The 67,530-nt window shown below is 40.5% G+C and overlaps 1 protein-coding gene across 2 annotated transcripts; it reads left to right on the top strand.

The window, feature by feature from the left end:
* The first annotated feature begins 7,034 nt into the window (after positions 1-7,034).
* On the top strand, positions 7,035-60,577 carry ALOX5AP (arachidonate 5-lipoxygenase activating protein). 2 transcript variants are annotated; one of them, XM_020997230.2, is made up of 5 exons: positions 7,035-7,263; positions 42,092-42,191; positions 50,604-50,674; positions 52,930-53,011; positions 60,076-60,577. In XM_020997230.2, the coding sequence occupies exons 1-5, from the start codon at positions 7,200-7,202 to the stop codon at positions 60,236-60,238; spliced, it is 480 nt and encodes a 159-aa protein (XP_020852889.1). In that variant the 5' UTR covers positions 7,035-7,199; the 3' UTR covers positions 60,239-60,577. The 2 variants fall into 2 exon arrangements, with proteins under 2 accessions (XP_020852889.1, XP_020852888.1); XM_020997229.2 differs by lacking the exon at positions 7,035-7,263 and adding an exon at positions 23,879-24,242.
* The last annotated feature ends 6,953 nt before the right edge of the window (positions 60,578-67,530 follow it).

The raw sequence follows: 67,530 nt of genomic DNA, 5'->3' as shown, positions 1-67,530 counted from the left end.
CTGTAAAACTTTATATTAATCCCTATAAATTTCATCTTAATTAGATCTGCCAAATTCTCTAGCTTGTCAAGGTCTCTGCTGGATCCTGACCCGGTAATATAGTGTGTTAGCTGTCCTTCTGAGCTCTGTGTCAGCTGAAGATGTTGCAAGCATGTCATCTATGCATTTATCCAAGTCATTGACCAAAGTGTTGGGTAGCTTTGGCCAACCAGAAATCCCTGGGACATTCCACTGGAGACCTCTTTACAAGCTACATGAAAACTCTGCTTTAAATATTCCTAACAGAAATCTATGGGGATGATGGAAAACAAGAATAGGTAGAGGAAGTTGCTTGTCCTCTCATCTGACCCACTCTAGGCTTTCGGCACTTGGGCCAGTGTCCGTTTTCATTAGTGACTTTGGTAGTGCAGAGAAAGGTCCTAGATTGCCCACTCTCTAAAAGAGCTAAAATCCTTCTTATCCCACTTACCAAAGTAGATGCTAAATTAGAGTCATTATAGATCCCATATGGTTTAAGATACAGTAATTTATTTCTAAAAAGATGCTCCAGAAATGGAAATACAAGAAGAAAAACTTTCTTATAGAGAAATTGGATAGGAACACACCCTCAAGAGACAGTAAACAGGCCTGGGATGGGCAGTCGAAGGATTAAGGCCAAGGATGGAGATGAAGTTTGGAAGAAAGGTAAAAGCAAGAAGGGGAGAAATGATGACCCTCTCACCTTTTGCTACAAGACTCAGTGACTGGGTTTCTCCCAGGATGAAGTTTTCTTGATGTTTGGATCCTGATTCCAGGATGCCTCCTGGCATGTTAGTTGGAATCCACATATCCTGGAGCACAATATCGCTTTAATCTCTAAGATGAGAGGGTGCCAATGTGGCTTCTGCACTGGGAGAAGACCTCTGCATTTCTCTTAGCACAGCAGAAGACAATGAAACTACCCCAAAGATGAAGAACAGATGTGGCTGTCACACCAAGAGCATACTAGGATATTTCTGGTGCTGAAACTGTGAGTTTGCATGAGCCCTTAGGACACTGCTGAGCAACTGAGGTAAGGGTAGTATAGGAAAGATAATTTCCAATAGATTTAGAGCTGTAAGGGACCATAGAAAGTCATTTAAGTCAATCCCTTTAATTTTCTAGAAAAGAAAGAATTCCAGAGAGGTTAGTCACATAGTCTAAGGCAGGGGTGGGGAACCTGTGGCCTCGAGGCCACATGTGGCCACATTTGAGGACCTAGAGGGCCACATGTTCCCTACCTTATAGGTACTCAGGGAAAAATTTTTAGTTGAGCCCTGGGGCCTCTGACTCTAAATCCTGTACTTTCCCCTCTATATCATGTTTCCTCAGTACAAATCTCAAGTGTGTCTGTAATGGTCCAGATGTATGTGTGAGTGTGTGTGTGTGTGTGTGTGTGTGTGTGTGTGTGTGTGAGTAAGTGTTCAAGGAGTGTTTTCCCATGTAATTGCTTTCGTGCTCCCCTGGGATTTCCCCCTTTTAATAAGTGAGACCATTAGGCTCAGCTATGTGGGTGCTCCTGAGGTATGTCTTATGGGACCATGGTCATGTTGTTGAACCTGCTTCAAGGTCCAGGTCCATATTGTACCACCAGGAAATCAGACTAGGATAAATTCATGCTACAGGGTCAGCTAATACTGATGGTATAATCTGAAAGCATTTCTTCTTCCTTTGTTGTTGTTGTTCAGTAATGTCCGACTCATTGTGACTCCATTTGGGATTTTCTTGGCAGAGACACTGGAGTGGTTTGCCATTTCCTTCTCCAGCTCATTTTACAGATGAGAAAACTGAGGCAAACAGGGCTAAGTGACTTGCCCAGGGTCACACAGCTAGTAAGTATCTAAGGTTATCCTTGAACTCAGGTCCTCCTGACTCTGGGGAAGGCATCTGTCGAATATGCCACCTAGCTGCCTTTCTTCCTCAGGGAGTGTCTATATCAGAATAATGGGCTCCTTCTCTTGGTTAGTCCCTACTTCCCTGAGACTCAGGACTGGTATTGATCTCGGGAATGCTGAAATGGGCAACCCCTTTCCCCAAATCTCTGCTCAAGGCAGATGGACACCTATCTATTACCTGGCTGGCTTATTTTTTGCTGCCTTCTTCCTCTGCTTCTGGTTGCTGTCCTTTCATCTACTTTTCTGGAATGAGGTTGGACTGTCTTCCCAGAATGGGTAGCTTCTGAGAGGAGCCAGAATCACATTATTATAGAGTTAGAATTTGAAAGGATCTTAGAGACCATTTAGTCCAATCCACGCATTTTACAGCTGAGGAAAATGAGGTTGAAGGAAGTTAAATAACTTGCTGGAGGTCTCACAGGTAGTGTCAGAGGTGGCATTCAAACCCAGGTCCCGTAACTCTGGACCAGTACTCTTTCCAGTGCATCAAACTCAGATAGAATTTTCAGTAGCCAGCCAGGTAAGCCCCTGTGTGGGACAATTTCAGACATCTTTTGGGGCTTATCTTAAAATCCCAGATGCCCAATATGGGTCTGTCATCATGCCAAATAACTATGCAAATGAACTGAAAGTTGGGTTGTATGGATTTTTAATGAAGAGCAGACTCTATAGGGTATAGCATTCAGGCATTGCCACTGATGTGTGTGGCAAAGATGGGTGAAGATGCTTTCAGGCTGATTGCATTATCAAGCTATTTGAAAGGCAAAGTGAGTACATGCTGTCCCTAACCCTGAACTCCCTGCCATTTATGTGCTAGAAATTCCACCAGTGAAGGTCTCTTAAGAAAAGGGACTGGCTATGTTCCCAGGAAGCTGGCTCTGACCCCTAGATGTAAAACAAACTACTGAGCAAGCTCAGAAACCCAAACTCTAGCCTTTTTAGAATTAAAATTTCTCAATAGAAGGTTTTATCTTTGGGCTTATCGCCTTTTAGAAAGACAACAGGGCAGTCACAGCTGAGTCTCAAGGGACACAACCTCTCATCTTTGCTTTGTCCCTAACCCACAGGATGACAGTTTTTCTTACCTACCTAATGACTTACTTATTCTTTCTCAAAAACCCCATTAACCTAGAAACACTCCAGTCTAGACTCTATGTACATGTGTGGATGGGGCATGTGTGAGGCTGCCAGGAATGATGGGGAACGATAGGGATGGGGAGGGCACTGAGTTCTCTGCTGCCAGCTGTTGTTTTGGTGACTTCAGTATGCATGGATTCCCTTCTACATGTTTGCTTTTATTGTTGTTGTTGAGTGATTTTTCAGTTACGTCTGACTTCTTGTGACCCTATTGGGAGTTTTCTTGGCAAAGACAGTAGAGTGGTTTTCCATTTCCTTCTCTAAATCATTTTACACATGAGGAAACTGAGGCAAACAGGGTGAAGTGACTTGCCCAGGGTCACACAGCTAGTAAGTGTTTGAGGCTGGATTTGAACCCATGAAGATGAGTCTTCCTGACTCCAGGCCCAGAGCTCTATCCACTGTGCCACCTAGTTGCCCCTACATGTTTGCTTGAACCAACAGTTTTGTTTAAAATCTCAAGCTCCTATCAGATGGGGGTTATAGCTGTTCAAGATGCTTTGTATGGTACCCAGATCAAGGTTATCAGCACGGAAGAAGTTAGACCAAATTATCTGAAGCAGACTTTTCTATCTCCAATGGATTTATAACTTTGAAGAGTCTTTTTTATCTTATGGTATCTGTCTCAGCTCATATTAGTCTCTCCCCACTTCCTTATCTCCCAAAATGCTTATGACTACATCACGAAGATGTTTGTCAGTGATTATGGTATACTCTACAATGTTTTGTGTTGGGGGATTTTGCTTTTACAACTAGCTGAGCTTTTGGATCAGGAACACTAAAGCATAAGATTAGAGATTTAGAGGTGGAAGTTTTCCCATCTATTTCACAGAACCCAGCCAATGCTGGGCACATAATGCTCAATAAATATTACTTAAAGTGGATTGAGTCTACTCAGTGAGCAACTGGAAATGGGGTGGGAGCCTGTGGCCTCGAGGCCACTTGGTCTTCTAGGTCCTTGGGTGCAGTCTTCTAACTGGGTCTAAGCTTTACAGAACAAATCCTTTTATTAAGGGGATTTATTCTGTGCAGTTTGGGTTCAAAGGGCCACATGTGAGGACCTAGAGGGCCACATGTGGCCTCGAGGCCACAGGTTCCCCGCCCCAGTCCTGCATAGGTAGCACATAGGGAGATGAAGTCTCCAAAGGCTGGAGGCTTTGAACACTCTTACAATTTTAGGACAGACTAAGAATATGGCGCTATGTATAGTATAAGTGGAAAGAATGTTGGACTAGTAGGCTTGGACTCTAGTTCTGGCTTCATTATTCACTGGTTAAATAAACTTGGGCAAGTCATTCCTCTGAGTCACAGATTTCCCATCTGTGAAGTGGGGGTAATACTGACAATCCTGTCTATCTGTGAGGTTTCATGGAGATTATATATGTGAAAGGCTTTGAGAACTGCAAAATGCAATACAGATATAAGATGTTATTTTCTTTCTACAAAACTGATAGGCTAGTTAATTTTCATTCAATTCCATCCAGATCAAATTTGTCTCTGTGCCTTTTTCCCCCTTCTCTAGAGAACCCTGGGGAAAATTCCTCAGGTCTGACTCATTTCTGGAGTCTCTCCACAAAGGAATCAGAAGTTTATTCGATGTATAATATAGATCAGGTAGATGATTTTATTTAATAATAGTTAAATAATAGCTATTTATTTCTTTCACATAAAAAAAATGCTTAAAACACAAAACCATACATCGACAAAGACTTAAAACTTCTGTTTTATTCCCCTAGGAGGTTGATACTTAAAACATCAAAACTTGAAGCATTTAATGAAGTTACTGAATAGCCATCTTACCGTCACTTTTGTTCTGTACTGTTTGAACAACTTCCTCAAGGCTCGTATCTTCTGACAAGCCCAGCCAAGACTTGAACTCACCTTGTGGTCAGTAGTTATCTCCTCCAAAGAGGGTATAGTTGCAGAAAGTTTCTCTTGAAGACAAACTCATGAGTATATCTCAAAGGCCAGGATCATCCATATCAGAATCTCTGTTCAATTACCTACGCTTAGAAAGGAAGGAAGAAAAGAGGCAAAGAAAGAAACAAGCATTTATGAAGCACTTACTATATGCCAGGCACTGTGTTAAGTGCTGGGGATACAAATACAAGCAAAAAGAAAGACAGGTCCTGCCCTCAAGGAGCGTACATTCTAATGGGGAAGACAGCACACAAAAGAGAGATGAAAGGCACATGGAGGTGAGGGGAGGAATGAAGGAAGGTACCTGGCACAGGGGCATGGTTTTGAAGTTCAGAAAGTCAGGAACAGGGTTGGGAGGGGGAAAAAACTTCTTAAGGAAAGAAATGCAAAGCAAAAGAAGAAGCCAGAGCCTTGAGATCTCCACTAAGGCTCGCTTAGAGAAGCACATGCTCTGCCATGTGTGAACAGCTACCATAGTGCCAAGGGCAAAGGCATCACATCTTCCTCCTCCTCTATCATGTCTATGAGATAGGCTCACAGAATCCTCATACGCATATGAGAAAGGGGGAAGAGAGACAGATACAGAGAGAGAGACAGAGAGAAGAGAGAAAGAAAGGGGGAGAAGGAAGGGGAAGGAATGGGAAGATAGAGAATGAGACAGAAGAGGGGAGAGAGAGAAAGGAGGAGGGTAGGATAGTGGACAGAGAGGCAAGGAGTGAGAAAATGTGGAGAGAAAGAAAGGAGAAAGGAGAGGAAAAAAAGAGGGAGAGACAGAGATGGGGAGGAAGAGAAAGAAATAGAGAAGAGAGAAAGAAGGGAGGAGAGAGAGATGGGGAGAGCAAGAGTGAGAGTGAGAGAGAGAGAGAGAGAGAGAGAGAGAGAGAGAGAGGGAGAGAGAGAGAGAGAGAGAGAGAGAGAGAGAGAGAGAGAGAGAGAGAGAGAGAGAGGAGAGAGAGAGGAGAACCAGAGGATGGAATGTCAGAGGTAGGATTTGAACACAAGTCCTGAGTCCAGCACTATACCACACCTCCCCATCGGCTACATTTTATCCATTTCGTGACTGCAAACATAGCTTGTATTTAAATGTTGGGTCTAGTGTAAATTGAGGGGACAGAGTATTTCTGGGGATACCCCTTGTTGTGTGTGTGGGGGCAGGAGACATATGGGTGCATGAACAAATCAGCTGTTGCACGTTGGTCCAAGTCTGTTTTTATTCCATTATTTACTCAATCGGAAAGATCATCAAGAACAGCCATAGAAGGTGAAAAGGAGAGAAGATAGCACAAAAGAATCACATGAAGGCTTTGGTTGGTGCGGGGGAGCAGCTAGGGAGCACGGTTGCCAGGCAGCCAGGACCATTCCTGCCCGTGACGCACTGATTGTGCGTCCATGGAAGCCTCAGGTCTTTTCTTCTTGCCTGCTTCCCTCTGTGAGTCATATCACAAATTGTGTAGACCTGGTCTTAGGCTAAAAACAAGTTGTCCTTCATAAATTTAATTAGCAAAGACTCCCTTATTAAGGGCTACACAAATTCTCCCCAGTATGTGAGATCTTAGTCCAGCTTGCAACATATGTAATAGGAGTGGAGGGCTTTGGTTCTCCTACCCAGCTTAATTGATGTAATCACAGAAAGTAATGGCTAGATAACAAAGGTCTTGAGGTATTGATATTCCAATAAAGTACAAAGAGTGTCTACCACATTATCATCCTTTTATACAGCATAAAAAAGTTCTCTGTTTGAATCAGAGGGGAACTTGGCATTGGCTATGTGAAGATTAACCATGGTCCAGGTGGCCCTTAAGAGGAAAGCCTGACAGCTTTGAGACACTTTGAGAATTCAAGTTATTCAAGACAAGGTTTGGCTTTGTGGAGGTGACCCTTGCTCCTCTGACAGAGGGCAGCAGGAGGAGAGGAGATTTTCTCTTGTCCTCCCCCTCTCTTCATCTGGCCATGGCATTTAGCAGTGGGCTTCTTGCCTAGGAGGAAACACTGCATCCAACAGTTCAGACAGTTGAGCTGTTTGAGAGGAGCCAAGAAAAACACTCTACAAGTAGCCGCAAACACAGAGAGACAGCATTCAAAGCAGAGAGGAGATTCAAGGAGTAAGGTCTTTGGCAGTAGCGAAGAGAGATGTCTGTGGATTCTGAAGACACCCAGCCCTGACTTTTGAGGATATCTGTGGAGAAGAGAAAACTGGAGGAGCTCAGCTGAGCAGCCTCCCCAGCAGAGATGGAAGAGCAATATAAGGATTCCACAAGAAGAGAAAGGGCATTGGGGTCCTGCAGTACTGGAGGTAGGAATCATCTTGGGCGTAGGTGAGCTTTACTGCCATTATACTCCAAGCTGGTATGCATTCTTCTCACAGGTGCTGTGTGCATCTGTGGGAGAGTATTCCCTAGGTTTATAGAGGAATGTTTTATTCCATTTTAGTAAATGCTTTTTTTGGGGGGGGGGCTAGGCAATGGGGTTAAGTAACTTGCCCAGGGTCACACAGCTGGTAAGTGTCATGTGTCTGTGGCCACATTGGAACTCAGGTCTTCCTAAATCCAGGGCCAGTGCTCTATCCATTGTGCCGCTTCACTGCCCCATTAGTAAATGCTTTTGCTTTGAGTTAATCGTGTCTGCTGGCTGATTGTTAAAGGGAGATGCACTGGTTGGGACTCGTGAGCTAGAGTGTGAGCTTAGTAGTAGTCATTTCTTGGAGGACCCAACCAGCAAAACTGTGAATACTAAGTTGGGGTGGTACCCTAGAGTGGGTCCTATACCTAAGCATATACTTAAGTATTAAGGGGACATGGGATAGAGACCAGGAGTGAATTATAACAGGAGGAAGAGGAGAAGGAGGAGGAGGAGGAAGAGGAAAGAGAAGAACAGTAACAACAACAACAAACAGCAACTTGCATTTCCACGGCACTTTTTGGTTTTCCACGTGCTGGTGGCCGTGGGACCTGCCTTTCCTGTCATTCAGAGGATCATAGATTTAGAGCTAGAGGGGACTTTGGAGTTCAAGAGAACCAAGGTCCAAGGAAGCCAAGTGACTTGTCCAAGGTCATGCAGGTACTCAGTAACAGATACATATTGAACTTGGGTTTCCTGACTCCCAATTCCATGCTAGGTGACTCAGTGGATAGAATGCTAGACCTGCAGTCAGAAACACCTGAATTCAAAGCTGACCTCAAATGCTTATCATCTGTGTGATCCTGGGTGAGTCACCTAACCTCTGTCTGCTTCAGTGTCCTTATCTGCAAAATGGGGATAAAAACAGCACCCCGCTTCCAGGGTTGTTATGAGGGGGGAAAAGGTGCTTTGCAAACCTTAAAGTGTCATATAAATGCAAGCTATCATGATTATTACCATGGTGCTTATCTTGTGGGATAGAATAATTTCCTATGGAATATATACATATATACATATATATACATATATGTATATATGTATACATATATACATATATACACATATATGTATATATATGTATATATACATATATACATATATACACATATATGTATATATATGTATATATACATATATACATATATGTATATATGTATATATACATATATACATATATACATATATGTATATATGTATATATGTATATATACATATATACATATATATATGTGTATATATATATATATATATATATATATATATATATATATATATATATATATATATATATATAAGCTTATGGAATACATTTTAGGTTGTTTTTCTTTTTTAAATAATTTTTTTTTGGGGCTGAGGCTCACTGATCCAGGGCTTCAGCTTAGGCAGATGTGAAGGACTGTGAGGTCAGTATTTTGCCCTCCAAATTCTGGTGCTAGTTCAGGTCCAGGACAGTGATGTCAGTTCACTACATTCCAAGGGGCTTGCTGATGGGATGGGAGACCATTCTGCTGTTGCATGTGAACACAGGGTTAGGTGTGGGCTCCTTCCCCACCCCCACCCCCATCCCTATCCCCATCCCGCACCATTTGCCCTTTGCCTCTTGTCTTTTTGTTCCATCCTGGCAGCTCTCTATTGAGATAAATGGTGTTTCCAGAGACTTCATCTCTGATGAGTGTTCCTCTACAGCTGCAGATGGAATCTGAATGGGAGGCACTCTAATTTAATGATTATCTCAACTGACTATTAAAACTGGCCACTTTAAGGACCTCCTGACTCCCTCACTCCCTGTGTTGGTGAATAGTTCTTTATTTTAGGGGTCCTAACAGGTCATCTCAGGACAGCCAGAGATCAGGGCCCAGTGGAAGAAGCCGTGGCTATTGATCTTCCCTTCATGAGTCTCTTCCCCATTTATCTAGTGATGGTTCTGCAAGACTGCTCGTGATCTTCCATTGTTTACAGACCAGCTTATAACACCAATCCAGTCTTTGGGGTCTCCAAGTTCTTTGCTTCTTCAGGGCCATGTACCTTTGTGTTGGCAAATCGTTCTGGCCATTTGTGGGCTGATTTGCTTCGGTGTGTGTGGATTGGGGCAGTCAACCCAATAAAGGTGGTACAGAAGGTTGCCAGAAATAAGGCAAGAGAAAGCATTGTTAAGCTCTTGTTTATATGGTGGTTGTGCCAGACTGACCCCACTCCCTCCTTCTGCTGTCTTTGGGTGATGGACCTTCAGATAAGCACAGTATCTATATCCAGTAGTGGTGGCCATGGTCTGCCTGGTAGTCATAGATTTCAATATGACACGACTTTCATGGGCTAGGGAAGAAGACTTTGTTAAAATTCCCGCTCATTTCTATATGGCTCTCCCTAGTCCATCTGTACTGCTCCTTCAAATCATGCCTTCCAATACAGCATCTAATGTTGCCATTGTTAATAGAGCCTCTCAGTATATAGAGGCTACATCTGGAGTCAGGGAGCCCTGAGTTCAATTACAGCCTCAGACATTTACTAGCTATGTGACCCTAGGCAAGTCTAGAGTCTGTCTGCCTTAGTTTCCTCAACTGTAAGATGGAAATAATAACAGCACTTACCTCTCAGGGTTATTGTGAGGATTAAGTGAGATAATATTTGTGAAGCATTTTGCAAACCTTGAAGTACTTCGTAAGTGCTAGCTGTTCTTAATGATAATCTCAAGTTATTGGGAAAAATACATTTTGTCAAGATTTAAAAATGCCATTTAGTGATCATCAGCCTGTCTTTTTCTTAGATTTTTTTTATTTGACAAAGCTGCAATCAATTTACAATGATGCAGCTTTTGTATTTTTTGAATCTGGTTTTTCTTTTACAATTTATGATCTAACATAGAGCAGTATTAATGGCTCACTGATATGTTTCCATCTTGAAGTATAAAATTAAAATGTTAAAGCCACTTGTAAACAAGAGAATAAACCTGTTTTTGATTTTTAAAGCATTTAAGAACTCTGTGTATGTAGCCTTGCCTTGTGTGGAACACCCATCCAAGGATGTACAGGGACTCATTTTGGAACAGATTGAATCTGGGACAGCTGTGAGGAAGGTGATTGGGCCGGGTTTCACAGAGAGTTCTGGGGGAAAGACACTGGAAGAAGCTGTGAATGAATGTATAAGATCAGGTCCTTCCATCTTGAGGCCATGTGTGGATTGTGTAGAGTCAAACATTTAGCATGGAATGCATACTTTTCTACCCTCCTCTTTAAAGACTCTGAAAGAAGTGGATCAGGGGCAGCCAGCTGAGGAGCCACGCATCTAGGGAGTGCGGAGGATGGCTGTGACTAATGAGTGGGGAGACTGGTCAGGCTGGGTGAGATGACCCTTGCTGTTCCTAAATGCAATTCCCTTCTCCTGCAGCTCTGAGCTGTCCTAAACAGTCCTGTTCCTCTGGAGTGGGTACTTCATTTCTGCCATATGAACTTGGCCAGAAACCCTGAGGATCTTCCCCTCCCAGACTGATTTTTTTTTTGACTAGGTTCGCCTCACTTCTTTGCCTCGTTTCTTCTTACCTAGTCTTAGTCACTGAATGGTGTAGCCTCAGTCAAACTGAGACCTGGGAAAGACCTTAGCTTAAAAAGGTCAGGGTCTCCCACTGCATCCAGGACCATCTCCATTTATTCTGATCTATAGCTTGTCATTGGACCCAGATGGCTCCAGAGAAGAAGGTGAAGCTGGTGACTTTGCCCGGCCCTGCCTCACTTAAATCCAATTCACTTGCAAGTCATGACATCACCTTCCCAATGTCATGGTCCTCTTCGAGAACAAGGGACAAACAACAATAAACTAACAGTTCTACGGCAACTGGCTATGCTCAGCCCATGTCTGCCGACAGTGGTTTCTCTTTCCCCCAGGGGTTTCTAACCATTCCTTTTTTAAATCAGATAACCTAGTGCTAGATAAAAGAAAATTTAGTGTTTTCTTAATCCTTGTTTGCCTTGTTATAGATCCATCTAGTGCCAGTGTGAGCCTAGAAAATGGGGAGGGGCTTGTATGGTGGGACTGGCACCAAGCAGTTGCCACCTGAGAACATAGATAATAAATAAAGAGAAATAAGAGGAGAGGGAGAGGGAGAAAGAAAAGCAGAGAGACAGAAAAGTAGAGACAGAGAGACAGACAGATGGACAGAAGTGGGCGAGAAAAATTTTAACCTTTATTCCCTAGACCGTATATATGTGTGTGTATATATACATACACCTATATGTATACACACATCTATACACACATACACACACATATATTTATGTACATACATATTTATGTTTTTGTATATATGCATGCATGTGTCTATAGGCTATTTTAGCAAGCCCCAAAGCCGGATGAGTTAGGCTGCATCGAATTTCCTGGGTTTCTCTGCCCTTGGCACTTGACCCCGTATTGAGACTTATCTATCTCCACTGTGATTTGTAAAGAATACTTCATGGTAGTTCAATGTGCAATATAGACTGAATTTTTTTTAGTATCATCCCACAAGTTTTTTTTTGTCTTTTAAACTACTATAAACTTTGAGGAAATATTGCTGAAGACCTAGTGACTTAACGCTGAAAAGGGATCAGAGTGCTTAGTGTCCAGGGAAACAGAGACAGGTGCTTGGAAATCATCCACAGAAAGGTAAAACAAGATGGGTGGAGCTCGGTACATTTGTGTTTCAAGTATCACATCTGGTAAGTACTCAGGTTTCCTTAGAAGTTATTGAAAAAAGGTTAGTTACCTAAAAGAACACAAAACTCTATGCAACTTGCTTCAGGCAAATATGGTACGCAAGTTGAATTTTGCTGTGACTTGCACAGTTTGTGTGGGGTTTGCATTTTTGCCAGTAGTATAGTGTCACCTATGTGCTCACAAAGTGCATGTTGGTTTTGGTTTTCGAGGAGAAAGTGAAAGCATTGTAGGAATCCATTTTTACACTCTAGGTTATTGGGGAGATTGAAGTGTTTTTGGAAAGAATAGAGTAAGTGCTTCAAGGAGGAAATGAGGAAGAAGAAACATATAAAGAGTAAGAAATGAATTTTCACATGCCCCGCCAATCCCGTTGTTAAAAGCAGTTTGGAAGGTCGAAGAATGTCACAGAGAGAAGAAAAGGAACATTTGGGGCTTTGTAACAAGTATGAGAATCTTTATGGGGATCCTGGAGTTCGATCATTTCTGAAAGCAGTGGTCTAGGATATGATGATATGGATCTCAGGTGTCATTAGGGTAGAGGTCATTCAGCAATGATCAGAGGGAAAAGATAATAGTGGTCATGACTCCCTCCTGAGGGATAATGAGGTAGCTATTTGTCACCAGATAGAACAGTGAGGAGGTCCTCTGAGTGGGACCTTATGAACGTGAGGAGATAATTTATAAGAATTGTCACGCTTGGTAACCACTATCCACATCTGCTGTCTTGTGTAGGGATAAACGATACCACCAGAAAAAAAAAACAACCCTAGAAAAATTCTCATAAAAGAGTATGAGATTTAGGCAAAAAACTAAAGACCTTGGGGGCTACATGGATACATGGATAAGAAAATAAATGTCTGAGAATATGATTTCTGTCCCATGGTTTAAAATAAGGAAATCATAGTTTCTTGGCAAAGGATGGAGCACCCCTACCCAAGATCACACAGTTAGAAAGTTTCTGAGGCTGGATTAGAATTCAGGTTTTCCTGACTTCAAGCCCAGTGCCCTGTCCACTCTTCCACCTAGCTGTACCAGAGTCAAGAAGACCTGAGGTCATATGGAGTCTCAGATATTTACTAGCTATGTGACCTTGAGCAAGTCACTTAATCTCTCTTTGTCTCAGTTTCCTCAATTGAAAAATGCATTTAATAACACCATCTATCTCCTAGGGTTATTGTGAGGCTCAAATGACATATTTGTAAAAAACTCTTACCACGGTAACTGGCATATAATAGGTACAGTATAAATACTCATTCCATTCCCGATGCCTAATATTTTGTAGTAGAAATAGACCCAAGATGAATGGCAGTGAAAGAGGTGTGATATTAAATTTGATATAAGAAAAAAAAAAGACCAACTTCTTGACACTTACCTTTATCCAAGAGTGGAATGGGCTACCTTGGAAACTAATGGGCTCTCCTTCACAAGAGGTCATCATGAATCAAAGACTGAATGACTATTTGTTGGGTATAAAGAAGATTCTTATTCAAAGCATGCATTGGTCTTGGAGGCCTCTGAACTCTCACCTCACTCTGAAATTCTATGAAATTCTGAAGCCATGAACAGAAATAATTCTGATGAGAAGAAAAAAAGGGTGAGTTGCCTGAAATGACTAATGTATACGAACCCAGAACTCTTTGAGAACCTCTGACTTAAAAACAAACAAAACTGTATAAAAATGTAAGCAAGGGAAATAAACTGAGAATGATTGTAAAAGAGTAACACAATTCTGTAACAATTGTTATCAGTAGCCCTGAAAGAACTGAGGTGTATGATGAATGCTAAGGAAATAAAAGGATTATTTTTAGTTGTGTTAAGGGCAAGAGAAGGATCAGAGAAAGAATAGGATTTTTAGTCAGAGTGGTTGGGCTACTGATAATGGATGATGCTGAGAAGGTTGAACTACTCAACTCTTATCTTGCTTCAAATTTTTTTTTCTGTTAAAGAAAATATCTGTATTGGGAAGAGTAGAACAGTAATCTTAGCAGAGAGGAAAATCAGTCTAAGTGAGAAATTGGTCAGGCAGAATTTAGCTGCCATCTAAATGAGTTCAAGTTACCTGGCCCAGGTAAATAAACTCCATTCTAGAGTCCTGAAAAAACTGGCAGATGGGACAATAAGCTGCTGTTACTGAGCTTTGAAAGATCCTGGAAAATGGCAGTCTTGCCACAGGTCTGGGGAAGAGCCAACTGGGCAGAGGCTCCAAACTATGCAGTGACTTGCATTCCTCAGAAAATGCCAGAGCACATTATTAAGTAGATGATTTGTGACTACTTAGAAAGGAGAAAATGACCAGGTCATCAGGGTTTCAAGAAGAAGTCAGACCATAGTAACTTCATTTTCTTCTTCTTTTTTGTCTGGATAGGCTGATCAGGAGAATATCGTATATGTGATATGCTTAGATTTCAGCAGATCATTTGACAAAACTTGTCATGCTGCAATTATGGACAAGAGGTGAATTTGCAATTGGTTGAATGACTCAACCCAATGGGGAGTCATTAATGCATTGTGAATATCACCTTGGAAGGAGGTTTCCAGTAGAGGGCTCAAAGTCACAAGGCATAGAACACGAGCTTTGAAGCTCTGCTGATCTTGGAGGGATAGCCAACATGTTGGGTGAAAGAGTCTGGTTCCAAAAAGATATTGACAAGATAAGATGATAGATTTAGAGTCAAAAGGGCCTTTAAGGTCCTTTCATTTTACTGAGGAAATTTGGGCATGAAAAGGTTAAGTGGCTTGCCCAGGAATATTAAATTTCTGAGGCAAGACTCATGTCTTTCTTAATTCAAGTCCAGCCCTGTGTCTGTCATGCTACCTAGCTGCCGCTAATAATGGGTCAGATTGAATAAGATGATAGCTAACAAACATTTAAGCACCTACTGTGTATTGCTGGGGTACAAATAAGAAAACAAAGACAGTCCTTGCTCTCAAGAATATTACAGTTTAATGTAGGAAGACAATACACAAAAGAAGAAGGAGGAGGCTGCCAGAGGGTACCCCCAAGGGAGTGTGATGTTCATGGGGTCAAAACCAAGCAGAGCTGCTGATGGGGAATGAAGAGTTAGCTAGAAATTACCCCACCAGGAGTTAGCCCATAAGAATGCTGGGTCAAATTGGGTAAGATAAAAATTAAATAGGGATAACATGGAATATCACAGCATTTGAAGATTTATGTAGAGAGTCATAGTGGATATGAATGTGCTCCAGAATATTACCAACAAAAATTGTTCAGGAAAAGTAGCAGATAATATAATAACAAAGAAATGTATAACCAGAAAAGGAGATGGTTTGGCCATGCAGCAACAGTCAGAGATGATCAGTGAGTAGGTCATGTGTTTCAGTGATATCCATGCAACAATTAAAAGATTGAGAGCAAAGCCCCCTGTATGTTGGGGAGTTATTGTTGAGTCATGTTTCAGTCATGTCTGACTCTTAGTCACCCCTTTTGGTGTTTGCCATTTCCTTCTCCAGTTCATTTCACAGGTGAGGAAACTGAGGCAAACAGGGTTAAGTGACTTGCCCAGGGTCACACAGCTAATTAGTGTCTGAGGCTAGATTTGAATTCAGGAAGATGAGTCTTCTTGATTCCAAGCCCAGTGCTGTGCCACCTGGTTGTCCCCATTGGGTAAACCTCCTTCTCAAAGTTTACAGGAAGAAATGGCAAAGTGCCACAGGGGATGGGAAGACAGGGATGGAATTGTAGTATGTAGCACACAGTGAAGAGACTGTAGAACATACCATAGGAAGAGCAGTTGAAGGAGGTAGGCATGTTTAGCTTGGAAAAGGGAAGATGCAGAAGGAATATGATAACTGTACTTGAAGTATTTTATATAGAAGTGTGATTAGATTTATTCTGTTTGATCCCAGAGATCAGGATAGGGAATGATGACAGAGAAATAGACGTTGTGAGGCAACTTGACACTTGCTACAAGGGAAAAGTTTTTTGTAAAATAAATTTTTATTTGTGCTATATTTTATGTACCAAATTTTCTCTCTTTATCTCTCTTCTTCTCCTTCCCAGAGAACTATCCATATAACAACTAATATTTTAAAAAAGAAAATAAAAAAGGAAAAAAATCATTGAAACCAAGTAACATATTGAAAAAAAATCAGAATATATATGCAGTGTCCTATGCTCATAGACCTCCCGCCTTTGCAAAAAAAAAAAAAGTGGGGTGTAGTGTGTTCTTATATATCTTCTTTGGGGTTGGGCTTATTCTTTATCAATTTGCAATATTCTCTTTTGATTATTTTATGGTGGTTCTTTCAACTGACCTTATTGTAGACATTGGGCAGCTAGGTGGCAAAGTGGAGAGAGTGTTGGGCCTGAAGTCAGGAAGATTCCTTTTCCTGAGTTCAAATCTGGTCTGAGACACTAGCTGCATGACCCTGGGCAAGTCACTTCATCCCTCAGGTTAAAAGGCCTCAGTTTCCTCATCTGTAAAATGAGCTGGAAAAGGAAATGGCCAACCACTCCAGTATCTCTGCCAAGGAACTTCCAAATGGGGGCATGAAGAGTCAGGCATGACTGAGCAACAACAATGAAATACACTGTGTATATTGTTTACTAGGCTCTGCTTGCTCTGCTTTGCATCCGTTCATGTAAGTCTTTCTGTGTTTCTCTGTGTTCATCACGTCCGTTGTTTCTTACAGCACAGTAGTATTCCATCACATTCATGCACCACAACGTCTGTCTACTTTGTTTCTAGTTCTTTGCTGCAAAAAAAGTACTGCGATACATGTTTTGGTATGTATGGGGACTTTCTTCTTATCGTTGACCTCCTAGTAATGGAATCTCTGGATCAAAGGATATGGACATTTTAGTCACTTTATTTGCATAATTCCAAATTGTTTTCCAAAAAAAGTTCTATCAATTCATAGCTCTACCAAAAAGTTATTATTGTGCCTGTCATCCCACCACCCCTCCAACAACGACTATAGAACAATTCGTAACAGTTAAAGCTATCCTAAAGTGCAGTGGGCTACTTTAAGAGGTAATTGAGTTCCATCTTTTTGCAAAGGTTGAATAATCACTTGTAGTGGATGTAGTAGAAGGGGTTCCTCTTCAGGGACAGGTTGGACTAGCATCAGAGGTTCCCAAATATATTTGGCCTACCAAATTTAAAAAAATTACTCAATGCACCTCTGGAAATCTATTTACTTTAACCCTTTAATGGTCTTTTTGAAATTTGCATCATTTCAAAAAATATAAAATGTGCTTTTTTAAAAAAAGACATGTTACATTTAATAATTTATCGTAAATTTGTGGGGTTTTTTCCTGCATTGAAATTTTGGTGACACAATATTGCATCATGTAGCCATATAGCATCATGTTGTAAACAAGTCATTACATGCACATATTCCTGCCAATGCATGCTGGACATCCCGACAACGTTCCACATGCTCACCTGCCAACACTTGGTTATTAAGAACTGATCACTGATCAGTTATAACTTGCATTTTGTGTGTTTATTTGGAAAATAATGTAATCACTATGACTTTAACTCTGTTACACAACAGATAAAACACGTACAAATGGTTTTTCAAAAATTTCTTCTCTTCTCGTCTTTCCTTATGCTTCCTGCCCCCTTATTTTATTCAATGCCTCCCCAGTTGTCCTCTTGGATTGTTCCAGTGCCCCTCAGGGGATGGTATTGCCCACTTTGGGAACCTATGGACTAGAAACCAGATAGTCACTGAAAAACTTTCTCATTTTTAGATTTTATGATCCTGTGACCCTTTAGAAACAGCTAGATGGTATAGTGGGTGGGTGCTGGTCCTGGAGTTAGGGAGACCTGAGTTCAAATATGACCTCAGATACTTACTAGCTATGTGACCCTCGGAAAATCACAACCTCTGCCTGCCTCAATTTCCTCATCTGTAAAATGGGGAACATAATAGCACTTAGCTCCCAGGGTTGTTGTGAGCATCAAGTAATAATATTTCTAAAGCTTTTTAACACAGTGCCCTACACAATATAGTAGGTACTTAATAAAACTTTTTAGGGGAGGAGTTTTTAACCTAATTTGTTTTTTTGAAAAATATTTTGATAATATTTCAGCATGATTTGTTTCCTTTGCAATTCTGTAGATTTCACTTTATTTTTTATTTTTTAATATATTTAAAATTTTTTTTCCAATATTAACTTTTTTTTTTTTTGGGCGAGGCAACAGGGTGAAGTGACTTGCCCAGAGTCACACAGCTAGTAAGTTTCAAGTATCTGAGGCTAGATTTGAACTCAGTTCTTCTTGAATGCGGGGCAGGTGCTCTATACGCTGCACCCCATCTAGCTGCCCCCCAACATTAACTTTTATAAGATTTTGAATTTCAAATTTTTTTTCTCTCTCCCCCCTCCCTCTCCTTCCCCTTCCCCAAGAAGGCAAGCAATCTGATATAGGCTATACATGTACAATCATATTAAACATATTTCCATATTGGTCATGTTGTAAATGAAGAATCAGAACAAAAGGAAAAAATCATGAGAAAGAAAAGAAAAAGGGAAAATAGTGTGCTTTCATATACGTTCAGACTCCACAGTTCTGGATGTGGATAGCGTTTTCTATAATGAGTCTTTTGGAATTGTCTTTCAGGGGTGGGGACCCTGTGGCCCTGAGTGTGGCCTTTTGACTGACTCCAAGTTTTACGGAATAAATCCTTTTATTAAAGGGATTTGTTCTGTGAAGTTTGGATTCAGTCTAAGGGCCACAACCTGAGGACCTAGAGGGCCACATGTGGCTTTGAGGCTGCAGCCCCCACCTCTGTATAGATAATTTTATTGCTGAAAAGAGCTAAGTCTATCAAAGGTTTTCATTAATCACACAATGTTGCTGTTGCTGTTACTGTGTACAATGTTCTCCTGGTTCTGCTCATGTCACTCAGCATCAGTTCATAATTCCGTATGTTTTATATTATGTATTTTAAAATGCTCTGAGAATTAAAAAAAAATTTGCATCCCCAGCACTAAAACATTCACTGAGAAGTCCATAGGCTTTACCAAACTGCCAAATGGGGCCACGGGTGCACAAGAGGAAGGGTCTTCACTTGCTGCTGTTCCACAGGCTTCTTTAATAACCTATTACAGTATCTAGAACAGGGCTTCTTAAACCCTTTTCACTTGCAGACCCTTTTTGCCTGAAAAATTTTTACACAACCCTGGGTATATAGATATATAAAATAGGTATGCAAATCAAATATTTACTGATAATATTTTATTTTTAATTACTTAATATTTAAATATTTATATATAAATATAATAAATATTAATTATTTTTAAACAATTCTTTGCTATACATGTAATTTTACCATTTATTAAACAAAAGCAAATTTGCATACTAATGAGATGGATATACTTGTTTATTTTTACATAAAGAATTAAATCTTGGCAGAATACTTGATACTGATATTTTGGCCGTTGCATTCAGAAGGCTTTTACTATTGCCAAAATTTTCCTGACCCCCACGTTCAGTTACGTGACCCCAGGTAGGGTCATGACCCTCTGTTTTAGAAGTGCTGAAGATTGTCCTTTTCGAAAGTTTTTATTCAAGGACCCGATGATGGGCTCCTGTTAGCCCTTGTGCAAAATATCATCCATATATTTAAACAAAAAAGAGGAAATGAGGAGAGGGGAAAGAGTAAGAATGGTATTGGGGAGTAAGCTAGAATTCTGTCAGGGAAAAAAGAGTTACAATTTAGGTATACTTTGTTCTTAATTACTTGAGAAGTAGAATATTATGTTATGTCTTCTGTAGTTTTATTTATTCTCTTTTTAAAAAAACTATGAGAGAAAGCTTTCTACATCAAAACAATGACCTGTTTGCAAGCAAAAGGTGGACCAACAAGGTTAGGAAAGAGATGCCCTTCTGTTTTGTGCTGAGGGGTGCATCCCATCCATTCCTGGTGTATGTGTGAGAACTTTACCGAAGAATCCATAGATCCATAGCCCTTTACTTTGTGCTTTCATTACTTGAAATATAGTCCATTTTTAGAACGTATGGGGCACCTGATTTTGTTTCCTATATCCAACTTTTCTGACATCCACCTTACTTATTACCCTCTTCACACACACACACACACACACACACACACACACACAAATGTTGCTCATCAGAGGCAGGTGTTGGAATGGGAAGAAATTTATGGTTATAGTGAGATTTCTGGAGATACATCAAAGAAATGGATGAACACTTAAAGCTTGGCAATGTCAGTGGTCATAAGATGGAAAGGGAAGAAATATTGAGCAAAAAGAGCCTTCTCTTCAATTTGGGACTTTAGTTTCAGGAAAACCTGAGTTCAAATACTGCCTCAGATGCTACCTGTGCAACTCGGGACAAACTACTTAATTTCTTTCAGCAACAGTTTCCTCATCTATAAAATGGAGATAATGTTAGCACATCCCTCACTGGATTGGTGTGAGATAATTTGTTCATGGCACTCTGCAAACCTTTAAAGCATTTCATAAATACTAGCTACTATTATTTGGGTGAATAATGGAAGAATAATGATAATTCATTCATCCATCAATCAACAAACATTCATTTAACACCTACTATGTGCCAGGCACTGTGCTGGGCATACAAAGACAAATGGAGACACTGTCCTCAGAGATATTTTCTATATTCTATTCTATCGGGGGAATATGACACATTCACACATAGGGCAGCTATTGGGTGATGTGGATAGAGCACTGAGCATGGAATCAGGAATTTTCATCCTCCTGAGGTCAAATCTGGCCTCAGACATTTAGTAGCTGTGTCACCCTGGTCAAGTCATTTAACCCTATTTGCCTCAGTTTCCTTATCTGTAAAATGAGCTGGAGAAGGAAATGGCAAACCACTCCAGTATCTCTGCCAAGAAAACCTCAAATGGGGTCATGACTGAAAAATGACTGATCAACAGTAACAGACATAGGATGTATGCAAAAATAAATACACTGAGACTGGGAAGGCACTAAAAACTGTGGGAATTAGGAAAGTCCTCCTGAAGGAGATGGCCTTTGAGGTAATCCTGGAATACAGGTAGGGGCTGGAAGAGGCAGAGGTGAAGACAATAAGTAGGATTCATATGTAAGGCTTAATCGTTTGTAAGGATCTTTGCAGACTTCTCCATTAGATTGTAAGAATTTAGGGACTGTTTTTTGCCTCTTTTTGTATCTACAGTGCTTAGCATGGTGTGCTCGGCACATAGTAGGTACTTAATAAATGCTTATTGACATTATCTCATTTAAGTCTTACAAGAATTTCTGTTATTCCTCCTCTCCCTCCCCCCTACTTTTCAGCCCATAAGGGGCTAAGATCAGGAGTTATCTCCTTCACCCCTTTTGGAGGATAGGGAAATGAAAGTGACTTGCCTAAAATCATTAAAAGTGTCAGAGGCAAGATTCAAATCTTGACCCTCAAGTTAAAAAGCAATACTATTCTACAATGCTGAAGAAGGAGGGTAAGCAGTTGGAAAAAGTGCTGAATGTCCTCTGGGTACAGTAGAAAGAGCATAGAGAATAGAATCAGGCCATTTGGATTCAATTCCCAGTAGATCTACGGAGATGACCTTGATTAAGGTCACCTCTCTAGATTCAAGTTTCCTTATCTATACAATGAAAGAGTTGTTAGAATGTAAACTCCTTGAGAGTAGGGATTATTTCACTTAAAAAAAATATTTGCACCCCCAGCACCAAGCATAGTGCCTGGCATATGGTAGGTGCTAAATAAGGGCTTGTTTAATGATTGATTGACCAGACAACCTGAAGGTCTGTTTTAGTTGTAACTGCCATGAGGCATTTAAAAAATTTTAGCTCAGGAGAGGACAGATGACACATACTGGTTAGGAGACAGTATTGTGCATTCAAAAGAGTCAGTAAGTGCCAAAGGCTGGCTCTGTGATGAAGAAGGAGCAGTGGGGGAGCAGAAGCAGTCTCTATAATAAAAGAGAAGTTTTTAACCACTGGTTCCTGCTAAGCTGCTATTTGCTTCTGCAGCTCGGATTTCCACAAGCGTTTTGGGTCTTTCTCTTGACTTTTTCACTGACTGGCCCCATGCTAGGAATGCTCTTCCCTCCACATTTTGGTTTCTTTGACTTTCTTGAAGACTTATTGCTAATCCAACTTTTTGCAAATGGCCTTTCCAGAATTCCCTCCCCTCCTAAAACACTGGCATGTACCCTCCACTCTCTCCCACTGTTTGATATTACCTCCCATTTAGACTGTATATATTTTGGATGTATTTAGCTATTTGTATGTTGTGTCCTTCATAGAATGTGGGCTCTTTGAGGGCAGAGACTTACGTTTTTGCCTTTATTTGTATCTTCAGGAACTGGCATTTTATAGATGAGGAACTGAAGAGAATGGGGTTATTGCCCAGGGTCACCCAGCTAGGAGGTGTCTGAAGCCAGATTTGAATTCAGGAGGAGTATTCCTGATTCCAAGCCCAGTGCTTTATCCACTTCACCACCTAGCTGCCCTATATTTACTGATTTATGAATGTGTCACATTCCCCCAATAGAATATAAACTCCGTGAGGGTAGGGAGTATCTGACTTTTGTCTTTGTATGCCCAGCACAGTGCCTGGCACATAGGTGTTAAATGAATATTTGTTGATTGGTGGATGAAATAACTGACTGAACTCCCCAGAAGTTTTAACTTGTACTGTGAGAAATCTGCTATGTTGAATCATCTAATTTTTATAATATTCTTTTATGTGCATATCTTACCACTCCTACTAATTTGATATCTCTTGGAGGGCAGGAACCGTATCTTATTTTTTCTTCCCTCTTCATCCCATGCCTTTTACAATGTATTGTATATAGTGGGCACTTAGTAAATGCACATCTGTTGAATGAATAAGTGATATAGCTTATCCCTTGCTGTAAATAGGACTTTTTTTGACAGTTGTTCAGTCATTTTTTTTCAGTTGTGTCTGACTTTTTGTTCCCCCCCTTTTGGGGTTTTCTTGGCAAATATATTGGAGTGATTTGCCATTTTTTTCTCCAGCTCATTTTATAGATGATGAAAACTAAGTAACTTGTCCAGGATGACACAGCTAGTAAGCATCTGAGGCCAGATTTGAACTCAGGAAGAAAAGTCTTCCTGTTTCCAGGCCTGGCACACTATCACTGCAACTACCTTAGCTGCCCATAGATACAAGTCTACATCATACAAATAATAACAATAGACTCTGAGTCCATTGAGATCAGGGACCATTTTGTTTGTTTTGTTTGCTTGTTTTTGGCATTTCTTTGTATCCCAGAACACAGCTCAGTGACTAACACAAAGGTTTTTTTTTTTAATAAATGATTTTCAACTTCACTTAATAATAATGATAAAGATATTTCATCTGTCGTTTCTGCTTGGAAGCAAATGATGGACTAGAATAATCATTTTTGCCTTCCTTCCTTCATTCAACAAACAATCATTTATCAATGTTGTAAGAGTTTCCATAATTGCTCTCAGAAGTCAGGGGAATCTCAGTGGGCCTGGATTTAACAATCTTCCCTGTCAAGATAGACCTCCTTAGAGATGATCTAAATTCCTTCTCCTGTGAGTGAAGCCCATTTCCATTTCTAAAGTAATGCTTCAGTTTGTATTTACTTCCTGTCCTTCCTTCCTTTTCAGAGGCGCAAAGCCTCAGTCTCTCATTCTCCCCTACGACTTAGTGAAGAGACAGAAAGCACTTAAGATAGAAGACTTGCTGATAGTGTAAAGATAAAAATAAAATTTCATTCATTCCTCCTTCCCTACCACTCCCCTTCCTCTGCCAAGAACAGAAGAGAAACAGAACTCTAAGCCTTCACTGTCTGCCCAGGGCTCTGCAAGACAAGACCTCAGATATAGGACTGTTCTGCCGGCTGAGAAACTACCTTCATTTGACAGACAGTGGAGTAGAGTTCATTAGGTCTATCTGTCCACCTCCTAAACCTTGCTCTGATTGGTGGAGTCTCACTAAACCTGATGAGAACACTTTGGCAGCTTATATTAAAAAAAAAAAAAGACACATGTGTGATCATGCTAGGGGTTTTCAGGAAATTCTAGTGATGAAGTAAGGACAGGTCACTTCCCCTTCTTGTGCATTGCAAGGCTGGGGTGGTGCTGAGAAGTCTGCACAGTCCTCTTTCTTGAGACTACAGTGAATATGGACCATGAAACAGTGGGGAATATTGTTTTGCTGGCAATTGTCACTCTCATCAGTGCCGTCCAGAATGGTAAGGGAAGTCCTTTGATTCAGGATGATAAATGTTCTTTTTATAACAGGTAGACAGAATTTAGAAGTCAGCAGTTACTCAGTTAAGGCTTGTGAAGTAGATGTGTGTGTGTGTGTGTCTGTGCGTGTGTGTGTGTCCTTATGGGTATTCAGTTGAATGGGGTGTTGGGGTTCGGGTTTTCTCACTGTTACTGATCCCCCCAGTCTTTCCTTCTTTTATTTTAATAATAATGGCTAATAATGTTTGTTGAGCTGTGTCCATAGCTCAGGGATTGTTTCAGAGTACTTAGCAAAGGAACAATACTCTCAGTGCTTAATGATCTAAAATCCAACAAGGTAGACAGGCAATGAGGAAGAGATGAGATTAGGATGCAACAAGGAACCCGGTCCCTCTGCCACTGAAATTTCACCAGTTTTGACCTTAGTGCTACTAAGACCAGTTGGATTCCAGAGAGCATGATTCTTCCCTTCCAAAATTTATTTAGGGACTAGCTTTCTTGTCTGTTTCCTTCTTGAGGGTCTCCAATAGCTAGTCTGTCTTCATGATAATGTCTCCTTATTGCTGTATAGTTGGACAGTTTTCAGGTTCATTAATCGACAGATCTATCCGGTGTTTCCCATATTTATGTCTCTATGGATAGATATCTGAAATTTCTTTCTGGTCATCATAGAGGTGGAGGATTTTACAGTTTCCTTGATAATGTTATCAGTTTTGAAAATGCCCTAGAATTGAAAATATTAATGACTGCTCATATTTATATTGCACTTCAAGGTCTGTAAGGTACTTTAGATACAGTAACTCATTTGAAGCACTTGGAAATGGACTTTTGCATCCATTAAATCTCAAGTTAGTGTAGTTTTGGAGAGACACAACAAATGTCTCCTATGAGTTCAGTTACTTCTTGTGGTATGGTGTAGTTCATGGAGTACTGAACTTGGAGTCTAGAAGACCTAAATTCAAATCCTGTCTCAGACACTTACTAGCTGTGGGACCCTGGACAACCAACTTAATCTCTCTGGGCCTCAGTTTCCTCATTTGTAAAATGAGAGAGTTGGATTTGAATTACTCGTGCTTGCTGGAGGTAGGTATGTATAAGAGAAAATAAAAAGCAACCAAGAAGATTCTGAATTAAAGAGGCATCATTAAAAAGACTGGGTGTGATTTAATAACTCTCATTAAACATTTAGCTCCATTGGTTATCTACGAACTGGAGTACTCGATCAAGTTTGGGATGCTCTTTTGTCTTTTAAATTTGGCTGTATGCTCTCTTTATTGTTTCCTGACCAAGGAGAAGAATCTCTATGCTGTAGAGAACTACATTCTGCAACACAGAAGTGCAAACCCTGCCACACTGCCCTTTGTAAGGGAGCTAGCAGGCAACTGTGACTAGACACACTTAAAAGAATTCAATTCCTAACCATTTGCCACTTTTTTTTTTCCTGGCAAATCTATATGATACAGAGCTCAGTGCACATACTTTGGTTATGTTGATTTATCATCATGGCTTTAACACTCCTCTCAGGCACTTAGGATAGATTCCCTGCTGCCCTGTTGTCAATAAAGGCTAGCCAAAGCCAGGAGAAACTAATCCCTCTCCTCTGGGAAGGTAGTGGTTGGTAGCCAAATGCTTTTGAAACAGCCTTGCAATTCCTGGTTGGATGAGGGTCCTTTTAGCTCTATACTCTCCATTTGTATCTAATAGGTTTAGCTACTGGGCATTAGGGAGCAGCTAGGTGGCACAGTGGTTAGAGTGCCTGGCCAGGAATCAGGAAGACTCATCTTTGTCACTTATTAGCTGTGTGACCCTGGGCAAGTCACTTAACCCTGTTTGCCTCAGTTTCCTCATTTGTGCCATTATTATCCCCATTAAACAGATGAGGAAACTCGGGCAGACAGAGGGTAAGTGATTTGTCCAGATTCATATATGTAGTAAGTATCTGACATGGGATTTGAACTCAGGCCTCCTTGACTCCATGTCAAACACTAACCCATCACGCCACCTACAGGTAATGAAGTTTGAGTGTATACACTATTTGGATATTTGTCGATTTGTCTTCTCTGCCTCTTAGTTTGATTGTTTTAAATTCAAACAAATATTTTGCCCCTAAATGCACCTAATATTTTGCACAAAAGCACCTAACATGTACAAAGCACCACTTTCCATAAAAATAAGGGGCAACTTGTCTCTGCTTTTGCTACCTTTTAGTAACAATCCTGCTCTCTTCAGTCCTGCTTATCCCCTGTCTAACCTCATGCTGTACCTTGCTTTGAGGTCTCTGCTCTTGAGGCAGTGACTGGGAAATGTGGCATGACATGACTACTCCATCTAGACAGGACAGAGAAGGATATGTCTTTGCCCACATCATCACAGAGGAACACCTTTTACATCACTGTCTGGCTTGATCTCCTCTGCAGGAAGTGAGCTAGACTCCCTCTAAGCACTCAGAAATTAAGATGAATCTCAGAAGAATCTCTTAGGGATGTTAAAAAACTATGTAGGGACACAGTGGAAAGAGGGCTGCTCGGAGTCAAGGAATCTAAGATGGAATCTTAGGCTCTACCACTGTCCATCCGTGTGACCAGGAACAAGTCACTTAACCTCTGTGGGCCTGGGTCTTCTCATCTGCAAAATGAAATCATCAGATGGACATATATGGCCTTCATGATTCTGTGATATCCATCCTACATGATTCTATGATATTTAAAAACCTTTCTTTGTAACCATGAGCAATCCAATGTCCCCCACACAGGCTCACTGACAATAGTAAGAGAAACATGTAAAAATGTTGGGTTTTTTTCCTTGTCCCTTTTCTATGGGGCTTATTATTATTTTTTAAATTTGCATTTTGTTACTAGGGCCTGCATTCTCACTTTAGTCCTAGACAATGAGAAATTGTGCTGTTCATATCCCATGACCGTCCTCAGGGCTTACCTCTGGGTTTAGATTTAGTGATACCAGTTCTCCATCCAAATGAGGAGAGCCCTACCTGACTTCACTTCCACTTTTTCTGATTTCAGAGTTCCTTTGGCCATCAAGATTTTTGAATATGTAGCAAACATCTAGTTATCAATGCTGTAAAAATCAGATCTGGGGGGAAAAATAAAACAACCAAAACTTCAAACCAGAACAAGATGAAAATTCTTAATTCCAAGAATCAAACCTGTAAGCCTGTGAAACCAGGTTTCTTTTCCAAGAAAGAGAAATACATTGCTTGGATACAGGGAGCCAGGAAGCTTCAGATTGATCCTGCAAAGTTGCCAGGAAAGAGAGAGCCAGGAAACACAGACCCAGAGAGAGTGCTTTTCTTAGGAAACCAAGCTAATTGATAAAGGGAGACAAGGATGAAGGAAAAGAAAGAGAGGAAGAAATAAAGTTATGTTGATGAAAACCTGGCTTTGTGAAAGTGGAACAGATGTGTCTAAGTGCCAGGGGATCTAGCCACCACAGAGGTACTCCTTGGTGTTTAGAAACACTCCAGGTGTCAGATGTGTATCATCACCTCGTCAACCACAGCAGAAGTCCTGATTCTACAGCTTCCCTTCTTCTGATTCCCTCATGTAAAGTCAGACTTCTTTTTTTGATATGTTGGTTAGTTTTGCTGTATTTTACCTTGTCTTTAGTAAGACCTCATTTTAAAAACTTTGTCATAAAATATTGGTTTTCTCAGAGATGAAGGTAGAGGTAGATATATTGATATAAAAACAAAACTATATTGATACAAAATAATATAAATGATATAAAACAAAAATATATCAATAATATTTTATTTAAAAAAGAAAACAGTGCCCAGAATCAGAGAACTAGGAAATTTTTGCACCTGGGGTGAAAGGGTAAAGGTCTTCTCAGTTGGATGCTTCCCCCCTTTTAGAAATCTGAACATTTCTGATGTACTTTTCCTTGTTATCTTTAATTGGAGGGGAAGGAGCAGACAAACCCAAGGACCCTGGCTTGGGGGGTGGGGAGGAGCTTGCCTCTTCGGATCACCTGGTAGCTTCCAGTTTAATAGATCCAATTAGCATTTATTAAGCATCTACTTGTCACTGGCAAAATAGAAGACAACAGGAAAAATAGTTCCTGCTATCAATGAACTTATGTTCTAGGTTTAGGGGCTTGAGTAGAGGGGAGATAATGAGCTCTTTTTTTGTGTACTGAATTCGAGATGCTCTCAATAGAATGTAATCTCCTTGAGAGCGTTTTTTTTTTTTGTCTAGCACAGGGATAGGGAATCTGTGGCCTTAGAAGGCCTTGGGTGCGGCCTTTTAAAGGAATTTGTTCTGTGAAGTTTGGATTCAGTCAAAGGGCCGCACTTGAGGACTTAGAGGGCCACAGGTTCCCCATCCCTGTCTAGCACACAGTTGGCATTTAATAACTACTTGTTGAATTGAATTGGATTTTGAGACTGCCACCTGGAGATGTATAATGGGCATTTGGTGATTATTAACTGGGGCTTGGGAGAAAAATTAGGATCTGGGAGTATTTGCAAACAGATGATACTTAAACCAATGGAGGCTGATGGAATCATCAAGAGAAAGAGTAGAGGGCCTAGGGTAGAGCCTTGGAAACCACTTGTGTATAGGATATGGGACGTGGATGACACAGCAAAGAGGACCATGAGAGTTGTCAGACAGGGAGAAGGAAAATCGGTAGACAGCAGTATTGTAAAAGCCAAGAGAAGAGAGTATCCAGGAGGAAGGGATAGTCAACATGGTCAAAACCTGCAGAGAGGCAAGAGGATGAGGACTGAGGAAAGGCTATCACATGGATCAGTTGAGAGATCAGTGATAACCTTGGAGAGGGCAATTTCACTTGAGTGGTAAGTTTGGGAGTCAGATTACAAGAATTGAAACGTGAGAGGAGAAGAAATATAAACAAGGAGTGGAGATGACATTTTCTTTCCTTTCTTTTTCTTTCTTTCTTTTTTTTTTTTAGTGAGGCAGTCAGGGTTAAGTGACTTGCCCCAAGGTCACACAGCTAGTACGGGTCAAGTGTTTGGTCTGAGCTGAATTTAAATTCAGGTCCTCCCGACTTCAGGGCCGGTGCTCTATCCACTGCGCCACCTAGCTGCCCTGAGATGGCATTTTCTAGGCATTTGTGAAATGGAGAAGACGTATAACTTTCCATTTCAACTTATTATTCTTTGAAGCCAGGTGCTATTTAAGGAATGAATGCGTAACAGTTTCAGGTTAGTAGATATGTGATAAATGGAAGACTGATTCTCTTCCCTACCCCTCTATCTCTCTTCTCAACTTCTACCATCATTCCTATTCACATGCAGATGGGACCCCAAGCACCCATATGTTCCATGGTGGTAAAAGACTGGTATCTTCCTCGGAGGCATCAAAGTAGTTGGATTGGGAGTTTACCTATCGACCCAAGCCAAGCAGATTTGTGCCTGAGTGATTGCACCTCCTGTGTGTGTGTCTATGTATATGTATGATAGGAAGGGGCAGGTGGTATGGAAGGGAGTGAATGATCATAGGTCATGTGTGGTTCTTCTGCTGCCCAGATAGAGGTAGAAAGATGTATGAGTGGGAGGTGTTGGGAGGTAACTGGATCTGAATTCCTCAGACACTGGCAAAGGGCTTGGTGAACAGTACATTCCACAAGGGGCCTGTAGTGTTCATGTTTCCACCCTTTCCCTTTACTCTTCCCTTTATTAGTCCTACCAGTGGCCACCCTCCCTTCCAAACGTCTTTGAGGCCAGTTTGGCCCCCTTTTAATTTGGCCCCATGTGGAGCTTTCACTACTGCAGTTACAACTCTGGCCACAGTTGAATAAATATTCCAGATATCATCTGACCAACATGGCAGGACCATTACTTTTTGTAATCTGTATAATCTCTCTCTATTAAAGCAACCTGAGGGTCTGTTAGGCTTTAAAGCATCTCTCCCGCTCTACTGGTTCATGTTGACTTTGTGGTCACCAAAAACCCTGAAATAGCTTTCACTTGAGTTATTGCCAAGTAACATCTCCTTTGTCCTTTATTTATGCAAATTTTAAAAAATACTTTATGCAAGAATTTACAATTATCCCCACATTTAATCTTGGTTCTAACTCGTCCTGTTTAAAACATTTTGAATATCAACTCTGTCATCTTTTCATTCAACAAGTATTTATTGATACCTACTATATGCAAAGTACTGGTTTTAATTTTAAAATTTTATTGATTTCTTTGTTTTTTTACATTTCAATCACCTCTCTATATGCCCTTCCCCTATTCCCCAGAACCCTTCCTTAGAATAAAAATGAAAACAAGTGAAACAAACCAAATACAGCAACTGTATCTGTCCACATTTGCCACATCTGTCATCTATTGTTATCTGACCTGGATTTATTGTTAGACATTACATTTATTGTAAATTTAGTTACCTTTTTGCATTTCTTTTCTTTATATTATTCTAATAATTGTGTATGTTTTATCTGGGTTTTGATTATTTCATTATCCATAAGTTCATACAAGTCTTCCCATGTTTTCTGAGTTCCCCATATTTGCCATTTCTCATAGTACAATAATACTGTTACATTTATGTATCACAGTTTATTCAACTATTCCCCAGTTGATGGACTTTCATTTTACTTATGGTTTTTGACTACCACACAAAGTGCTACTATGAATGTTTTGGTATATATTGGACCTTTCTTTTTGTCTGTGACTTCCCTGGAAACACTTACCTCGTAATGGAATTTTGCTGGCTCAAAGGCTCTGAAAAATTTAGTTTATTTTATCCGATAATTTCAAATTGTTTTCCAGAACAGTTAGATCAATTCATAACTTCACCACCAGCGTGTTAGTACATTTCACTTCCTGTAGCTCCTCCAGCATTGACTTTCTATTGTAAGAGGGGTGTTCCATATCCCTCCCTCAGTAAGAGGGCTTGGACTTTCTTAATCAAAGTTGTAAATTAGGTATGAAAAGGTCTAGACATTTCTATTGAATCTATTGATTAATAATAAAAGGCACTAAACTAACTGAATCTAATGGGCAAGGTGTGGAATGCTTCCAGCCATTGGAGAGATGAAATAATTCTACGCAGGAAGAGTATTGGAATTGGTTTGAGAGATTCAGTCATGCTCTGTGGTGCTCTTATAAAAACAGCAAGCTAGTTCAGAAAGCAGAAGCAGCACTTAATTGTCTGGTAGACTAGAGGAGAGAACTCAAATTCTACCTTCTGCTGGAAGCCTTTCCCTGAGTACCCCTACCGCCAGAGTCATGGTTCTTTTTTTTGTTGTTTGTTTGTTTGTTTGTTTTTGTTTTTGTTAAGCAAGGAGGTTAAGTGACTTGCCCAGGGTCACACACCTAGTAAGTGTCAAGTGTCAGATCTGAGACAGGATTTGAACTTAGGTTCTTCTGACTGCAGGACCAGTGCTCTATCCACTGCGCCATCTAGCTGCCCCTTACCACAATCTTTTTTTTTTTTTTGGTGAGGCAATTGAGGTTAAGTGACTTGCCCAAGGTCACACAGCTAATAAGCGTCTGAGGCCACATTTGAACTCAGGTCCTCCTGATTCCAAGGCTGGAGCTCTATCCACTGGAGCACCACCTAGCCGCCCCCTGAGTCATAGCTCTGAGATGACCTTCTATTTGCATTGTATCTATCTTGAACATAGTTATTTGCATTTGTCCCATCAGAATGTGAATTCCTATCATCGATACCTACTATATGCAAAGTACTAGTTTTAATTTTAAAATTACATTGATTTCTTTGTTTTTCACATTTCAATCACTTCTCTATATACCCTTCCCCTATTACCCAGAACCTTTCCTTAGAATAAAAATGAAAAAAAGTTAAACAAACCAAATACAGCATCTGTATCTGTCCACATTTGCCACATCTGTCATCTATTATTATCTGAGCTGGATTTAGTGTTAGATATTATACTTATTGTAAATTTAGTTACCTTTTTGTATTTCTTTTCTTTATATTTATATTTATATGTTTTTGCCTTTCTTTGTATCTCCAGAGATTGCCTAAGAGCACTTCCAGTAAAAGTCCTGAAAGGGAGTCATGGAGGGGGATGAGAAGGCAAAAGAAAAGCATCTCTCCGTCCCTTTCCACCAGCCTCTTGACTAAAGGATGACCTGATGAACTTTGAAGGATTGGAAAATTAGGACTTCTCATAATCATCTCTTTTGGAAAAAAAAAAGAAATAGAAATATATAAATATATATATATATATATATATTTAATTGAATGATATTTAATTTCATTGATACATGTCATATAAATAATATACTTTCATAAATATAAATAACATAAACAAACTTTATATAATATAATTGCATTTGCATCCTTGCATTAGAATCCTGAGATCACTTTGTTGCTTGTTCAGTTTATTGTTGTACAGATATGTAACATGTTCTGTACATGTACTGCATGCAACAGGACACCGAGCAACAGAAGCTAGTGTTTTCTAAAATCAGTCTCCTAGGACTCTGCCCCTCCTAGGGCTCTGTGTAGGAGTTATCTGTCAATCACAGGCAAACCTCTACCTACCGCACTCCCTTGGGTAGATTCAAGCTGTTAGCATTCACCCTCAAGGTCATAGTTAAGCAAACACATTAATTAGATTAGCAAAGACTTGCTAATATCATCCAGAGTAGCAGAAACTGTAGCAAAGCTCAGTTCTCCCTCCTTTCCCCTCCCAGGACGAAGCCTTACTTCCTACTTGCTCCCTTTCTGATCTTGAAGGGCAGAGGAAGCAATCCGCACCCTCGCCTGGTAAAAAGTTATTCTGGCAGTCTGTCAGTACTGGACTGGGCACTAGGATTCTCTATCCGATACTGACAGCTGCAGAACTGTTGGCCACTGTCCATCCTGGCTGAGCTGTGCTGACTCTGCTGGCTCTCATCAGCAGAATAGCAGCCTCGCAGAGTCTGGGAAATTATGGGACTATCCCTGTGGATGTAGCCCTCCTAGTCCACTAAGTCTATATCCTTTTACTCCTTTTTCCTCTTTGTTGCCTTCCGTGTTCTGATATCTTCTATCGCTTCTGTCCTGGCCAATCCATCTGGGCTATAAAGCCCATCACCATACATCAGTATTGGGAGTCCTTTGGGAAACATCGGTCTATGACTGGGAGCTGCATCCCAAAGGAAACATCTCCTAATGATATTTGTAGGCATAGGCCTTATAGGCTTATTAGCCCAGCGGTTTATAGATGTAGAGCTGGAAGTGACCTTGAAGTCATCTAGTCCAAACACCTCATTTTACAGATGAGAAAACTGAGTCCCACAGTAATCTCTGTTATTTTCTCCTATGAACAGCTGGACATTTCCCTGGGTATTCTTTCTGTATCCTATTTGTTGTTCTACCTCATGTAACAATACTTAGTCTTTAATTATTTGCTCAGTACTAACCCAGTTCACATGGACATGGACTTCAGAGGCCATCAAAGACCGGGGAATCTAGAGTCTCCTTGACAAAGAAAATAGGTACACGTAGCATTCTGATCAACATAAATGTATCGTATGAATTAGAGTTTGAACACAAATGGCAAGAGGAAGGGAGCAGCAGTAGGCTTTAGGGATTGTCAGTTTTGGGAGATGTCTTTCTTTGATCCAGTTATTATGTAGTGACCCACTCCTGACCTTAGAGTACACTGACCAACTGTGTTTCAAGTATAGCATTGACAACTAACAGGTACAGGGCTCTGCTCCAGAGTGACCCGCTTAGACCCTCTTCTGGCCTGGTGTTTAAAACAAAACAAAACAAAATCTCATGTCATCACTTGGGATTCTTATTAGCAAGCCACCGCATAGTCCATTTACTATCACAGATGATAATAAATGATAACATTTATGTCGGACTTTGCAAAGCACTATAAAAATAGATTTACAAAGCGCAATACCTGCGTCATCTCATTTGAACCTTGCAGTAACCTGGTCAGGTCACTGACATCATTATTCCCATCTTATAGATAAGGACAGTGGAAGTGAGAAAGTTTAGGTGACTGGCCCAGGGTCAAACAGCTAGTGAGTATCTAAGGTGGCATTTGAACTCAGATCTTCTTGACCCCAAATCTATCCCTCTGGTCACTGTGACACCTAGTTGCCTCACAGATCATTCTAGAATAAGTGTGTGTATGTATGTATGTATGTATGTATGTATGCATGTATGCATGTATATATACATACATACATATGGAGGGAAGGGAGAGAGAGAGAGAGCTCATGTGATACAGTTTCTAGTCCTTTCACTAACACATTCATCCTTCTTTAGAGGTATCATAACTTGTCAATGTTCTTCCTAAAACAAGGTGCCCAGAATTAGTCTGATCAAGAGAGATCACAGAGGAATTATCACATTTTTCCTGAATTTCTATGAATGCAATTTCAGACTACATTAGCTTTGCCCCCATCACTCTTAATTGTCACATCATACTGTTGACTCATATTAGGTTTGTAATTTCCCCAAATTTCTGGGTCCTCTTCCCATGAACTCTTGTCTATCATAAGATCATAGGAGTTTGTGTATCATAGGATCATAGAGAGGGAAAAGAACTTGGGGGGTCATCTAGTCCTGACCCCCTAATCCCTCCTTTGGCAGATGAGAAAACTAAAATTCAGAGACTTCAGTAACTTGCCCAAGGTCACACAGGTAACAAATAACAGAACTGGGATGTGAAATGAGCTATTCTAACTCTAACCACAGCAGTCTTTCTATTGCGTTATGCTATCTGGCATGTTTTCCTCATGCCATACATGTACAGTAGAGTTTTGGAACCCGTCTGTAGGATTTTTCACTTATCCTTATTAATTTCATCTTATAGATTTGTTCCATTCCCCCAGCCTATTGCCATCCTTTTGGATTCCAGTTCTGTCATCTTACGTATTAGCTATTCCTCTCAGTTTTACTTCGTCTGCACATTTCACAAACATAACAGCTATGCTTCTGTCCAAGGCACTGATAAAATATTGAACAAAAGTAGGCCGAGGACAGAACCCTTCCCTAGAAACCTCCCTGTTGGTTCAGTTGTCGCACCAATTTCAAATCTACCTAACTGTATCCTTACGCAGCCCAACTCTCTCTGTCCTTTCCACAAGCACATCACCATCCATCTACCAGTCAAATAACCCTGGAAAAAAGAGGAAATGAAATTAGTCTGGGCTAACTTGTTCTTGGTATATCTGTGGTGGCTTGTCCCGGACAGCCACTGCCCTTTCAAAGTGCTCGCAAATTATTCCTTCAAGAATTCGTTCCAGAATTTTGCAAGGATCGATATCCAATTTCAGTTGCCCATAGTTCAAAGGAAACGATGTTCTTTTTGCAAATCAGCCCCGCATCACAGTTTCCTCATCGGTCAAAGGAGGAAGCTGGGTGAGCTGGCTTCTTAGGCCCCTTCCAGCTCTCGGCTCCATTCCTATGATTTGTCGGCCTCAGCCCTTTGACGTCTCTCTTATTCTGCATGCTTTTTTGAGGATCGCTGACAGGGCAGTCACATCTCCCCGGTCTTTTAGTATCCTTAGGGGTTGTTTATCTAGACCTGATCACTTCAAGTCATTGAGGGTAGCTAGGTGTTCTCTTCCCATCTCCTCATGCACACATTTGAATCCCTTCTTAGCCAGATTTTTCCTTTATCTTTCCCAGTTTGATATTTGTTTATCTAGCAGAGAAAATAGAACCAAAATAGAAGTTGTATGGTGAAAATGGAAATATATATATGTATATACATTTTGTGAAGCAGTTGGAGTTAAGTGACTTGCCCAGGGTCACACAGCTAGTAAGTGTCAAGTATCTGGTCTGAGACCAGATTTGAACTCAAGTCCTCCTGACTTCAGGGCTGGTGCTGTATCCATTGTGCCACCTAGAAATGTTTTGCATAGGGTGTATGGGGTACTTAGGGAGGACTCGCACCTCTGGAGTGAAGGCTTGCCAAACCCTTTTCAGGGATGTTCATCCACATTTGGTGTCCACCTGTACCCAAATCTCACCTGTGGCTCCAAGAATCTGTGGTATGTGCAGTGGCCACACTATGGTAAAACCTCTCTCAGCCAAAACACTAAAGCAAGTTGAGGATGACCCGGGTGGATGTCTATCCCAAGCATGTAAAGGCTTCCCTGGCAGAATGGGCAGATGAGAACAATCTGTCCCAAAGGGCACAAAGGCAGCTAAAGCAGGCGCTGTGGAGCACTTAGACTTTGGTCAGACATCAAAGATGCCGAGGTCATCCCCTGCGTCCCCAGCCTGAGCTAGTCATCTTGATTTTTGTCCTGCCACTGAATTTTGGTGACTCTAGAAGAAAGAGTAAGGCTAATGCCTTTGGCAATTCTGCCTCACTTAAATCCAATTCACACATAAGATTACCCTGTGATCAACATTTTGCATGACTTCATATGTACAGTTAGTATCATATTGCTTGCCTTCTCGCGAGTTGGGGAGGGGTGAGCAAGGGAGGAGAGAATCTGGAACTCAAAATTTTAAAAATGAATTAAAAAAAATAGGAATTTAGAAGTTCCTTTTGGTCTCTGTTGTCTGTGATCATTGCCACATAAGATCACAGAGCTGGAAGAAACCTCAGAGATCATCTTGACCAACTTTCTCATTTTACAGATGTGTAAACTGAGGCACGGAGAGGATGGGTGATTTACCATTAGTCCCAAAGGTAGTCACTTTGAGAGGCAGGATTTAAACCAGGGTACTCTTGCCTTCGAGCCAGTGAGTGATTTTTCTACTGTATGCTACTGCCTCCAAACAAACTGGTCCTGTCTCATCTTTGAGCATCTCCTCTCTTCTAGCATATCTTAAAAAGGCTTTTTTTGGGTAATTCTTAGCTTTCATCATAAGCCTTAGATTGACGAGAGTCTTTTTCTTAAAGGTCTGTAGCAGTCTTTTGTATCCATTTTTAGCCATCTGTTCCTGCTTCCATCCTCTGTGCATGTGTTTAAAAAAATCTTAATCAATGAATTCTTTATTCAAACATATTCGTGTCTTTATATTCCATTCATCTTCTTCTTCATCGGAGCTGTTTGGTTCTGGAGAGTTTCCTGACTCTCTTTAGACAGCTTCCCTCATAAAATTTTAGACCCCAGGATCCTACCTGACCTTTGGACAAACCCTTTGAAATCTTTTCTTCTCCACTGTAGCATGCCATTAAGGATATTCCAAGTGTTAGCCTTCTTACCTATCAGGAAATCTAAAGTATCATAGTTATTTACCCTTATCTGATAAGCTTCCTGTGGCAGAGGTGGAATTTTCCAATTGGAGAAGAAAAATATCTGAGATACAATAACAGTGACTAAATAACTGGGAAACCCAATAAAAGAGTTTTCTGAACTTCTAAGTATTGGAAAACTAAAAGAAGGGAAGGGGGGGGCACGCATTTTTAAAGCATCTGCCATGTGCCAGGCACTGTGCTAAGTGCTTTAACAATATTATCTATTTGATCCTCACAACAATCCTGTGAGTTAAGCAGTAGAGATTCACAGAGCTCATTGTTATCCGCATTTTACAGTTGAGGGAACTGAGACAGACAGAGGTTAGATGACTTGTCCAGAGTCAGACAGCTAATATCTGAAGTGGGATTTGAATGAGGCGTTCTTGACAAAGGGCCCAGTGCTCTATGTACCGGGCTACCTAACTGGCAAGTGCAAAATACTCTACCACCCAGAATCCTTAGAGGAAACTACTATTAAGAAATAAAGACATCACTTGAAAATTACAGAAACTTAGATACTTATGATTAACCAACAGAGCTGAATTAACAGTTTCTCAGGATAAGTAATAATAAATATATAATATATAAATTATATATAAATATATAAAATATATAATATATAATAAATAAATAATAGACTCACAATAACCAATCACAAAGTACGCAAAATTTTATTCATGGGAACCACTAAAAATCATTTGGCCTAAAAACTTTTACCTTGTCATGAATTCTATTTAAAAATGATTTGGAATACCACATCCTATTGTAAGAGTTGCATATTTCTTTTCCATACATTGTTGTTCAGTTGTTTTTCAGTCATTTCTGACTCTTTGTGACCCCATTTGGGGTTTTCTTGGCAAAGATACTGGAGTGGTTTGCTATTTCCTTCTCCAGCTCTTTTTTATAGATAAAGAAATTGAGGCAAACAGGGGTAAATGACTTGTCCAGGGTCACACAGCTGATAAATATCTGAGGCCTGATTTGAACTCACAAAGATGAATCTTCCTGACTCCAAGCCCAGTGATCTATCCACTGTATCACCTAGTTGCCTTTAGAAGATTGACCATTTACCTTGTTTGTTACAAGAAAATTTATTGCACAAGGAATAAAGGGCTGGGTGGAGAGATCTGTACTAGAGTCACATTTCAAACAGTTACTAGTTTTGGTTTCATTGGTGAATCACTAAACTCCTGGAACCTCAGTTTCCTCCTCTGTATGATGGGAATAATGACACCAGTGTTATCTACCTCCATGGTTATTATGAGGAAAGTGCTTTGTAAATTTTAAATCACTATAGTAATACTATTTGTTATTATTTTTTTGTTCTACCTTATGTAGCTAGAAGACTATTATTCTTACCTGAGAATTAATGAAATAAACATTATTAAGCACTGACTATATTCCAGGTGTTATGCTGAGCTCTAGGGATATAAAGAAAGCAAAAAATAAAGAAAAAAGAAAAAAAAACTAAACCAAAACCCAGGTCTCTGCTTCAAGAAGCTCACATTCTAATGGCAGTGACTATGCAAACAATTATATACACACAAGATAAACACAGAGGAGATGGAAGAGAATCTCAGAGAGAACGTACTTGAAGCATGTAAAAATTGATTTGAGTCTTGAAGGAGGCGAGGAGGAAGAGTATTTCAGGTATGAAGGACAGCTTTTGAAAAGTCATGGAATTAGGAGATGGACTGCCCTATGCAAGGAACAGCGTAAAGGCAGTTATTGCTGGGTTGTAGAGTATGTGGAAGACAGTAAAGTGTAAGAAGACCAAAAAGATAGGAAGGGGCCAAGGTTGTGAAGGGCTCTAAATACCAAAAAGAGAAATGTATACCTTTTCTTGGAGGTAGTAGGGAGCCACTGGAGTTTATGGAGTAGGTTGGTGGGGGAATGATCTGTGGTTTTGGAAAATCGGTTTGGCAGCTGTGTAGGGAATGGACAGGCATAGAGAGATCCTTAAAGTGAGGAAATCAACCAAAAGCCTACTGAAATAGTCTAGGCAAGGGACGATGTGAGTCTGTATTTTGGTGGTAGCTGTGTGAATAGAGAGAAGCAGACATATACAAGGGAGGGCTGGGGAAAGATAATGAGCTCAGTTTTGGACAAGTTGTTTGAGATGCCTATGGGATATTCAGAGAGAGAAGTCCAAAAGTCAGTTGGCTAAGACTGGATGTCAGGAGAAAGGTTAGGGCTACATATATGGACCTGAGAATTATCTGCATAGAGATGATAATTGGATCAATGGGAGCTGATGAGATCATTAAGCAAGATAATATAGAGGGAGAAGAGGGTCCAGGATAGAGCCTTGGGGGATACCAACAGTCAGTGGGGGTAACCTGGATAAAGAACCAGCAAAAGAGATTGAGAAGTGATCAAAGAGATAGGAGAGCCAGGAAAAAACCATTGTAAAAAAACCCAAAACCTAGAGATGAGAACATGTCCAGAAGAAAATGATCAATAATTTCAAATGCTGCAGAGAGGTCAGGAAAGATGAAGATTGAGAAGAGGCCATTAGCTTTGGCAATCTCTGATGACTTTGGAGAGAGCAATTTCAGTCAAGAGATAAGGATGGAAGCCAGACTGAAGAAGGTTCAAAATCCAATGAAAGCAAATGGAGGTACCAATTTTAGATGGCTTTTGCAAGGTGTTTAGCCAAGAAGGGGATGAGAGATAGAGGACAATAGCATGGATTGTAGGATCAAGCCAATGTTTTGTAGGAATGCAAAAGATACCAATGTGTCTGTAGGCGGCAGGGCAGGAGCCAATAGATAGGGGAAGATTGAAGATTAGAAAAAGCGTAGGGATGATAGAGGGGACAATCTGCTAGAGAAGACGAGATGGGATCTAGGGAGGACATGGAGGTATTTGCCTCTTTGTGTGAGACAAGGAATGAAGGAAATAGTGGCAGAAGTCATCTGAGAAATGATATAAGATGAGGAGGAAAGAAAAAGAGATAGCTCTAGGCAAAGATGGAAGCAAAATAGATGTTGAGTATTTCTGCCCTCGCTCTACTCTGTTATCATTATACCATCTTTCTCAAATGTTTGTTTTATCTTCCTCATTCTTCTCTTTCTTCAAAACATAATTAAAACCTGTATTATCTTTTGAATTTTTTTGTGAGACAATTAACTCTTGATGTCAGCCTTTTATAAATACTATTCTTAGTTTCATTCTATGTGGTTTTGCATTTGTCTTTGACTATGTGACCATCTTTTGTCTGAGCTAATCAGAAAGCTTCCTGTTGATTCACACTGGTCTCTTTAGACATATCCCTGTCTGGAGACTCAGAGGCTCCAAGATGTTCAAATTGGAAAGGACTTTTGAGATGCTCTAATCTCACCCCTTCATTTTGCAGATGGAGACCAAAATAACAAACTACAATTCATGTAGTGCTTCAAGGTTGGCAAAGTTCTTCCCTCACAACTCTGTAGCTCACACTGTTATTATCCCTATACAAGTATTATTATCCCTATTTTACAAATTAGGAAGCAGGCCCAGAAGGGAGAAGAATCTTTTCTCATTTCACATATTTTAACAAATGCCACAGCCGGGATTCAAACCAAGGTCTTCTTTTTTCAAGTTTAGTGTTCTTTCCTTTATACACACAATGTTTCAGCATCTGGTTGAGTATTTCTTGGTGGTATTTTAAAGAGGGTCCTGCTTAAAGGATGGATTGGACTAAATGACTGTTGGGGTTCTTTATAAATTTGTGTTGGTATCATTTTGAATTTTTCGCAATTGTGTAGTCAGAATTTCATTTTGTAGATGTTCCCATCAGAGTTGTAACTAGGGTAGGGTGACAGGTTTTTAATCCCAGATGACACCGTTTAGACCATGTGGACAGGATTTGTAGCTCTTCACCTGCATAGAGAGAGTGAACTTTGTGTCTAGGAAGCTTTCAGATGGTGAGTATTTCTTTTCTTCCTCTTGGGGCTATACCCCATCTCCTTCCCAAATAAGTTTCTTTTTAGTCTTGCTCTACCCTTCACTTTGGGAAGTGGCATCTCCAGCAGCAGCCTCTTAGGGTCTCCGCCATCAAAGCCCTCACCCCAACTCAAGTGAATTGAAGGTCTATCTGTGGCTACTCACCCCAGATGCAAAGGTTGCTAGTTTTGGTTCTATTACCTTCTCTCACTCCACCCAGCCTTAGTTTTGGTTCTGGATGGGAAATTCTAAAAACAGAAATTCTGACTATATGAGTTGTGCAGACACCTTTTGGTCCTGGGCTATACTTTCATCCACTTGCAAGCCCTTTGAGCTTGGTTGGGACACTCCCACCTGGCAGCATTGCTGTTACCTCTTCTTCCATCTAGGATTCTTCCCACCTAGATCTTCTGCAGAAGGGATACAGGTCTTATCTCCAAGGGCAGGTAAATACTCTCTTTTCAGATAGAGGAGTGATCAGTAGTGGCCTACCACCCCTGGAGCTTTGACTGGGACCTAACATTGTGTCAGTCCCAAACCTGTGTCCTTACTAACCCCTCCACTACTTTGGGTGCACATGAAGCAGCCACCTTTCCCCTATTATAGTCTAACTCAAGTGAATATGGTATGGAAGGAGATACAACATACAAGAGAGTTAGCCCTTTTGTGAGGCCCATCTTGGGGACTGGTGAATTATGGAAAGAGAATGTAGGATTTCAGGACTGCCTCCTATCAAACTCTAAACTCAAATCTTGTCCTCTTATAGGATTCTTTGCACACAAAGTAGAGCATGAAAGCCGGAGCCAAAATGTCAGGAGCTTCCAGCGAACTGGGACCTTTGCCTTTGAGCGTGTCTACACTGCCAAGTAAGACCCCAGACTTCACACAAGTGTTTGAAAAAAGGGAGGGAAGCTAGCAGGACAGGCATGTTATATACTATAGCTGTTTATATACATATATATCAAATATATCTATTTAGGAGATTGGGCAATTTTTAGGATACCAGAATGATTGAGTGGAGTGTCCATGGGGTGGTTCTTTCAGAGGATGGGGCTTTGGAGTCTTAACTCCATCCCACATGATATTATGAAAGGGTGGGGTTAAGAGAGAGGTGGAGCCAGTCACCAGTGTACTGCTTGTACCGGAAAATTGTGGGTTAGACCACTAGTCAGGGCAGTCACCCAGCTTCCTGTGAGTTTAGTCCAGTGCTGCTGTCATGGAAACTGGCCCTTACTCATCACTAAAGCCACCAAAAAGCTGGTAGGAAGCTTTGTTCCAGCCTCCTCCTTACACACCCACTCCTTTCCGCCCATGGGGGAAGCTGAGAGGGGATTTCAGTTTCGTTGGTGTCTTCTGTGTTTTCAGAACAATAGTAGAGGAATTCTGAAATGCTTCTTACAACTTTCTTCTCCCCTTTTTTTCATTTTATGTAAAAGGGACTGATGGAAAACACACGATCTGAGGAGTGTAGGAGATAGGTGAGACTGGGGATATAAATTCAAATGAATGTTATTCAAAGCAAACATTTTTCTTTTGTGCTGAATTTAAATGAAGGTTTCAAGGCAGCTATCCATTTGCCAGCTTCTGCAAGGTCTAAAGGACTTATTAGCAAAGCATCCTCCTTCCCCTACTACATTCCAAACAGTTCTCACCTTTCACCCATCTCCACCCCACCCATAGCCACTAGACATTTTTTTTTTGGCTAGGCAATGGGGTTGCCCAAGGTCACACAGCTAGTAAGTGTTATATGTCTGAGACTGGATTTGAACTCAGGTCCTCCTGAATCCAGGGCCGGTGCTTTATCCACTGCACCAGCTAGCTAGCTGCCTCCCCCCCCCCAGACAGATGTTAATGGAACTCTCTAAGTAGCTGGTCTTCACTTGTTCTAGAAAGTCATGACTTTGATGTCCCCAAAGATAATGCAAAAGGGGAAAACTAAGGCCTTCTTGGAAAATCACAATGGGAGTCTCAAGAATAATATAAGCAAGCAAAGAAGACGGAATTCAAATCAAAGAGAGAAAAAGGAAGGCTCGGTGGGCTGCCCTCATGGCATAGCAGAAGCTGCTTTGGAAATGCAGACATAACAAATAGGCACAGTTCCCTTTTTAGTGAGTTAAACTTTCTGTGGGGATTTTAGGCACATGAGGTGGGCCCAGTGGGCGCCCATTGCATTCACCAACATACTTCTTCTTAGCCCCTCATCTGGTCAGGATTTTCATTTATTTGACTCTAGAGTTGGTTTGCTTGGGAAGAGAGGAGGACCAGTGGAATTCATCTTCACCTTTTTACCTTCTGCCTTTTCTTCTTCATTGGATGGTGGAAGGCTTTAGTTGTCCTGCTCAGTTTCTAAATTAAAGCACAGGCACTAAGTATCAGACCCAGGTCAATTTCTGAAGTAAATTAAGTTTGGTTGTTGCTTTTTTTTTGTCTCCATCCATCCATTTTCCTTCCTTCCTTTCTTTTTTCCCTCTTTCTGAAAGAACACTCCATCTTTTTTCCCATCTTCCCTGAATCCTACCCCAAAGCCTCACTGGACAAATTAGCTTGTGAATCAGCAAATAAAAAGGAGTATTCTGAAGCCAGTAGGAAAAAGAGGGGAATTACACACACCCTCAGCCAACTATCAATCCCAAGTAACTTTCCATTCACTTCATTTAAGAATTTTTTTATTGTCTATTGTTTTTATATCATCTTTATTTTCAAATATATCCTTCCTCCCTCTCCTACTCATTCAACCATCCCTTGTAATAAAAAATAAAAAAAAAGAGAAAATTCATTTTCGTCATATACACAATTCTATTCTCTTTCCTTCTCAAAGTTCCAGATTCCTTTTCAGAGGGATGTTGATTTGTTTAAGTGGGTATTTTGGAATTGTAACTGATTTTTTTTTCTGCTAGTGGTGATTGATATAGATGATTAGGAAACCATGTATACTCTGATGGTGCTCTAGATTTTTTGGAGAGAGAGTTTCAAAGAGTTTAGAGGAAGGGTAGGTAGGATCTCATAGCATAAAAGTCTACAAAAGTTGACCAAAGAATGATGAGAAGATCTCAAGAATGAAATTCTAAAGAAGATCAGTTCCAATCAGGAAGAAAAAGGGGAGATGTCTAAAAAGACTGATGTAGATAACCAAGGATACTCATCAACTCACCTAGATTGTAAAAGATATCTAGGTAATGGAAGGTGGCTATTGAAGAGTGAATTAAGGCTGGTGATGAATGCAAGAGACAACAAAAAGAGATCCTAAAAGAATCTATCTTAGGAGCAAGAAGAAACCAGAGGAAAGACAAGTCCTGCTGCTTGGAATAGATGGGATAATGATAGTAGACAACAGAAAGAAGGTCAAACTGCTCTCACTTTGCCACTGCCAAAATCTTTGATTAGGAAGGATAGATAAAAAATGGTTAGCCCAAAATAAATGAAAAGAAAGTAAAAGAACATCCCACCATCCTCAGTGATTTCAAGTCACAAGATTCAAGTCAATTATGTGAACGAAACTGCTGACACTAAAAAACCCAAAACAATTTTGATGTTTGTCTTGTTGACTACTATGGATGCCGTGTAGTAGAATAACATAAAATTAGGATGGAAAGGTATATTGGAACCAAACTGAGACGCATTGAAGGTGTGTGGGCAGGAGAATATGAACAATGTTAGCTGATAGTACAGTCAGATGTATTCAGAATCCTCAGAATGATAAGATCTAAAAAGGAGCCATTAGTTGTCAACTTAGAGGGAGGTACCTAGTAGAATGCTTAGGAACCTCTCCTCAATTTCATGTAATCCAGTATTTTTATTAATGATACTAACAAAGTCACCCTAGTTGAATTTGTAGATAACAACGTTGGGGAGAATTTCTAACTTTTAGATTACAGAAACAGGACCTGAAAATATTTCAAAGAGCTTGGAGGAGAAAGGCTAGAATAGTGGACCAAATCTCATCCTGAGAATCTTAAGAGATAATTCCTCCAGTTGTACCAGGAGGTCTTTTAGGTGACATGCCAGAAATCAAGGTCCTTCTTTTTGTTGTCACAGCAAAACCATGGACTTGAACAAGTAATTGATTTCCATTAATTAACTACATTGGTTATTGTTATGATAGATTTTCATAATCTTGGCTATAATGTTTAAAAATTCAAGAGACATAGTTTCTGGGTCATTTAATCATTTTTACTAATAAGGCCAGTACATTTATTAATAAAAGGATGGTCCTTTGGCTGTCTCTCTTAGATAGAAGATCCCTCATGGCTGTGGGTTCATGGTTTATATACCCTTTGAAGGCAAGATGTTCCTGAGAGGTGGCAATCAATTCTGATTGGTCAACAAGTAATAAGAAAATGAATATTACAATGAGAGGCTGGACCATATTACAAGGAGGGACTTGGGGTACATGACTTGGGTCACCCAAATCTTGGTCAGAGATATCAGTTTCCATATCACCTATCTGACAAAAGGGAGAATCAACACTTCCCCAGACCTATCTTAGCAAATACAATGAGTAGGAATGCTCCCCAAACTTATAATTTCTTTTGCTGTCTGATAAGATGTTGGCCAGGGTAAATCTTTAAGAGAGATTTCCCACACTGGTTGGTTTCTAGGTGAGGAAGCAGAAAAGGAGAAAGACCTTCATCCTAATGGAATAATTAGTTATTAAATATAAGAGAGAAATACTCATTTCTCACATGGCCAAAATCTTTATCTTAGTAGAAAGCCTGAAACAAGAGGTAAGTGACCTTTGACCTCAGTACTGCCTTTAAAATCCAGGTGAACAAACAGGATATGAGTCTCCTTCTACTGCTAGAGAGTTAAGTCCAACTTATTATCCATTTACATTGCCTGTCCATGACATAAATGTGACTGTTGGACTGACTGAATGGTGTTCCTATCCAATGGCATGTTATACATTATAGGACAATAAACCTTCTTCAATTTGTTTTTTTTTTCTTGTGACTTGTTAGGCTGATTTCTTTTAAGGGGTCATGGATTTTATTGGTAAGGAGAACTCTTGAAAATAAGAAGCCCTTACATAAAATTTTTTGAAGAGGCCAGAGCCAAATAGATGTCAAATATAGCTAGCAACTGCTATTATCTAATTGCATTTATTATCTATTATTCTAAAGGAGCCAAAGCCCATAATTTAAACCTTTATTTATGCATGTCGACATTTGGCTGATTTCATAGATTAGAAAGTGTACCAGATCACTCTAAGAGACACAGGAAAATAAGAGGAGGAAATAGCAAAAGAAATTAGGGTATTTCTCCATGAAAGAAAAATTGGTGATGCATGCATAGCACCAAAAGAATAGAATGGAAGTAATTAATACAAAAATATGTTTAACAATTCACATTTAGTCATCAAGAAATAACAGCTGGATCTTGCAGAAATAATGGCACAAAACTTTCCTTGGAAGAGAATTCCAAATAATCATGGGTTTGTCAGTGACAAAGAGAACCTCATGTATTGTGAATTAGTCTAGGGAAAAGCAGAGAGAAACCCTGATGTGACAGTGAATCAGACTGATTCAGTGGCCAGGAACCACTTGAATTCAACATAGCAACAGTAACATTGAAATGCAGGACATGTCCACTGGAAAGAGTATAGGATTTGGAGAAGGCTTGAATTTGAATCTGTGTGACCTTGGGCAAGTCACTTAACTCTTCTGGGCCACAGTTTCTTCATCTGTAAAATGGAGAGAGTTGGACTAGATAATATCTGAAGTCACTTTCTACTGAAAGTTTAGGTTCCTGTGACAATGGACTCATGGTTGGGGCTTCTGTGGAGGAGCTGGAAGATGTGAAATCCTTGTTCATTTCCTCTTATTTTTGATGAGAGAAAGGGGAAGTTATCAGTACTCAGCCTGGGGACAAAGGCAGGATATGAATTCAGCACATCCAATAGTAGTTATATAAAATAATTCAACAAGCAAGTCAAGTCAAGAAGCATTTATTAAGCACTGACTATGTGCCAACCACCGTGCTAAGTGGTGAGTTCAGATGAGGAGTGTATTCTAGGTGGGTCCAGGTTCATGTGTTTGGTTTGGAACCCAGAGGCAAGAAGCAAAGAAGAGTAAGACTGAGATTTAAGCAAGGCTGACTTGATTCTTTGTTCACTCAGCACCCAATCGTTTGACCATTTTAATCCAAAAATTTAACAAGTCAGGGGAGGGGGTTAGGGGGTGGAGATAGCCTGTTGAATGGTTTTTTTTTGCTTAGATGAAACAAATGATTGAAACTTTCATGTCGCACCCATTTATTTTGGTAGTATGGAGTTACACAGTTTACACATAATTTATTTTCAGCAAATACCATCAGGAAGAAACACCAGCTTGCACTGTCAAGAATATAACATAGCAACATATAAAAGCAATGGGATATTTCAAGGCTGAAAGAAAAAGAATGCCATGAATATAGTTTAGAACCTTCCTACCTTTCCAGTCTACCACTTTACTTCCCTCCACGTAGTCAGTATTCCAGCTACCCTGTCCTTCTTGCCACTCTGCACACTTGATGCTTCATCTACCATCTCTGTGTCTTTGCACAGGCTGTTCCTCATCCCTGGAACTCCCTCCCTTCTCACGTCCACCTCTAAGGATCTCTGATTTCCTTCAAGATTCAGAGTAGGGGCCACGTATTTCATGAAGCTTTTCCTGTCTACCTGTCCCGCTGTCCTGTGATGCTAGGGTCCCACCTCTCCAGATGAGGATGGATTCATCTGGTATATATTTTGTATATACTTGTAGGTGTTATTTCCCCTTTTAGAGCATAAGCTTCATGAGGACAGGGACTTGCATCTTTGTATTCCCAGCACTTATCATTATGCCTGGCACATAATAATTACTTAATAAATATTTGTTGATCAATTAATTAGGATAAAGCATTTCATCTCTTGAAATAATTAGAAAGTACTAGAATCAGAGAACAAGTTGCAAAGGAGCAGCCTTGTAATGATGGGATGGTCCAATAAATCTTTTTAAAATTCATTTTATCTGTTTCTGTAATTTAGTGGGCAGACCTTCAATTTTGCTTCTTACAAGAGCTGACAGATTTAATAATGATCACAGTTATATAGCACTTCAAAGTTAGCAAAACACTTTCTGCTATCTTTCTTGTTCCTCACAACAACCTTGTGAGGTAGGTGTTATTGTTCTTCTGATTTTATATTTATAACCATATAAGTATATTTCCACTTACCTATGATGTGCACACACACATATTAACTCCATTTATAAGGAAATTGAAACTAAGAGAGGTTGAGTGATCTATCTAGGGATGGAGCATTAGAGTTCCCCTAGTTCTACCCCCTCATTTTAAAGAAAAGGAAACCTCGGTCCAGACATGTGCATATTCAATAAGCAAGTCAAATCAATAGGCATTTATTAAGCACCTACTATGTGCCAGGCACTGATGTCATACAGAGTTGGTGGCAAAGATGAGACTAGACTTCTCTTCCAGAGCTACACCATACACACATTCCATGTTTCCTAAGTATTTAATAAGTATTTATTTCTTTGTTGGAGACATGATTTTTAACAAGCATCTCCTTCTTTGATGGAGATTTCTTTAAGGGGCATGCTGTCAACTGTTCCATGATTTATGCAGTAACCCTGGCAGATTGTAAGCTTCCTGAGGGCAGGCACCACGCCATTTTTTTATACAGGTGTAGCCTTGCATGTAGGTACTTAAATTATTATTGGATTTAATTAATTGAGATCTGCTTGATTTCTGGGTTCTTTGTTTCTCTTTCAAGCTTGTCCTGTTTAGTCACCAAAGGATCATCACTATGAGCTGTAACAAGTGTCCACAGTTAGTGCAAAAACTAGGATATTCTTCAGCTGGTCTAAGCAGTGATTAAAGAGAAATTTCTGTCAAGGGCCTAACAAACTTACTCGACACTTCACTAAATAGCTTTTTTTGGTGGTTGTTTTTGCTTTTATTTTTAACCACATGAAGACAGGAGTAATAGTACAGTGTCAAGTCCATGTATACCTGGTCTCAGGAAAAAACCGGGTTCAAGTGTTGCCCTCTAACACATATTGATTTTGTGATCCTGGACAAATTGTGTTGTGTTTTGGTGCCTGAGGCAACCTCCAAAGACTGTAACTTGACCCCTCCCCTTTTTACAGATGAGTAGACTGAGACCCAGAGGTTAAAGTGAATTGTCCAAAATCAGATAACCAGTGACAGAACTAGAATAAGGACTCAGATCTCTTTTTGACTCATAGAGTTCTTTTTACTCTTCCATCTTGCCTTCCTCCACTCATAGTCCATTATATTTTTAATAGCTCTACTTGTTAAGCAAATTTCCCTTATGCCAAGTCAAAAAAAATCTGTCTCTTTACAGCTTCAGCACATGGCTCCTCTGCCCTCTGGGGCAAAGCAGAATCAATTTGATCTCTCCTCAACATGAGAGATACTTCAAATAAATACGGCTTCTGTTCTGCCAAAGTCTTTTCTTCTCAGGTGAAATGTTTCCAGTCCCTTCAACCATTTCTCATGCATAGTTTCAAGGCTTCTTACCATCCTACCTGTTCTGAATACTTTGTAACGTAGTAACATCCATCCCAAAACATGGTATCCAGAACTGAATAAAATACTCCAGATGTCATCTGAGCAGAGAAGGAAATAGAGGACTATCACCTCTCTCATTTTAGATACTGAACTTCTCTTAACAGAGAGAGCTAATATGTTAGCTCTTTTGGCTGCAAAGTCTCAGTGTTAACATATTAAGCTTGCAGTCCACTAAGCCCCTCAAATCTTTTTTCAACTGACCAATTGTCAAGCTTCACCTCCAACCATCTTGTATTCGTTAAAGTAGCAGGGCTCAGATTTGGACTCTGCTCCTCTGAATATCAAGCATAGATACTCTCTTCCATCTCAGACCCACTGTAGGCCTTGACTGGATTACAAGGCTGGATTCAGGGTTAGTCTCCCCCTGCCATGCCCCTCTTGTTTGAATCGTTAACTTTTCAATTCTAATGAATTTCCTGGCACAGCCACCACTCGGAAGAGGGCCAGAGAAGTCCATCAGGAAACCCTACATCAGATAGGTTTCATCGAAGGAGCAGTATAAATGAGTTTCATACATGTGTTCATTTTATATCCCTGCCTGTTTCCAATTTGGTGGCTGGCTGCCACCTCTTATAGGACAGATGCAGGGGGAATTATAAGCATGAGCTTGTTTTTCATTGTTTGTGCTATGAGATGGTAACTGTTCATTTGGAGGTTAAAAATCAAGTTTTGATCATTTTCAAGTGAATATTTTTCTTCTTCTTTTCTAGCCAAAACTGTATAGATGCCTATCCCACATTTCTTGTCATGCTCTGGAGTGCAGGGCTACTTTGTAGCCAAGGTAATGTTTACCTTTTGGATTTACTTCTCTTTTGTTATTTGTGTCTGCTTCTGCACATGTTCAGAGCTGAGGTTCCCCTCCCCCCACCTCCCATCTCAGAGCCTTTACCAGCCCTCCAGTTCTGACGTTTGAAGCCCTCCAGAGGCTGAGAACACTTCGAGGTCACACGTCCAGGCATTTTCTACTGAAGAAGGGAGAGGGGTGTGATAATGCATCGCTAATGCTTGCTCCCTGATGGCTGGTGGAGAGCTGCAGTCCGACAAGGATGGTTTAAGGCTAAATGTGACTCAGAATCCATAAGCAGAGTTAGCTCAGATACAAGGGCATTATAAATGAGAGTGCCTGAGGGATGTATTCTAGGGCTGCTGTCACTTGGTTCTTCTGTTAATAAGTTTCCAGCTGTTCCCCTTCTCTGTGCATATGTATGCCAGTGATAGGGGGGTTGTCTTACAGCATACCATCCTTTCTCCAGGTTATCAGCAGCTCCCAGTTTTGACTCCAGTAAGCTGGAGGAGCAGAGCAACTCCATAATGAGTTGATTTAAAATTAAATGGAAAACAGAGCCATTTTTTAAATTCCTTTCCAAGATTACAACACCTCATAGTCTTGTAAATGATCAGAACCATGTTTGGCTGAGGTTTTGGTACAAGCTTGACTTGAGCTATCTAGCAAGTGATGGCTGCATGTACCTGCCCCCTAGTGGTACCCAGAGGAAAAAAAACGCTAAAGGACTCTTCAGGTGCCATTCATCAATTCTTATTCAGCTCTCATGAGGTTGCTGGTAGGCCCTCCTAGGTTGTTTTCCCGTTTCTTATACTAAGTTAGGTACCCTGACCAACATCACAGCACAAATGCTGAAAACTAGGAGTCCTTACTCCCCTTCTTTTTTAAGTTATGCCTGACTAGTAGCTTAAGCCAAGGTGGTTCAAAATCAAAGGTCTGAGAGAGAGAGAGAGAGAGAGAGAGAGAGAGAGAGAGAGAGAGAGAGAGAGAGAGACAGATAGACAGACAGACAGACAGACAGACAGACAGACAGACAGAGAGAGACAGAGAGAGAGAGAGAGAGAGAGAGAGAGAGAGACAGAGAGAGAGAGAGAGACAGACAGACAGACAGACAGACAGACAGACAGACAGAGAGAGAGAGAGAGAGAGAGAGACACAGAGAGAGAGACAGAGAGAGACAGGGAGAGGAAGACCCCTCAACACACTAAATGGAATCCCTGAAGAGAGCTCATGGGAGGACATGGTCAACATTTGTACAAGATTGGAAGGCATGGATGGGTTGGGATCTGCCTGGTAGGAGGGATTAGATATGTTGATGAGATCACAGGTCCATGGACATACTGGAGACACAAAAGAGGGAATTATCAAAGTAGGTGAACCGGGAATACTCATATAGTATCCAAGTGTGGCTCTTAATGCTGGAATTCTCTTGGAATATTTCAAGGGCTGTCCCATGGAAGAAGGAGTTAGACTTGTTGTATTTGGCCCTGGAGGACAGAACTAGACCCAATGGATGAATGTTCCAGAGAGTCATATTTCAGCTCAATATGAGAAAAAAACTTTCTAAGAATTAGAACTGTTTGTAAGTAGAACAAGCCGCCCCAGGACATGGTGAGCTCACTGTCACTGGACGTCAGGTGGAGGCTGAATGAATTCATCTGGGATGTTATCCAGCAAAGTCACACTTTGGATTGAGGTTGGACTCCGTGACTTTTAGAATTATCTTCCAAATTGACAAGACTAAAAATCTATGATTACCAGAGAAACAGTGTTCTATTCAAAACCTTACCCTGTAGCAATACCTTATATTTCATAGGTCATATATGAGTGCTTTCTAGTACTTTTAAAATCTTAAAGTACCACATGCACACAGGCTAATATTTTTGTGGAATTTTAGACCTGAAAAAGAAAAACCTTAGGAATCAAGTTGAATTCCACTTTTGGGTCAATCTTTAATAGGGCTTTCAACACTGGGCAAGGCTACTTGTAACATCTCCTTCCCTAAAAGTCTCTAAACTCCATCTGGGATGGTTTGGCTATTTTGTTATTGCTAAAGAAGTGGGGTGATAAATATTTCCAGTCTCATAGCTTCCTTCTTCTACAAGACACACCCCAACAGAGATGTACTTTCCAAGGTTCTTGTCCGTTGCACTGCACAACATTGATTTTATATTAACAGGGTACCTTTCTTCCTAGTATTTAACAAAAGAATGTTTCCTAATATGGTGTTTCTTCTTTCTTTTTCCATTTAGTTCCTGCTGCTTTTGCTGGACTGATGTATCTGTTTGTGAGGCAAAAATACTTTGTAGGTTATCTAGGAGAAAGGACGCAGAGGTGGGTCACTGAGATTGGTTAGGAATCACTGGAGTGATTAATGTTGGGCTGGTGATAATTCAGAAAGGTTCTCACCATCACTGGGACCACCATCCTGTCCAGGAACTGAAAACACATGAGTAGAGTTATTGAACAGCGTTACTATTTCTAAAATCTTTAAACCCTTATTAATCACCTGTTGTTGTTCAGTCATTTTAGTGACCTCATTTAGGGTTTTCTTGGCAAAGATATTGGAGTGGTTTATCATTTCCTTCTCTGGCTCATTTTATACATGAGGAAACTGAGGCAAACAGGGTTGAGTAAGTTGCCCAGGGTTACACAGCTAGTAAGAGTCTGAGGCTATATTTGAGTTCAGATCTTCCTGACTCTAGGCCCAGTGCTCTATCTACTGCACCACCTAGTTGCCCCATTATTAATTACCTACTAGGTGCTAATAAGGTAGTAGAGGCAGCCAGGTAGCAAAGTGACTAGAGAACTAGACGTGGGGTTAGGAACATCTGAGTTCAGATCTGACCTCAGACACTCATTAGTTGTGTGACCCTAGACAAATCACTTAACCTCGGTCTCTACCTGTTTCCTCAACTGTAAAGTGGGGATAATAATAGCATCTACTTTGGAGGGTTGTTGTGAAGATCAAATGAGATAATATTTGTTAAGCACTTAGCACAGTGCCCAACACATAGCAGATGCTTAAAAAATCCTTCCTTCCTTCCTTCCTTCCTTCCTTCCTTCCTTCCTTCCTTCCTTCCTTCCTTCCTTCCTTCCTTCCTTCCTTCCTTCCTTCCTTCCTTCCTTCCTTCCTCTTCTTTTTCCAACATTCAAATGTAGACAGTGGAAAGAATGCTGGATTTGGAGTCTAAGGATTTGGGTTTGAATCTCACTTCTGTATGTGTCTAGGTCCTCGGGTGCAGCCTTTTGACTGAGTCCAAGTTTTACAGAACAAATACTTTTATGAAGAGGATTTGTTCTGTGAAGTTTGGATTCAGTCAAAGGACCACACTTGAAGACCTAGAGGGCTACATGTGGCCTTGAAAAGTATTGTACTAAGTGCCAGGAAATACTATAAATATGTCCCTGCCCTCATGGGACTTACAGTCTAGAAGGAGGCTCAATCTCAAACTTGGGTAATCATATGGCAGAATGTTAACTAAAATGCATTAAAGAGCTGCAAAGTAGAGTGCGATGAGAGGTCCAATCAGACTTGATTTAGATTATTTCCAAGGTCCCTTTCCATTCTAAAGCCATGATTTTATTTGTTCTGCTTGGCCCCACAGGGGCAGAACTAGGGCTAGCAGGTGCCAGTTGCAGAGACAAATTTAGACTAGAAGTATGGAAACACTTAACAGCATTAGAGCTGTTCCACAATGGAATGGCTTGCTTTAGAATCTGGAGGTCTGCATGTTGGGGCTTGTTGGCTGCTGGTCAGGGATGCTCCAGAAGGGATTCCTCTTCAGGTATGAGATTGGATCTGGGCCGGCTCTTCTGTTTCTGATTGTATGTGATTTGAGGATCAGGTAGAAAGTTTTAAAGCACTCTTAGGGACATGATTATCCCCTCACCATACCCTATCCTTCTGCTAGTGCCCCCTAAGAATCAGTCACCTGATCTTTCTTTTGTAGGAAGGAAAGGGGCAGAGTGAAAATCAAATGGAATCTGGAATCACATGTCCTGGATTTGAATATTGGCTCTGCTTCCTGTCCCTATCGCAGCCTTGGGCAAGCAATTTAACTGAGCCCAGGTTTTCTCAGTTATGAAATGGGGGTAAAAATGTATGGCCTATGAGGGGTTGTTGTGAGGATCAAATGAGGAAATGTACGCCATGTCTTTGTAGCTCACAACGTAAATGTCAGTTGTTAATACTATTGTGCCTGGCTCTTCCAAGGATTACTCTTGAGCTCTGAGAGCACATCAGGAGCAAAGCACACCATTTGTGCTAGATATGTTTTACTAATAGGTCTTCAGGGAATGAGCTCAATGGAAACCACAGTAATAATCAGTAGCAAGGAAGGATAATTATAAAACCCTAAAATAATATGGGACCCTCTAGTCACAAAGAACCTTTACTATCTCATTGAATTATTACGATCACCTTGTGAAGTGGGTACTGCAAATATAATTGCCCCTTTTTTACAAATAGGAAACTGAGGCTTAGATGGGTCCAGGATATTGACCAAGGTCACACAGCTGGTAAATAGCTGACTTGAGACTTGAACCCAAGGACTCCTCTCTTCAAATCCAGCACTCTTTTCAAAAACATTGCACTGTTCACTGCACTGTTCTGCACAGTTACATTATTTATAGACCAAAGTAGATATGAAATCTAAAAGCTGCAATTACTCTCATTACAATTGGGCTAGTCTACCTAGAACCTAGTAGTTGTTATTCAGTTGTATCCAAATCTTTGTGACCCTATTTGGGGTTTTCTTTTCAAAGATACTGGAATGGTTTGCCATTTCCCTCTCCAGCTTTACAGATGAGGAAACTGAGGCAAAGACAGTTAAGTGATTTGACCAGGGCCATAAGCCACTTAGCTGCCCCTCATAGAACAAGTGATTATTATAGCTACAAGGGGAACCCCCTCCCCGCCCACAACAACACACCAAATGCTCAAGAAGCAGCCCTTAGCAATCAGAAACATCTGCCAAAGAATAAGATACAGAGATGCAGAGACACCCTCCATCCTCCCTTGTGGAGACTAGCTTTCCCTTCTGTTGCTTAGACTTTCCCCCCCACTCATTTCTCTCCAGTAGCATCACTCCACTAAAGTTAATGTAATTATATGTTCAGATAGTAGCCTTCACAGGCTGCTGTTGGAGAGCATGTAGGACCTCTTCCAGGGAAGTGAGGCAATGAGTGGAAGTGGGAGGAATTCTAGTCCTGGGACTGCCATTCACTGGCTGTCTAACCTTGGGCAAATCACCTATGTAGTCTTTCTACACATCATTTTTCTTCTGTGTAAGCTGAGGATAATAATGCTTATGTGTCCTGTGTCCCAAAGTTCTCAGGGAGGAAAGCCCTTGGTAAATGAAGTTTTCTGGAAATGTGAACTATTATTACTATGATTGAATTTCACTATTTTTTATCCCCAGGCTCTGGATTTTAAGCTTTTGGACCATGGTGTAACTTTCTGAGCTTCATGGGATAAATTTACCTTCTTTTGTAATCTCTGTGTATGTTTGCATGTGTGTGTGTGTGTGTGTGTGTGTGTGTGTGTGTGTGTACATGTGAGTGTGAGTGTGTGTGCAGCTCTGTGTGTGTGTGTGTGTGTGTGTGTGTGTGTGTGTGTGTGAATGTGGAAGCTGCTGATTCCCCTCCTTAGGGAGACATCCATGGGAAATCTGCTTTCATTAGTCTGGCTGCTTACCTTGCAGAACTAGTCACCATGCTCGTGTGACCTTTTCCTAATTAGAATTGAATAGAATATTAGTGCAGGAAGAGGCTTTAGAGGTAATCTAGTATAACTGGAAACTGAGGTCTGGAGAGATTAAGTGACTTGCTCAAATTGGTGGGAGTCCTGGGATGAGAACTCAGGTTTCTTGACTTCCAGTCCAGGGTCTTTTCTATTATGCTACTCTACCTCCTTTTAGAACTAAGGCTGCTGAGGAGTGAGAATCAAACTAGCCTGAATCCATTCCTAGACGTGTTTTGGAATTTTATGTTGTGCATGCAGCTAGAAGTAAGGCAATTGATACACCTATCACAAACCTAGTAAATCAATCAGGGACTTTGCAGCCTGAAAGAGATCTCAAGAACTCAGTTCCCTTAGGCCAGAGAGGAGGCATTTATGCTCCCTGAGCAAAGTTTAAAAATTGTATCTCCTAGTTTGCTGTCAGAGACAACTAGGTGGTTCAGCAGAATACTGGACCTGGAGTCAGAAAGACCTGAGTTTAAATCCAGCCTCAGACACTTACTTACTAGCTGTGTGACCGTAGGCAAGTCATTTAACCTTTGTCTGTCTCAGTTTCCTCAACTGTAAAATGGGGATAATAATAATGCCTGCCTCACAGAGTTGTTACTAGTGTCCAATGAGATAATATTTTAAAAATATTTCTAAAGCTTAGCATAGCGTTTAGAACATAGTCAGTTTTCAGACCCTCAAATATCAGGCATACTCGTGCCCTGAGACTTCCATCTCCTGCTGGGCACAACAGGTTCTCTGAGGAAAGGGTGCTCAGGGCCGGACTGGGCATCTTCCATCTACCCCAAAGAAATCACTTCTATCTATACCAGCACAAGGTATCTTCTCCCTCCTGCTGACAGCCTAATTTCCCAACTAGGATGTAGAGGACCTCCAGTGTAAAGAACAACCCTCCTTTCAACTTCAGATCTCCCATCTCCTGCTTCATCTGTCTTTTGAAGGTAGAGGAGCAGTGCCTTTACTCAGTGATGAACATTTTCACCCCCAGTCATTTCAAATTCCAGTGACAATGAACTTCTACAATTCATTGTCTTCATTACTAAATGTGATGCTCAATGAAGGCAGGAAAAATCATGCAACCATTCTGACTGGGTCCACTACAAATGTATGTTACACAACCTCAAATGGGCTCTCACTGCTGCTAGGCAATCCTACTAAACTGACTTATCAACTCACCATCCTACTCTCCACAGTGACTCTTCCAAACCTTTCATTTCTCTTCAAATCTTCCATGGCTCCCCCTCCTCCCCTTTCTCAGCTGAGAACCTTGACTTATATTTTACAGAAAAAATTAAGGCCATTCACCATGAGCTCTTTCTTGTCCCCTTTTCCTCATCTCCTATTACCCCAGTACCTTTTCATACTATCTCCTCCTTCACTCCTGTTTCATGTGGTGAAGTGGCCTTACTCTCTTTACCAAGGCTAACTCCTCTACTTTTTGAAGTGACCCATTCTACCCCATCTCCTCCAGTAGATTGCCCTCTCTGTCATCCCCACTTTTTACTTTCAATCTCTCCCTCTCTACTGGTTTACTTCCTACTGATTACAAACCTCGCCATGTCTCTCTTATCCTGAAAAAACCCTCACTTGGTCCTTCCATCCCTGCTATTATCCTATATCTCTTCTGTTCTTCGTGGCTAAACTCCTCAAAAAGGCCTTTCCTTCCTTCCTCCCTCCCTCTGTTCCTTCCTTCCTTCCTTCTTTCCTTCCTTCCTTCCTTCCTTCCTTCCTTCCTTCCTTCCTTCCTTCCTTCCTAGTATCACATATTTAGGGCTAAAATGGATTTTGGAAGTCATCTAGTCCAACCCCTCTGTTTTATGGATAAGGAAACTGAGGGTCAGAAGGATTAAGTGATTACAATAAAATAAATGGAAAAAAACTGCACAAAATCAAACAAAAAATTGTGTCATAAAAATGGCCTATCTTGATTCTGGAGAAGAAATGAAGAATTGCACCACCCTCCTTTTGATGGAGAGATGGTACTGTATGGTCTTTGGGTCTGGAATGGTATGCTGTCAGGTGTCCCCTGGTTTTGCTTACCTTTTTTTGTTTTTCATTATCAGAAATAATAATGTATGTGTTTATTAGAAATAATAAAATAGTAATTAAACAATAAAAATTTAATTATGTTTAAATCAACCAATTAAGAATCATTCAAATAATAAAATATTAAAAATAATAGTTTATTCATGTATTAGGAATAATAGCTTGTTTTTCTTTATTAGAAATAATAGCTACCATTTATATAGGGCTTTAAGAACTGCCAAGGACTTTGCAAATATTCTTCTCACAACAACCCTGAGAAGTAGGCATATTATTCTACCCCACCTCCTTTTACAGATGGGGAAAATGAGGAAGACAGGGGCTAATTAACTTGTTCAAGTTTGCGCAGCTAGTAAGTGTCCAAGGCTGGATTTGAAGTCACTTCTTCTGACACCTGGCCCAATGCTTTGTGCACTATGGCACACCCTAGCTGCCCTGGGAAGGTTTCCTCGGTGAAGAATGAGGAAGGGATATAGTTGGAAATTACTGTGATGTTAAATGAAAAGGCATCAATAAAACTTATTTTAAAAAGAATCAAACTCACAAATAAATTAGAGGGCAATAGAAAGACAAAAACAAAATACTATTTGCCCAAGGACTGATGTGGCAGCGTTAAACCCTTTAAAGGCAGATCCAGGTGGACTCGACAAGTGGGTTTAAGCCTGCCAAGCTCTGTGGGGACAGCTAGATATAGACATGGGAAAAAAGTCATGGGAGGGTTTGGAAAAAAGGGAATAAATGCAGTGAGAGCAGTCTCAATAACCCAGTTATGCGATCATACGTTAGTGGGAAATTTCTTCCTGACCTAGGCTGTTGCTCTGCTTGGACAGTCTGAGATTTATAGTCTTGCTAAGAGGTATATGGATGTACTAAAGTGTCCCTCTCGCTGCACACTTTACAGTGGAAGGGTCTATTCTGCCACTGATGTGTGCCCAGCCCTCATTAATGGGAACGTGAGTTATTCCTGTGCAGCCAGAGGAGAATAGATCAGCCCCTTAGATGCTGGAGCACCTTTTAGTCTTAACGAGCTTTATTGGCTCATTTAAGCCATCAGTTATAACACAGAGGTACTTAAAGTATTGCATGATACATATAAATGCCAGGGCCGTCCTTATTGGTTTTCCTTTAGAAAGAGGACAGTCCCAGAAAAGACCTTAATAAGGTAATTGTGTTTCTAATCTCTAGTAAGGGTACCTGATTACCAAAAGATGTCTGGCATTGTGAACCCATGCCCCCTTCCATGCCCCTGAGAAAGCAGCATTAAGAAAGAAGTGGGATGGCAGAGGGCGGGGAGAGGGGGAGCACAAACATAAGCCAGTTCAACAGCGTCCAAAACACAATAGGTTTGTGGGAACATTCGTTTGGGGAGTGGGGAACCTAACCCAGACAAGTAGAGGTCTGTGTTTCTCGGGTTTGCTTTTATAATGTGATCAAGTAATGATACCTGTGACACAGGCATCTTTCACATGAATCGAATCAAAGATTCTTTAGGGCAAAGAGCCGTAAGTGAAACCCCAGGCATCCCAAGTCACAGCACGTGCTGTTAAATTGGTGATATTGGTTCCGCACCCACATTTTCCTTCTTTCTCTCTCTCTTTCCCAGCACTCCCGGCTACATCTTTGGGAAGCGCGTCATATTGTTCCTCTTCCTCATGTCCGTTGCAGGCATCTTCAACTATTACCTCGTCCTCTTTTTCGGAAGCGACTTTGAAAACTACATAAAGACAATAACTACGACCATCTCCCCACTGCTTCTCATTCCCTGATTCTACCCTAAGCGTGGAGTTGGGGTTCTCAGATAATTGATACATAGAAACCACGGTAATTCAACCCTTTATGGGACTCGTCCTTTCTTGCTATGGCTATAAATCAGATACCTTCCTGGGCTTCATGGTTTGAGGTCACTTCCTTTTTCATGGAGGAAAAGGATTTAGAATCAGCTCCATCCCTTGACAATGGCTGTGGTACCAGTCTGAGTCTTCAGATTATGTTCTTCAGATATAGTCTTTGAGTTATTCTGCTCTCTGATTTCTGCTCTAAAGAATATTGTGTGCCTTCTAGCATCACCATCATGTTTTTCTTTAATAAAATGAGACATACTTGTATTTGGTGGTTGCGTTTTATCTTTGAGCATGTATATAACGTTGGAGAGTTCACACGACTGGGAACTGGAAAAGAAGAGCCTCATTTTCTTGATTTAACCCAACCAAGCACCAGAGAGCCTAGCAGGATCAGGCCCTGAGGGGAAGTCTCTTCCTTTACTCCCAGCCCAGGAGGGTCTAGGAAAGCAAATATTTCAAGGATTCCTTCCTCCCAGTCATCCCACCAGTGAGACACTGCCCCCTCCCCATTCACAGCTCCCACTGCAACTCTGACCCTTAGGCTGACTCTACCCTTCTTGGTGGCCATGCCCTACCTCCATTTAGTGCCCCCTCCTTCCCTTCAGGTTGCACATAGCCACTCAAATTACTCATATGAGCAGGGAATCTCCAACACAATCCTTCCAATAAGGTAGAGAGTCACTGGGTCTTACCACCTGTTTTGCTTCTCTGCCCTCCAAGTACCTGGGCATTGCCATCTGACTTGCCGTTGAACCCCAAGGACCAACAGACCTTTCCCTTCCATCCATCATGAAGTTGAACTCCCTTGTATGTCTTGTCTCCACCATTTAGAATGTGAGTTCCTTGAGGAAAGGGACCATTCACTTTTTTATGTGTATAGGCCATGCTTAATTAACATATCATAAATGTGCTAGTAATAAGGGATAAAAGCTTTTCTATCCATTCGTTTATAACCCTCATGAGTTTTGGGGAGTCCTGCCCTCGACTCCCAAGTTGGGCTTCTAGAGCATTGGCTAGCTACATATCCCACTCAGGGTTCTTGGGGTACCCTTGAGTGGTTGGGAGTTCTTATCCTGATGCTATTGGATCTGACCCCCATTCTGGTATGTCTGCCCCCCCCATCTATCACAGTTATAGTTAAGGTTTGCAAAACACTTTATGAATATGATCTCCTTTTATCCTCATATCAACCCTACGAGGGAAGTGCTATTATTATCCCCATTTTAACAGATGAGGAAACTGAGGTAGACAGAGGTTAAAGTGTCATATAGCTAGTATGTATCAGAGGCTACATTGGATTTCAGGTCTTCCTGAATCCAGATTCAGTCCTCTATCCAAAGCATCACCTTAGCACCATTAATAATGAGCTAACTAGCTAGCCAGAGACTAGGGATTACTCAGGCCAATAATCATACTTTAAATTTAGAAGTACGAGGTAAGGCCTGTTTAATTTTGAACCCATGACCAAAACCCACATTTGTTTGGCAGCAGAGGGATCAACACATATGAAAATGAGGAGTCTAAATTGATGTGACATCTGAATTAAAGCATACCTTCTTTTATGCGTATATGCACATATATACATGTAGATACAATATAACACATATATGCATATGCATGTGTGTATATATGTATATATATTTAAAACTATATATTTTAAAAAAGAGAACTATGGAATCTTGGAGTTGGAAGGAAGGAGCCCTAGAGGCTTAACCTATGTAGGAATATCCCCTCTAGACTACCCCTCATAAATATTCATCTGGTCTCTACCTGAAGAGCTTCAGTGAACATCTAATAGCTCCCTTTCTATTCTTGTAGTATTTATTGTTAGGGTGTTTTTTTTTGATGTTACTCCAGAATCTGCCTTTCTGCTACTTCACTGGGTGACTCCACTCCATGCTGCCCATCGTTTCTAGTTTTTGCTAGTCATGTAAGGGAAGAACTTATCTAATCTGTCTTTCATGTTACAGAACTTAAAATCTTTGAAGGCAGCTAGCACGTATTTTCCTCTTTAGGCTAAATATCCCCACTTCTTTCAATGATTATTATGTAGTATGGCCTCCAGCCCCTTACTGTCCCATAGATGGACTTCATTTTATCAATGCTTTTCCTAGAATGTGGTACTCAGAATTGGACACAGTACTTTAAATATCTCCTAACTAGAACATGACATAGTGGGACTCTTACTTCCCATGGTCTGTGCATCATGTATCTGTTAAAGCAATCTAAAGTCATGGTAGTTTGGGCGGGAGGAGGGTGTCATGTCATATTATTGACCTACTGAACTTAGAGTTCACAAAAACTCCCAGATATTTTTTACACAAACTTGTCTAGTCACACTTCTTTTATCCTGTCTTTGTATAGATAAGTTTTTGAACCCATGTAAGATTTTATGTTGATCTATGTTTGTATCTTATTAGACCTGGCATGTAATTCTAACCGGCCAAGATCTTTTTTGGATTCTGACTCTGTCATCCAACATATGAATTAACCCTCCAAGCTTGGGTCATTTTTCGATTCAGCAAGACAATCTCAAGTATGGCCCTCTTAACTCACATAGAGAAGTTTCTTGGTTCTTGTCCTAAAATACCTGGCATGAGTGTCTTGTACCTCCATATAGACCTGGCTTAAGATAATTGGTCAGCTTGATAGTGACTGACCATAATCATAGCCCCATCCTGACTCAACTACAGTATAATGGTGATGCTTGGTTATATACTGCTGCTACCACTGTTTCTATTTTCTTTACATGCCCAAACTTAATATTATCATTACTATTAATAATAATCCAAATTTGTTACATCTTTCTAAACTTTAAATATTCCCAGGTTTCCTTAAATAGTTTGTATTGAATATAATTAAACTTCTTCCTTTCTCAAAAACTTTTTTTTTAATATTGTAGTCTTCTATGTAGCTATCTACTTTAGATTTTTTTATATGCTCCACTCCCAGCCTGTGCCCCTACCTCCCATCATAAGGAGACTTCTCTTTCATGTAGTGACTGCATCTACAACTTTCTTTACCCAGAGTCCCTCAATTTCCCTTATGAAAGGAAATAAGTATATTTCTTTATCATTTATTCTAGGTAAAGATTGGGCATTACCATTACATTAACATTTGGTTTTCCCTTCTTAGCCCTGTTTCAGACTTTCTCTGGACTTCTAAATCACATCTTCACAGGTAACTTCAATCTTACCCCCTGTCCCTCTCAACTTTTCAGTTTACTTTTGTGTGTGATCTTCTCTCATTATAATGTAAGTTCCTTGAGGGCAACAACTGTCTTTCTTTTGCAACCCCAGTCCCAAAACTATATGTATGGGACTGTCTCCTTATTGATAGAGATCAATGTCATGAACCTAAGTGTGAGGCTGGGTACAGTTGGGGGAGGGAGAGACAGAGACAAAGACAGAGACAGAGAGAGAGAGACAGAGACATAGAGACAGAGAGAGAGACACAGAGACAGAGAGAGACACAGAGACACAGAGAGAGAGAGAGAGAGAGAGAGAGAGAGAGAGAGAGAGAGAGAGAGAAGACAGAGGGAGAAAAAGAGAGAGAGGGAGAGAGAGACAGAGAGACAAACAGACAGGAGACAGAGAAACACAGACACAGACACACAGAGAGACTGTTAGTTCTTTGGTCTTCTTCAAATCTTTGATATGTCTTTGAGTTTCTAAGTCTTTGGATTTCAGGCTCTTCCAGCTTCCAGAAAGAAGATGAAACATACAAACCCCATTTCAGGTTGCTAAAGAAAAAGACTCTTGGAGGACATGAGAGGAGCTGGAAGTCTCCATCAAGTCCCCAGAATCTTTTCCTTCAGTGGGGTTGGCATCTTCCATTTTCTTTTTGGAAGATGAAAGTGTTCAAAGTCTGAAGAGACTCAGTGATTTGAAGACAACTCAAAGAAGATTTAAGAAGGATTGAAGAATGAAGAGCTATACTCTTTCTCTGTCTCTCTCTCACCAACTCCACCCAGCCCCTCACTCAGGCTCAGGACATTGATATCCACTAACAATAAGAAAGTCTCATACTAGTGGGCTTTGGGACTGGGATTACACTTGTATTAGTATTCCTAGCATTTAGTAAGTGTGGAACATAGTAAATGCTGAATAAATGTTTGTTTCTTTCCTCTTTCCTTCATTTTAGTGTTCTTTTCATTTTGGGAAGTATTTTTATGTGTATTGTTTTCCTGGTTCTGCTTACTTCACTGCATCAGTTCATACAAACTTTCCAATATTTCTCTGGATTCATTATGTTCATCATTTCTTACAACATAATAGAATTCCATTATTTTCATATGCTAAAATTTGTTCAATCATTTCCCGACTGGTGGACATTCACTTTGTTTCCAGTTTTTTTGTTGCCACAAAAAAAATGAATATTTTGGCTTATATAATGCTTTTCTTTCTGTCTTTGACTTTCTTGAAAAATGCCCATCTGTGGCTCTCTCAATCTAAAGAGTTTACTGATTTTTCTCATATAATTTCAAGTTGTTTCCTAGAATGATTAGATGAATTCATGTTTTTTTTTTTCCGGCTGCACTAAGGAAAGTCATGAACAAAAGCGGAGTGGGAAGTTGGTGACTGGCACATGCAGCATATTTTGGTGGGTGGGCAACCTAGCAGAAACTGGGGCTAGTTCACAAAGTTACATCTGATCAGGAGCCAGAGGGGAGAATTATAAGCAGGGAAACCTGAAAATTGGCAAGTATATATTGACTAAGAGAGCTAAATACCTTAGGTAAAGTTTGATATGGCTGTATTAGGGATGGATGGCAGAGCAAGGGGCAGGAAAACTTAGGGTGGTAGAAGAACTCTACTCATAAAGGAGAAAAGTAGCTTAAGTTCAGGCCTTTTCATGTATGGAACAATTTCTGGCCAGTATAGAGAATGCCTCTTCAGTCCCAAGGAGACTGATGGCCTTGGTAGTAAGGGAGAATCTATGATCCTTAGATTGAGTTTTTGTAGAACACTAAATTGTGAATTCCTTGAGGGCAGGAACTGTTATTTGCCTCCTTTGGTATTCCCAGCACTTAGCATTGTGCCTAGCTCCTAGTAGATGTTTAATAAATGTTTATTGATTAATTGATTGATTATATATAGGTTTTATATGTGTGCTATATATAAATATATAGGTCATATGTATAAATATATAGGATATGTGTGTATGTAGAAGAAAAAGCTAAAACTGATAATGAGAGTAACAGTCCTTCCCCAGTTCAAACTCTAAACCTGCATTGGTTCATCTGAAACATGGCTACTTTGGTGTATGTATGACTATATGGCTTGTAGGGCACCTAGGTGGCACAGTAGATAGAGCACTGGGCTTGGAATAAGGAAGACTCATTTTCCTGAGTTCAAATCTGGCCTCAGATAACTACTAGCTGTGTGACCTTGGGCAAGTCACTTCACCCTGTTTGCCTCAGATTTCTCATCTGTAAAATGAGATGGAGAAGGAAATGACAAACCACTCCAGTATCTTTGCCAAGAAAGAGTTCCAAAGAGTCAGACATGATTGAAATGATTTAACAACAATAACAGCAACATAGTTGTGTTGGTTTAGAATGAGGATAAGAAGATAGTTCTGTAGTTTGATGGGAGTCATACTGTGTTATCCAGCTGTAACCTCTTGGAGATAGCCTACCGGTCTTTCTTTGTCTTTGGCCTCAGAGCTTTCACATTTCGCTCTGTTTTTTTTAGGGTTTTTAATTAGTAAACCTCACTTAGAAGCCTGAACCTCCTAGAACATGGCTCTTGAGCCAGGTTGACTCGTAGGTTCAAATCTTGGCTTTGTTCTTTGCCAACTGCATGCCTTGGGCAGGTCACTCAATCACTCCTGGATTTGGGTTTTTTCACCTGTAAAATAAAGGTGTTGCATTTGTAGTTAAGGTCCCTTCCAACTTGCCATCCTAAACATTTTCTTGCTATTGTCACAATGCTGTGGTACTTATCCAGTTCTAGCCTCTGCTTTCTCTCCTACCCCTATCTCTGCTTAATCTAGACAGAGTATGGTTCCTTAGACTTATTCACAAGGGGGAAAAATAAAGCATATACAGTTCATATGTAATAATACAACAGGGTTAGGTAATTAGATTTCTTAATCTACTCAGACTGAGTGGTACCTAAACTTTCCAGCCTAATCCTTAACTAAAGTGACCCAGGACTAACATAGCTCATTAGTCTTTCTAGGCAGGCAATCCAATACAGTGCCCTCCACCACAGATTTAGAACCATGGATCTAGAGCTGAAAGGGCCCTTAGAGACCACCTAGTCCAACCTCTTTTTATAGAGGAAAAAAATTGAGGCTTAGAAAGTTTAAGCGACTTACTTATTGTCAGCATCACAGAATTTGAGAGAGATGGGACCTTAGTGGCTATCTAATCCAAGCCATGAACAAAAGGAATACCCTCTATCACATACCGGATAGGTAATTGATGTGGGATTTGAACACAAGTCTTCTTGATTCAAAGTTCAGTACTCTATTTATTATACCATGCTAGCAGAACTGCTCTTCCCTTCTTTCCTCCCTGTTCCCCGTTTTGGGATTCATCTTCCTAGGAGTGCTGAATGGAGCCCTGCCTCCGCCCACTCTTGGTCCCTTCTAATCCCAGGCTCCTGATAGAAGGGCAGGCCATTGAATGTTCTTCTCATAATCTCTTTGCTAACAAACTTTCGCTCGTATGGGCTCAAGCTTTGAAGGAGTGAATAAAAACAACTCTTGAGCAGGTCATGTCACCTCAAGAACCGTAATATAGTTATTCCTTCCACATCATGCCTTTCCCCATCGTAGTTTTGATATTTCGTGGGTTGGCATAAGAAATTAAATGGGAATTTTCGGGGAGTTTTGCAGAAGCCACAGATGACACAAGAATGCCAGCAGATGACACAGAGCCTATGACCAAATATTTAATCCAAATTTTACAATAAGGTACTGTAAACACCCCATAGAAGAAAAAGAAAAAAATCAGACTTCTCTGTTGTGAGGAGAGGTAGAAAAAATTTTATGTAGATTTTCCAGATCATGGGGGTGCCTGCCCCTAACTCCCATTATATGGCAAGGATAACTTTAATTCAACCTCGCACACAGGTCACTTCCAAAACCTGCAAAAGATACCCCCACCCTTTCTTCCCCCCAACATGGGGAGGCAGTAATCACTGTATAGTCTTGGGATTATCACAGCTGTGAGCTTCCGTCAGGGTTTTGGCATTATCCTTGGGACA

The sequence above is a fragment of the Phascolarctos cinereus genome, unplaced genomic scaffold (genome assembly GCF_003287225.1).
Source record: "Phascolarctos cinereus isolate Bilbo 61053 unplaced genomic scaffold, phaCin_HiC Scaffold_726;HRSCAF=1367, whole genome shotgun sequence".
NCBI lineage: Eukaryota > Metazoa > Chordata > Mammalia > Diprotodontia > Phascolarctidae > Phascolarctos > Phascolarctos cinereus.
The sequence above is the reverse complement of the archived record's forward strand: the minus strand, read 5'-3'. Positions and strand labels throughout refer to the sequence as shown.

Coding starts and splice junctions, on each gene's coding strand:
- ALOX5AP (XM_020997229.2), top strand. CDS start 24,173: ATGGACCATGAAACAGTGGGGAATATTGTTTTGCTGGCAATTGTCACT. Junction 24,243..42,091: donor CATCAGTGCCGTCCAGAATG/GTAAGGGAAGTC, acceptor GTCCTCTTATAG/GATTCTTTGCACACAAAGTA. Junction 42,192..50,603: donor GAGCGTGTCTACACTGCCAA/GTAAGACCCCAG, acceptor CTTCTTTTCTAG/CCAAAACTGTATAGATGCCT.